We start from the raw sequence: 70,574 nt of genomic DNA on the forward strand, positions 1-70,574 counted from the left end.
TTTCGTCTACTTCCATCGGTAACTTTACTTGGAGCTATATTTTTATTCACCACATGATATGTGTTTTGCTTGGAGCGTCTTGTATTATTTGAGTCTTTATTTGTTAGTTTGCCACAATCATCCTTGCTGTACACACCTTTTGAGAGAGACACACATGATTCGGAAATTGTTAGAATACTCTATGTGCTTCACTTATATCTTTTGAGTTATATAATTTTTGCTCTAGTGCTTCACTTATATCTTTTAGAGCATGGTGGTGGTTTTGTTTTATAGAAACTATTGTTCTCTCATGCTTCACTTAGATTATTTTGAGAGTCCTACAAAACAGCGTGGTAATTTGCTTTAATTATGATAGGCATTAAAGATTAGTAAAAAAATTCTTATGAGTGTGTTGAATACTATGAGAAGTTTGATACTTGATAATTGTTTTGAGATATGGAGATGGTGATATTAGAGTCATGCAAGTTGAGTAGTTTTGAATTTGATAAATACTTGTGTTAAAGTTTGTGATTCCCTTAGCATGCACGTATGGTGAACCGTTATGTGATGAAGTCGGAGCATGATTTATTTATTTATTGTCTTCCTTATGAGTGGCGGTCGGGGACGAGCGATGGTCTTTTCCTACCAATCCATCCCCCTAGGAGCATGCGCGTAATACTTTGCTTCGATAACTTGTAGATTTTTGCAATAAGTATATGAGTTCTTTATGACTAATGTTGAGTCCATGGATTATACGCACTTTCTTCCTTCCACCATTGCTAGCCTCTCTAATACCGCACACTTTTCGCCGGTATCATACACCCACCATATACCTTCCTCAAAACAGCCACCATACCTACCTACCATGGCATTTCCATAGCCATTCCGGGATATATTGCCATGCAACTTACCACCGTTCAGTTTATTATGACACGCTCCATCATTGTCATATTGCTTTGCATGATCATGTAGTTGACATTGTATTTTTGGCAAAGCCACCGTTCATAATTCTTTCATACATGTCACTCTTGATTCATTGCATATCCCGGTATACCGCCGGAGGCATTCACATAGAGTCATATTTTGTTCTAAGTATTGAGTTGTAAGTAAATAAAAGTGTGATGATCATCATTTTTTTAGAGCATTGTCCCAAGTGAGGAAAGGATGATGGAGACTATGATTCCCCCACAAGTCGGGATGAGACTCCGAACTAAAAAAAAGAGGCCATAAAAAAAAGAGAAAAGGCCCAAATAAAAAAAATGAGAGAAAAAGAGAGAAGGGACAATGTTACTATCCTTTTACCACACTTGTGCTTCAAAGTAGCACCATGATCTTCATGAGAGAGAGTCTACTATGATATCACTTTCATATACTAGTGGGAAATTTTTCATTATAGAACTTGGCTTGTATATTCCAATGATGGGCTTCCTCAAAATGCCCTAGGTCTTCGTGAGCAAGCGAGTTGGATGCACACCCACTTAGTTTCTTTTGTTGAGCTTTCATATACTTATAGCTCTAGTGCATCCATTGCATGGCAATCCCTACTCACTCACATTGATATCTATTAATGGGCATCTCCATAGCCCGTTGATACGCCTAGTTGATGTGAGACTATCTTCTCCTTTTTTTGTCTTCTCCACAACCACCATTCTATTCCACATATAGTGCTATGTCCATGGCTCACGCTCATGTATTGCGTGAAGATTGAAAAAGTTTGAGAACATCAAAAGTATGAAACAATTGCTTGGCTTGTCATTGGGGTTGTGCATGATTTAAATACTTTGTGTGGTGAAGATAGAACATAGACAAACTATATGATTTTGTAGGGATAACTTTCTTTGGCCATGTTATTTTGAGAAGACATAATTGCTTAGTTAGTATGCTTGAAGTATTATTATTTTTATGTCAATATTAAACTTTTGTCTTGAATCTTTAGGATCTGAATATTCATACCACAATTAAGAGAATTACATTGAAATTATGCCAAGTAGCATTCCACATCAAAAAAATTGTTTTTATCATTTACCTACTCGAGGACGAGCAAGAATTAAGCTTGGGATGCTTGATACGTCTCCAACGTATCTATAATTTTCTATTGTTCCATGCTATATTATATTCTGTTTTGGACATTAATGGGCTTTATTATACACTTTTATATTATTTTTGGGACTAACCTATTAACCGGAGGCCCAGCCCAGAATTGCTGTTTTTTGCCTATTTCAGAGTTTCGCAGAAAAAGAATATCAAACGGAGTCCAAACGGAATGAAACCTTCGGGAACGTGATTTTTGGAACGAACGTGATCCAGAGGACTTGGACCCTACGTCAAGAAAGCAACCAGGAGGGCACGAGGTAGGGGGCGCGCCTACCCCGCCTGGACGCGCCCTCCACCCTCGTGGGGCCCACGTTGCTCCACCGACGTACTTCTTCCTCCTATATATACCTACGTACCCCCAAACTACCAAATACAGAGCCAAAAACCTAATTCCACCGCCGCAACCTTCTGTACCCATGAGATCCCATCTTGGGGCCTTTTCCGGCGCTCCGCCGGAGGGGGCATTGATCACGGAAGGCTTCTACATCAACACCATAGCCTCTCCGATGATGTGTGAGTAGTTTACCTCAGACCTTCGGGTCCATAGTTATTAGCTAGATGGCTTCTTCTCTCTCTTTGGATCTCAATACAAAGTTCTCCATGATTCTCGTGAAGATCTATTCGATGTAATCTTCTTTTGCGGTGTGTTTGTTGAGACCGATGAATTGTGGGTTTATGATCAAGTTTATCTATGAACAATATTTGAATCTTCTCTGAATTCTTTTATGTATGATTGGTTATCTTTGCAAGTCTCTTCGAATTATCAGTTTGGTTTGGCCTACTAGATTGATCTTTCTTGCAATGGGAGAAGTGCTTAGCTTTGGGTTCAATCTTGTGGTGTCCTTTCCCAGTGACAGTAGGGGCAGCAAGGCACGTATTGTATTGTTGCCATCGAGGATAACAAGATGGTGTTTATATCATATTGCATGAGTTTATCCCTCTACATCATGTCATCTTACTTAAAGCGTTACTCTATTCTTTTGAACTTAATACTCTAGATGCATGCTGGACAGCGGTCGATGTGTGGAGTAATAGTAGTAGATGCAGGCAGGAGTCGGTCTACTTGTCACGGACGTGATGCCTATATACATGATCATACCTAGATATTCTCATAACTATGCTCAATTCTGTCAATTGCTCAACAGTAATTTGTTTACCCACCGTAATACTTATGCTCTCAAGAGAAGCCACTAGTGAAACCTATGGCCCCCGGGTCTAATTTCCATCATATTTAATCTCTCGATAACAAGCTATTTCTGGCGCCATTTTTATTTTGCTTTCTTTACGTTGCATCTTTATCATAAAAATACCAAAAATATTATCTTATCATATCTATCAGATCTCACTTTCGTAAGTGGCCGTGAAGGGATTGACAACCCCTTTATTGCGTTGGTTGCGAGGATTTTATTTGTTTGTGTAGGTGCGAGGGACTCGTGCGTGGCCTCCTACTGGATTGATACCTTGGTTCTCAAAAACTGAGGGAAATACTTACGCTGCTTTACTGCATCACCCTTTCCTCTTCAAGGGAAAACCAACGCAGTGCTCAAGAGGTAGCAATACGTTGGAGACGTATCAAGACCTAGGGCATTTGAGGAAGCCCATTGTTGGAATATACAAGCCAAGTTCTATAATGAAAAATTCCCACTAGTATATGAAAGTGACAATATAAGAGACTCTCTATCATGAAGATCATGGTGCTACTTTGAAGCACAAGTGTGAAAAAAAGGATAGTAGCATTGTCCCTTTTATTCTTTCTCTTTTTTTGGCCTTCTTTTTCTTTATTTGGCCTTTCTTCTTTTTTTTGGGACAATGCTCTATTAATGATGATCATCACACTTCTATTTATTTACAACTCAAGGATTACAACTCGATACTAGAACAAAATATGACTTTGTATGAATGCCTCCGGCGGTGTATCGGGATGGGCAATGAAGCAAGAGTGACATGTATGAAAAAATTATGAACGGTGGCTTTGCCACAAATACGATGTCAACTACATGATCATGCAAGGCTATATGACAATGATGAAGCTTGTCATAATAAACGGAATGGTGGAAAGTTGCATGGCAATATATCTTGGAATGGCTATGGAAATGCCATAATAGGTAGGTATGGTGGCTGTTTTGAGGAAGATATAAGGAGGTTTATGTGTGATAGAGCGTATCATATCACGGGGTTTGGATGCACCGGCGAAGTTTGCACCAACTCTCAAGGTGAGAAAGGCATTGCACGGTACCGAAGAGGCTAGCAATGATGGAAAGGTGAGACTGCGTATAATCCATGGACTCAACATTAGTCATAAAGAACTCACATACTTATTGCAAAAATCTACAAGTCATAAAAAACCAAGCACTATACGCATGCTCCTAGGGGAAGGGTTGGTAGGAGATAACCATCGCGCGATCCCGACCTCCACACAAAGGATGACAATCAAACAAATACCTCATGCTTCAAATTTGTTACACAACGGTTACCATATGTGCATGCTACGGGACTTGCAAACCACAACACAAGTATTTCTCAAATTCACAATTACTCTACTAGCATGACTCTAATATTATCATCTTCATATCTCAAAACAATCATCAAGTATCAAACTTCTCATAGTATTCAATGCACTCTATATGGAAGTTTTTATTATACCCATCTTGGATGCCTATCATATTAGGACTAGTCTTATAACCAAAGCAAATTACCATGCTGTTTAGGACTCTCAAAATAATATAAGTGAGCATGAGAGTTCATCTATTTCTTCAAAAATAAAACCACCATCGTGCTCTAAAAAGATTTAAGTGAAGCACTAGAGCAAACGACAAACTACTCCAAAAGATATAAGTGAAGATCAATGAGTAGTCGAATAATTATGCAACTATGTGAAGACTCTTAACATTTAAGAATTTCAGATCTTGGGATATTATTCAAACAGCAAGAAAAACAAAACAAAATGACATTTCAAGGATAGCACACATCATGTGAAGAAGCAAAAACTTAGGCTCAACCGATACTAACCGATAATTGTTGAAGAAGAAAGGTGGGATGCCTACCGGGGCATCCCCAAGCTTAGATGCTTGAGACTTCTTGAAATATTATCTTGGGGTGCCTTGGGCATCCCCAAGCTTGAACTTTTGTGTCTCCTTAATTCCTTTTATATCCCGGTTTCCCTAAATCTCAAAACTTCATCCACACAAAACTCAACAAGAACTCGTGAGATAAGTTAGTATAAACCAATGCAAAAACCTTATCATTCTCTACTGTAGCAAATCACAAAAATTATTATTCAACATTGCATACTAAATGCCTTTGCATATTTAATACTCCTATCCTCAAATAGAATCATTAAACAAGCAAACATATGCAAACAATGCAAACATAATAGGAATCTGCCAAAACAGTACAGTCTGTAAAGAATGCAAGAGTATCAATACTTCCCTAACTCCAAACATTATGAAATTCTACCACACTGTAGAAAATTTATCAGAGATCAATATGCAAAAAGTTTCAACATTTTATCATATTCTGACTTTTCTAGGGAATTTTTGCAACTGCGGTAAACTTTCTGTTTTGAAACAGCAACATGTATACTTGCAAAATAAGCATGGTAAAGGCTATCCTTGACATTTTTATTGGAAATAAAGATGCAAAAAATTATTCTAAATAACAGAAAGCAAATCCTAACAAAATAAATTGACGCTCCAAGTAAAACACATATCATGTGGTGAATAAAAATATAGCTCCAAGTAAAGTTACCGATGAGCGAAGACGAAAGAGGGGATGCCATCCGGGGCATCCCCAAGCTTAGGCTCTTGGTTGTCCTTGAATATTACCTGGGGGTGCCTTGGGCATCCCCAAGCTTAGGCTCTTTCCACTCATTATTCCATAGTCCATCGAATCTTTACCCAAAACTTGAAAACTTCACAACACAAAACTCAACAGAAAATCTTATGAGCTCCGTTAGTATAAGAAAATAAATCACCACTTTTGGTACTGTTGTGAACTCATTCTAAATTCATATTGGTGTAATATCTACTGTATTCCAACTTCTCTAGGGTTCATACCCTCCGATACTACTCATAGATTCATCAAAATAAGCAAACAACACATAGAAGACAGAATCCGTCAAAAACAGAACAGTCTGTAGTAATCTGTAACTCTCGAATACTTCTGCAACTCCAAAAATCCTACCAAAATAGGAAAACCTGAGCAATTTGTGTACCAATCTAGAGAAAAAAGAATCAGATCAATAGCACGCTTCTATGAATTATGAAAACTAATTTACTGGGCGCAAAAGTTTCTGATTTTCAGCAGGATCAACACAACTATCACCGTAAGCTATCCTAAAGGTCTTACTTGGCACTTTATTGAAACAAAAGCTATAAAACATGATTACTACAGTAGCATAATCATGTGAACACACAAAAACATTAAGGGTAAATATTGGGTTGTCTCCCAACAAGCGCTTTTCTTTAATGCCTTTTTAGCTAGGAATGATGATGACAACGATGCTCACATAAAAGATAGGATTTGAAACATAAAGAGAGCATCATGAAGAATATAACTAGCACATTTAAGCCTAACCCACTTCCTATGCATAGGGATTTTGTGATCAAACAATTTATTGGAGCAAGAATCAACTAGCATAGGAAGGCAAAACAAGCATGACTTCAAAAATTTCAACACATAGAGAGGAAACTTGATATTATTGCAATATGTAGAAGCATATGATCCTCTCTCATAATAATTTTCAGTAGCATCATGAATGAATTCAACCATATAACCATCACATAAAGCATTATTTTCATGATGCACAAGCATATAAATTTTACTACTCTCCACATAAGCAAGCTTCTTCTCATGAATAGTAGTGGGAGCAAACTCAACAAAATAATTATCATGTGAAGCATAATCCAATTGAAAATTAAAATCATGATGACAAGTTTCATGGTTATCTTTATTCTTTATAGCATACGTGTCATCACAATAATCATCATAAATAGGAGGCATGCTTTCATCATAATAAATTTGCTCATCAAAACTTGGGGGACTAAACATATAATCTTCATCAAACATAGCATCCCCAAGCTTGTGGCTTTGCATATCATTAGCATCATGGGTATTCAAAGAATTCATAACAACATTGCAATCATGCTCATCATTCAAAGATTTAGTGCCAAACATTTTAATGCATTCTTCGTCTAGCAATTGAGCATAATTATCGGAATCCTTATTTTCACGGAAGACATTAAAAAGATGAAGCATATGAGGCACCCTCAATTCCATTTTTTTGTAGTTTTCTTTTATAAACTAAACTAGTGATAAAACAAGAAACTAAAAGATTCGATTGCAAGATCTAAAGATATACCTTCAAGCACTAACCTCCCCGGCAACGGCGCCAGAAAAGAGCTTGATGTCTACTACGCAACCTTCTTATTGTAGACGTTGTTGAGCCTCCAAGTGCAGAGGTTTGTAGGACAGTAGCAAATTTCCCTCAAGTGGGTGACCTAAGGTTTATCAATCCGTGGGAGATGTAGGATGAAGATGGTCTCTCTCAAACAACCCTGCAACCAAAAAACAAAGAGTCTCTTGTGTCCCCAACACACCCAATACAATGGTAAATTGTATAGGTGCTTTAGTTCGGCGAAGACATGGTGATACAAGTGTAGTATGGATGATAGATAAAGGTGTTTGTAATCTGAAAATATAAAAACAGCAAGGTAACTAATGATAAAAGTGAGCGTAAACGGTATTGCAATGCTAGGAAACAAGGCCTAGGGTTCATACTTTCACTAGTGCAAGTTCTCTCAACAATAATAACATAACTGGATCATATAACTATCCCTCAACATGCAACAAAGAGTCACTCCAAAGTCACTAATAGCGGGGAACAAACGAAGATATTATTGTAGGGTACGAAACCACCTCAAAGTTATCCTTTCTGATCGATCTATTCAAGAGTCCGTAGTAAAATAACACGAAGCTATTCTTTTCGTTCAATCTATCCTAGAGTTCGTACTAGAATAACACCTTAAGACACAAATCAACCAAAACCCTAATGTCACCTAGACACTCCAATGTCACCTCAAGTATCCGTGGGTATGATTATACGATATGCATCACACAATCTCAAATTCATCTATTCAACCAACACAAAGAACTTCAAAGAGTGCCCCAAAGTTTCTACCGGAGAGTCAAGACGAAAACATGTGCCAACCCCTATGCATAGATTCCCAAGGTCACGGAACCCGCAAGTTAATCACCAAAACATACATCAAGTGAATCAATAGAATACCCCATTGTCACCACGGGTATCCCACGTAAGACATACATCAAGTGTTCTCAAATCCTTAAAGACTCAATCCGATAAGATAACTTCAAAGGGAAAACTCAATCCATTACAAGAGAGTAGAGGGGGGGAAACATCATAAGATCCAACTATAATAGCAAAGCTCGCAATACATCAAGATCGTGTCGAATCAAGAACATGAGAGAGAGAGAGAGATCAAACACATAGCTACTGGTACATACCATGAGCCCCGAGGGTGAACTACTCCCTCCTCGTCATGGAGAGCACCGGGATGATGAAGATGGCCACCGGTGAGGGATGCCGGAACAGGGTCCCGATTGGTTTTTCGTGGCTCTGGAGGTTTGCGGCGGCGGAACTCCCTATCTAGGTTATGTTCTCGAAGTTTGGGTATATATAAGAGGTTTTGGCGTCGGGAACAAGTCAGGGGGGTCTCCGAGGCGGCCACGAGATAGGAGGGCGCGCCCAGGGGGTAGGGCGCGCCCCCCACCCTCGTGGTGGCCTCGGGACTCTTCTGGTCCATCTCCGATGCTCCGTGGGCTTCTTCTGGTCCAAAAACAATCTCCATGAAATTTCAGGTCAATTGGACTCTGTTTGGTTTTCCTTTTCTGCGATACTCAAAAACAAGGAAAAAACAGAAACTGACACTGGGCTCTAGGTTAATAGGTTAGTCCTAAAAATCATATAAAACAACATATAAATGCATATAAAACATCCTAGATGGATAATATAATAGCATGGAATAATCAAAAATTATAGATAAGTTGGAGACGTATCAGCCGGTGAGTCCAAGACGGTGGCTTTAGTGTATCGACCAAGTTCCGCCGTCTACTTGCCACCTCCTTTTGGCATCAAGGATGGATGTTGCGCCGACGAGGGAAGTACTGCTGGAGTTGGTTGTCTTCGGAGGTGACCGGCGCTGGTAGAGACGCGGCGAGGTTGCTTGGTTTTGGTCAGGCTTTTTTTGCTTTGTAGCTGTGTTCTTGTTGGTGGTTGTCTTCGGACTAGCCCTCGTGTGAAGTCTGTGCTACGCTTGTTGTTCGCAACAAGTTGTAATTGTCTTGTAATTAAAATTCCGCCTTCTATAAAAATATGGTACGCATTCGCGTACTCTCCAAAAAATGACCGAAACATTGAATACCAGCTCTTCATTTTCTTAGATCTGATGGCCTACATTGCTCCAATGACGTTGTACCAATTTAAACACCAATCAAATTCCAAAAGAAAAAGCATCAGTTCACCATAATTAGCATTTCAAAAATAAACATTGTATCAATCAATCAAAGCACTGTAATTAGCAATCTAAAGAACATTGTAACTCAAAATGTTTCCAAACAAATCGACCTGGTCCATAGACCACAACCCTATAAGAGAACCGTGCCACCGCCGGTGTCTCACCCCACTGTCAGCGATATTTATATTCACCAATAGTAAGACTGATTAAGTAAATCCAGAGAAGCAAAACATAGAATAATAAAAAAATCAGAAATTTTTAAATTTTGGATCATGCGTTGCACGCACATAATTACTAGTAAAAATATTCTTCTGAATGTTTTTTTTCTTTTCTCCTTTTTGGTTATTATATTTTGTGTCTTCCCATTTCTGCTGTGTTTTTTTCTTTTTTGTTCTGTGAACATTCTTTATATATAATAAATTTCTAATACTTTTACAAATACATGAGCATTTTGTCAGAAATGTGTGAACACCTTCTGAGTCACATGAATATTTATTTTCAATACACAAACTTTTTCTTAAAAAGGTTCATTATGTCTTAAAAACAATCTTCACGTATTGAAACATTGCTAAGCGATATGAATAATTTGTCCTTCATGTTTTACAAAAAGTTCCAACATAATTGTGTATCAAATATTATTTATCATGTTTTAAAAAAGACTCCATGAGTATTAAAAAATTCATCACATACAAGAAAATGTTCGTCGCGTGTTACGAAAATGTTCTCCATATTATTTCAAAGAGGTCAATGTGATTGGTAAATAAATGTTTATCAAATCCTGCAAGTGGTTTATCTAGCTAAGTAGTTTTTAGGATTTTATTTGGTAATCATTTATTTTGTAAGAAGATAAAATTAAGCACAAAACTAAAAATAAAATAAAATAACCATGAGGAAAAAAACAGGCACGGTTTTTTTAGGGGTAAAGCCAAATTTATTCATGAAAGTCCACATGGTGTGGGATACATCTCTGGTCGTGAGACACGCCAAACCAAACGTGGCGTCCCGGACCTCTAGAGAGCGAAAACTTGGCTAAGCTATGTGCTTCATAATTAACAGCATGACTCTCCAAAGAAAAGTTACAATGAAAAGTAGATGATCTAAGTTGTATCTCCATGATGATCGCTCCATACAACCCGTGCAAGTTTCTGTTGATGTCCGAGATGACTTGCTTGCAGTCCGATGCGACAATGAAATTTTGAATGCCCAGATCATCTGCCAGTGACAAGGCTTCCCTGCATGCTATAGCCTCAAGAGTGGCCGGATCCACCACTCCTTCCAGAACTAACGCGGAGCTGCCCAGATAGTTGCCCCCTTCATCTCTACATACTGCTGCTGCTGATCCTCCCCTTCTGGTCATCACTCCAGCGTCAACATGTATCTTGCAGTAACCCGCAGGTGGCTTCTTTGGCCTCCGCTGAACCGGCGCTGCACCTCCACTGTTTGTGGCCTGACTGCTCTCCTTGCCTTTTATGATGTTCAGATCACCCATGAATCTGGTAATGAAATTATACGTAGCATGGGGGCTCTGGAATATGGACTCGTGGATAGCTTTCCGGCGGGCATGCCATATGGCCCATAGTGTGACTGCCATCAAGACAAACTGCTCATGTGTTAACAGCTGCATCAGTGTAAACAACCACTGTCTTGCACTTGGATCAATATTGCCTATGATTTTATGTGTAGTCTCCTCCTCAATCAAAGCCCATACACTTCTGGATGTTGTGCACTCAAGCAAGGAGTGGCGCCATGAGTCCCTAGAGCCGCACAGCCCGCACTGCTCAGAGTCTGTCATATGACGATGAGCTCTCACGTCGTTGGTTGGCAGAGAGTGTTTGGAGAGTCGCTAGAGAAACATACGAATCTTCTCGGGCACTTCCGTTTTCCACAATCTTTTGCACGCTCCTTCTGCAATAGCGGTAGAGGAGCCAGCCGCCCCTTCCAACCAAGCCTCCCTTCGCAGTTTGGTAGCCACGAGCATATTGTAGGCTGACTTGACAGAAAAAGAGCCATGTTTCTCGTAGTGCCATGCCCAAAAGTCGGCTATGTTCCGAGTACACAAAAGGATTTCCATAATAACCTGTGCATCTATTGGCATGAAAGTCTGGTAGATCAGCGGCCTGTTCCATGATGTTGTGGTGCTTATAATGAGCTTGGATACTGTGGTAGGGGGGTTCGGTGCAATACTACCATATGACCGAAACTTACCTTCCCTGGGCAGCCAATTTTGTGTCCATATATTTGTTGAGACTCCGTTACCGATGCGCTTAATCAGGCCTTGCTTAAGTGTATCTCTGCCTTCAATAATGGCTCGCCATAATTGGCTCGGGTGACCCCCTAAATCAGCCTCGAGGATGTCTGTATTTGGATAATAAATGATCTTTAACACACGAGCACTCAAGCTGTCCGCATTCTGTAATAACCTCCATGCTTGTTTTGCAAGCATTGCTAGGTTAAAGAGCTCAAAGTCTTTGAAACCCAGGCCTCCCATGTTCTTGGGTTGTGTCATTGTTTTCCAAGATACCCAATGAGGCTTCCTTTTTCCTTCCTTGCTCCCCCACCAAAACTTTCTGATAAGCATGTTGAGGTGTTCGCATAATCCTCTTGGTAACTTGAAGTAGGACATGGAAAAGACCGGAACACTTTGAGCGACAGACTTGACTAGCACTTCCTTCCCCGCCGAGGAGATGGTACGCTCAATCCAACCCTGGACCTTGCTCCACAACCGGTCCTTGAGGTACTTAAAAGAACCATTCTTAGAGCTTCCTATGTCGGATGGCATACCCAAGTACTTCTCGTTGAGAGTTTCATTAGGTACATTGAGTACATCCTTTATCTCTTGTCTCACCGAGTCAGGGACCCCCTTGCTAAAGTAAATTGATGATTTTGCATGGTTGATGCGCTGACCTGTCGCTTTACAGTAGGTTTCCAGGGCATGGTGCACCTCATTTGCACCCATACCATTTGCCTTGAAGAACAGCAGGCTATCATCTGCGAATAAGAGGTGGCTTACCGGTGGCGCCGTAGGGGCAACCTGTAGACCACTTAAGTTGGATGACTCACTTTTTGATTTTAACAGGCACGAAAGGCCCTCTGCTGCTAGCAAGAACAGGTATGGGGATATCGGGTCCCCTTGTCTGATACCTCTTGAAGGTTTAAACTGTTGCAGTTTCTTCCCATTGAACAACACAGAAAAACTTACTATAGTTACCAGGCTCATGACAATATCCACCCATCTGGTGTTGAAACCCAGTTTAAGCATTATAGCTTTGAGGTACTGCCACTCCACCCTATCGTAGGCTTTCATCATGTCGAGCTTGAGAGCGCAGGACTGGTGTTTCTTAGCTTTATTCCTCTTCATAAAATGCAAACATTCATAAGCTATGATGATGTTGTCTGTAATCAACCTGCCTGGCACAAAGGTTGACTGCTCCTCTGATATTATGTCAGGCAGCACTACCTTCAATCTGTTAGCGGTCACCTTCGAAGCAATCTTATATAGGACATTACAAAGGCTGATTGGACGAAATTGGGACAGGAGCATGGTTTTTTTACCTTTGGGATAAGAACCAGGACAGTGTCGTTTATGCACTCGGCGGACTCCGTTCCTTCCACAATCCTCAGAACTGCCTTAGTGACGTCCTCCCCACAAGTATCCCAGTGATGCTGAAAAAATGTGCTGGGAATCCATCCGGCCCCGGTGCTTTTGTGGGGAACATCTGAAAGAGAGCTTTTTTACCTCGTCTTGACTATATGGAGCATTCAACGTTTCATTCATAGCTGCAGTTACTTTGGTTGAACGGTATCAAGGACCAGTTCCATCCCCTGGACTCCCTCTAATGTGTACAGATCCCTATAAAAATTATTGGTCATGTTCTCCATCTCTGACACATTGTCTGTTACTTGACCATCCGGCTTTTGCAAAGCTTTAATCTGATTCTTCCTTCTTCTCCGGCTAGCTCTGAGATGGAAGAAATATGTATTCTTATCCCCGTGCATTAGCCACTCAAGGCGAGCACGCTGACGCCACAAAATCTTCTCTCTGTTGTATAATTCAGTCAACCTGTCAACTATTTTTGTCTCGACGTGCATGGGCCCGGATCTGTTTGGGAGTTCGCGTAGCTCCTGTAGCTGCCTTTTTAGCTGCTGAATCTCGCGCCTGACGTTGCCAAAATGTATCCTATCCCAGTTCGTCAGGTCCGATGAGAGAGACTGGAGCTTTGCACTGATTTCGATGACCGAATCTGTCACTGCAGCGGACCACGCTGCATGCACCACCGGCTGCAGCCCAGGATCACGTTCCCACGCCAATTCATATTTAAAAGACTTCGGGGCCCGCCTACATGCAGCTTCATGCACAACCTTTACGTAGATTGGTACGTGATCGCTAGAGGCTGCTGTTTTGTGCTCAAGAGTGGTTGATGGAAAAGCTATGGACCAGGCCGGGTTCACCACCCCACGATCAAGTCTGACTCGTGTATAAGTACCTCCTGTTACTTTTTTCTCAAATGTCCAATCCGTTCTAGTGTATCCTATATCCATCAGGCCACATGTGTCGAGTGCATCTCTAAACGCGTCCGTCTGCGCTTGGCTTCTATTACCCACTCCATCATGTTCGTGAGCGTGTAGCACTTCATTAAAATCTCCTAGTACCATCCATGGCACGTCACTTGCACCCACGATTCCACGAAGCATGTCCCATGTCTTGTATCTTTCACTTACTTGAGCTTCCCCGTACACAAACATAACCCTTATTTTCACATCAAGAAGTTCATAAATAAGTGCATCAATATGGTACTGCGAATAACCAACAATCTCAAGCTTTATTTCATCATTCCAGAAAATACCTAGGCCACCACTTCTCCTCGAGCTACTAACGGCAAAGCTCTTATTAAAACCAAGGGATCCCACCATATTCTCAACTCTCGTTCCCTCTATTTGAGTCTCAAGAATGCAAAGTACAGAGGGGGCATGTTGCTTCACTAGGTCGCGAAGCTCTTGAACTGCCGCGGGTTTGCCATCCCCACGGCAGTTCCAACAAAGTAGACTCATTGCGCCTGGCGCGACCCCACATGGGGGCCCGCCAATCGCGCATCAGTGTTTTTTGGTAGGGATGTGTTCTTTCTGTTGGTCTTGTTCCTCTTCAGATCCTGCTTTGAGGAAGGGCTGGGTGGAATTTCAGAAGTTGCTGGCGAGGTGGTGCTTGAGTCGACGGTAGGTACCGGCAGTAGCATGAGAGCCTTTGGGTCTGCGGATGCAGACCCCCTCTTCCTGTTTCTGTCTACCTCCTCCATAGTCACATCCGTAGGAGCAGCAAAAGCCTCTTTCTCCTTGGGTGTAGCCGTGTTAAGATCAGATCCACGGCCACACCCTCTCCCTGGACGACCTCCATGGCCTCCTCCGCACCCTCCTCTTGCTCCATAGCCCTCGGCTGATCCTCGGCCTTCTCCTGGACTGCTCCCCGGTCCTTTGAACCAAGAAGCTTTCAGATCTTTGAAAACCAGAGCCTTTGGTTGATGAACTCCGTCTCCACACTCTTTGAAGAGATGTCCAATGTAACCGCAAACGGCACACCAGTCAGGGAGCCGTTCGTACTTGACTCTGAATATCTCCCTATGCATGGTATCCTTATTTTTCACCACCAAGGAGACAGCGTTTTTGAGGGGCTTGGTGACATCTATTTTCACACGGGCATGTGCAAAATTACCTTCAAAGTCTTGAGATCTTGGTTCGGCATAGATGAACTCTCCCACAGTTGAAGACAACACTTTGATCTTTGGGAAAAAGCCCCCTGGGAAGTCGTGAATCTGAATCCACATATCAACCTTGTTGAGCTCAATGGTCGACTGTTTTGTATATCCATCATACGGCGCAAGAATCACCGCTTTCCCCTTGAAACTCCAGGGCCCCTCCTCCATCACGCGCTCCCAGTCGCCCAAGCATTCAAATTGCAGCGTATAGAGGTTATCTTCAAGTGGCCTGATCTTCACTTCCTTTGCCAAATCCCAAGCGACCCTCATATTCCTATAAAACCAATACTGGCTATAGGCCTTCTTTGTGTGAACCCTGGCTATGGCCATCCACCGAGTCGCCTCTTCTGGCAGCTCATCATCCTCGATCACCACGTCATGGAGATCATCCTCCTTCAGACCTAGTTCATCCATCATTGCTTCCAGATCTGTCATGCCGCTCCCTGATCCTGAAGCAGCGTCCTCCATATTCCCCTTGCCTGAGGTGTTGGTCCGCGGGAGGTACAATCCCTACTGGTCCTTCCCCCCCACCGATGGCGGACCCGAGATCACGGCCGGACGGTATGGAGTAAGGAGAGGGGAGGCGAGGTCTCTACGGTGGCGTGATGGATCGCCGCCGCCGAGAGGAACGAAACCCTAACGAGAGGGGAAAACACAGACACGAAATGAGAGAACCGCATGGAAAACTAGACCGGATAACCAACGAAAAGACTATCAGAAAAGCCGTGCAGTGGTTTCTTCGTGGGCCTGCCCAATAAACCTTCCTTGAAGGCGACGCGATTTTCTGGCTCCTCTAGGCACTGCCGCTTCCCTCTCCTTCTCCTATTCCCAGGCGGCCAGGCCCCGGGCGCCGGCGCCGCCACACGGCCGCACCCCGTCAGCCTGATCCCCCACCCCACTATTCTCTGTCACCACGGCCGCTCGGGCACCCGCGTCGTCCTCGTCACGTTGTCCTGCGCCACTCCTCGGCGGCAGGCAGGACGGTGCGGCCTCGACATCGGCGTCTGCCGTGAGTTTTCTAATCTTCTTCTTCTAGGTTTCTGAATTTATCCGACCAAGAACAGAGGGTGACCCACATCCATTGATCTGTCTGCCGTATAGGCTTCTAAAAGTCAATCGAGTTTCAGCAACATTTTCCGCAATTTGCATTTGGTCGAGGGAGGAAGGAGTGGCTCCCAGTGGGCAACAGAGAAGGAGCAAGGTGAAATTTATGCACTACAATTTGTGCGTGCTTCCATGATTTGCCTGGTTACTTTTCTTGAACGTTAATTTTTTTTCATGCAAGTAAAAGATGATGCCATTATTCCCCTCTTCTAAAAGGGGATTGTAGAGTTAACTTGTGATTCCTCCTTGATTTTGCGATGTAACTCAACTACAGGAGATGTTGTTGTTACATACAGTACTGTATAACAGTTTGTACTTTCATTGTCGTTAATTGTGAATCTTCATGTCGTATTATTGTTCTAAGATAGTTTTTTTTTTAACTCCCCGCATTCATGTTGAAAATCCTGAGTCCACCACTGCATTCCGACCGGTCAAAAAGGAATCATGAACCTTGCTTATGACAGGGAGCACACTCACCAGTTGAAGTTGTACTTGCAATATCATCAATATATAAAAAACACCCTTATGTTCAGCTCAGATAACGGTACACTGTACATAGAAATCAAAGCATGAAGAAAACCATCAAATCCAAACCGAAAGAAAAAAGGTGTGCGGGCACACACACACATATCCTCTTTGCCCTTCAAAGTAGTACAACCATACAGCCAGAATCACATGGTTTAGCTCACGCACATCCTCGATCATACGCACACCGCTTGGGGTAAAATCACTATATCTCATATGTGATCCCAACTTTGAGCAACTGATCTTTCGGAATGGCTAGTGCCTTGTGCCCCTCCGTCAAGTTCTTCCTCAAGAATGTGTAAACATAGTTGACCACCACCTTCTTGAAGACCGAGGAGTTGGCTTTGGCGGTGACATTGGCCTCCCCCATCAGATACACCATCCCGTGTTCCACCTCTCTGTCAATCAGTTGCTTCTCCTCCTCAACTGTCCGGTTGGAGTGGAAGCTACCGATCCTCCCCGACGAGTGGCTGCTCACCCTGGCTTGGACCATCTCCTCGCTGTGCACTGCATTGCGTGTGGATCGCCCCGATGCCATAGATGGCTGATCATTGGAAGCTTCACCACCAGCGGTGATCTCCTCCACTTCGTTGTGTGCGAATGCGCTCTCCTCTTGAATGAACATCTTGAGCCCATCCATGAGGAAGGCAACAAACTCCTTGGGCTCCTCCAGCGTGTCGGTATATCCATACCGCGCCACGCAGCGGAACATCCGCTGCTCCCTCGGGCCGACCTGCCGGAAGAGAAACCTCTCTGCGGGCAGTACACGTGAGATGGGCAGGTGCTTGATGGACATGAACATGAAGATGGAGTGCACGGATGGTATCCTCTCGATCAGCCGAGGGAACACCGGAGGGATTCCCTGGACCAGCTCCGTGTAGAGGAGGCCAACCCCTGGGATCCTCCTCACATCGTTCTTCTCGAGCAGCACTGTCAGTTCACTAGTAGGCACGATGTGGTCCAGCTCGTACCAGTACCTCTTGACTTGGACGTAGTGCCATGCCGCCATCAGGCTCATCACGACCAGTGCGAAGCAGATGGGGAGGTACCCGCCCTCGATGAATTTCGACAGTATGGAAGAGAGGTAGATCATCTCTATGGAGCCAAACACGACGTAGAAGAGCGCGATGAAGATGACGTGCTTCTTCCATATGAGGAGCATCACGACAGTCATCAGGTGGGTGGTGATGATGAATGTAGTAACAACACAGATCCCTGCGAGTCACCAACATACATATCACACCAATTTTTGACCCATCAGGCTGTTGAAAGGATCATCAAACACAAATCATTGATGTACGAGTAGTGGCTACCAACTTACCATAAGCATGCCCGATGCTTGTGGTGGTTCTGAAGGCGACGGTGACTACGATGCTCGCCAATCCCATTATGAAGTTGACTTCAGGAATGTACACCTGCCCCTCGTATTTGTGTGATGTGTGGATGACTTGAACCCTGGGCATGCAACCCAGAGACAGAGCCTTGGAGAGGATGGCAAATGCGCCGGACAGCATAGCTTGGCTTGCTATGATGGCAGCAAGGATGGCAACGATGAAGGTTGGCCAGAACATTGGTGCTGCAGGAGGAACATGCACACATATTTATTTATTTATTTATTTATTTATTTACCAAGTACATATATTATTGCTGGGAATATGCTTATTTGTACTTGTACCTACCTGGGATAGATCTATAGAAGGTGTTTGCCACGTTCTCTGGGAATTTCCTCAGGTAAGCCGCCTGGCCGATGTAACACAGCCCAACAGCCGGGAACAAGATGCCGTTGAAGCTGATCTGTGGGATATATATGCATGGTTCTGTTATGACTTGTGGCTACGGAAAGATAGTTGACTTCCAAAATGAATCTACATGTAAAGAAGCAATGAAGTACCTGAACAGCCCTGATGTTGAAATGTCCCAGGTCAGCAAACATACCTTCTGTGCCTGTACATTCAGTGAATTCATCATGTCAGATTAACTGTTACAGCCTATGCAGGCAGGCAGGCAGGCAGGCAACACAAGGTCTTTTCAGTGAGTCAGAAAGGTTAAATTGTTGGTTACCTGTGACACACAAGATGACTCCACCAAGTGAAACCCATCCCTCCTTGCCATTCCTCTTGAAGTACTGTATGATATATATCGGATTGAAGGCCCGTAGGACACCGACATCATGAATGACGAGGTTGTACAAGCCGATGCCCGCAATGAAAAGGAACCACACCGAGATGACAGGAGCAAACGTGTAGCCGACCTTGTCGGTCCCGAAACGCTGGACCGAGAAGAGCATGAACAGGATCGCCACCGAGATGAGCACCACTTGTGCTGTTCAAGCAACCATGGAAGGCCGTCAGATCGGTGTGATGGACTGATGGGTAAAGAATATAAGAAAACATCTTAGCTACTAATCCTTCCTTCGATTCACATACTTTGAGTGAGGCTTGGTGCTTTTTCTCTGATCCCACTCACTGCAGACAGCACTGCCATGAACAAAATATATGTATGTTAGTATTACTTCTCCTTTTATGCATGAGAATATTATACTGTATGTAATTAATAGGCGTTGACTCTTTGATACATGATTGATTTATCTGATTGATTGATTACCAGAGATTGCGGGCGTCAAGGTTCCATCGCCGATCACCATGGATGTGCCGAGGATGGTGAGGGTGAAGAGCGCGATCTTGGCCGCCTTGCTAGACTCGAGCTTCTGCTTGGCCCACTGCGCCCTCCTCAGCTGCGAGTTGGGCGCTTCTATCCGGTAATTCGACACCGCAGCATCCTCGGCCTGCTGGTCCGGTATCAGCCTGATCTTTGCATACCGCGATATCAGGGAGTAAAGCGCAAACGTGCCACCTGCAAACAACAGCCAGCAAGAACAGCAGTGGGCAATCCAGCTTAAGCAATCCAGCAAGTAGCTAGGTACACTAAGTTGATGGAATTAATTGGGTTTATATGTGTATACATACCATCTCCGTTGTCGTTTGCGTAGAGCACGATGAAGACGTACTTGAGCATGGGTATTATGATGAGGGTGTAGATGATGAGCGACAGGACGCCCAGGAGGTCGTCGTTGTGCTTGATGCCGTCGGGGAAGGTGCTGGAGTAGACGTAGAGCGGCGACGTCCCGATGTCGCCGTAGATGATGCCGACGCTCTGGAAGGCGAGGCTCAGCGTCCGGACCCAGCTCACCTGCATATATATCAGTCATGCGTCGCCCAAAGGAAGTTCAGTAGGGTACTCTACTCACTGCTAGCCCCGTCAGATAAATGCAAGCAATTGACGTGATCATCGAGTTGCAGGGGGAGCACACATGGTATACATACCCGGGAGCCATGGTGGTTGGTATGGGACACCTTCTCTGCATCACCCCAAAGCGAGTCATGGCGCTTGAGCGGGGCAGGCGCTGTCTCCGTGTCCCGCGGCTCCTCCGCCTGGACCGACATCTCCTTCAGGGGGTGTTGCAGCTTGCAGTTCTACTCCGGGTTAGTGGCGAAGATCTGCAGCTGCAGGTAGCTAGCTCCTGTTGGAGGAAGAAGGTGAGGGCTTCTTTAAATAGAGCGGTGCGGATTTGAGCTAGCACATGAGGTTGCTCCTGAGAGTTGACATGAAACTTTCGTTTGCTTGAGGTGGCACTGACCGTGCACACCCAGCTGCTGCTACATTATCATACCTGGGTGATAATTGGTGCTATTTTAATCAGAGCCTCATGAGCACTTAAAAGTCATTGGCGTCTCTCTCATGTTCACGCGCGTGAAAAATATTCAAACGAATGCTGCCACCAGATCGAAGAAGATTGGTTAGCAAATGAAGCCTCGGGTTCGCGCGCAATTGCCGAGATTGTTTTCGTCCATTGACATTTTCCTCAGATAAACAAATCCTAATCATTGGTGCTATTTTAATCAGATCAACAACTGATCTTCTACAAGGTAGGTTACTTGCCGATGTACTTGGGTGTGTACGTTTGGAGTAGGCGACAAATAATGCCTTTTTTTACTACGTCGACAAATAATGTCTTTACTTAACGCGACGGTGTAGTCTCCGGATCGTTTTGGCATCACGTTTCACCTTTACTTGTACATGTGACCTCAGTTATGCTTATGCATATGCCGGTGTGAATTCACTGCTCGTATGACCTTGGGGCTTGTTTTATAAGTCGATACAAAAACACTATCGGGAAAAAGGGTAAAATATACTCCCTTCGTTTCTAAACGTTTTTAGAGATTTCAAATAAACTACCACATACGGATGTATATAGATATATTTTAGAGTGTAGATTCACTTATTTTGCTCCGTATGTAGTCACTTGTTAAAATTTCTAGAAAGGCGGGAGCACGTACGGTGTGATATACTTGGTTTAGATTTCCTTCTGAAGTGACTTGAAAAAAAGCTACAAACACAAACGCTCACATACACATGTTACCTACTCGAACGCATGCGCGCGCATACACACTCACACACACACACAATGAGCACGCCCAATCATCATACCGAAGACCCACGATACGTTTTTCTTTCTTCGGTTCGAAGAAGGAAAAGCGATCTCCCCAGCCCGCCGCCAGGGGAGTTCCTCCACCGCCGTTCCTCCGGCGGCTCCCCTCCGCCGGCCACCTCGGTCGTCGGTGATGAGGGGGGTTGTCGGATCCGCGCATGTGGACCGGTTTAGGCCTATGTAGTGTAGATTTTTAGGCTGTTTATCGTCTCATCTTTGGCGGCGGCGATGGCTGCGCTGAATAAAGATTCTTCAAATCCTGCCCCAACGAGGCGATCGGTTCTATGGTTGGGGATAGATTTGGAAACCAGTCTGTTCAAGCAAGGATGGCGTGGCGGCGACGACATCCTCGTGGTGGACATGTGTCCTCGGGCTCCGCTGTTGCGATGGCGTTTGCTCCGGCGTTGGCGTAGAGCTTGGGAGGTAGTCCAGGAGCGGATGCAGATTGTGGTCTGCATCGACGACAGCTGAAAGACAGAACGTGTGCTGGGTTCGTGGTTCATGGATGGCAGGTATGGTTTCCTCCTTCGGCGTCTTAGTCGTGGTGGGGTGCCAGATCTGGAGTTCGATCGCGTGTCCGGGGTGTTGCCCCGGTCTGATTCGTTCAACGGCAAGGGCTTCACTTTTGGTGAGCCACCTTGGAGGTCCGCAAAGCTGCATATCAGCGATGGAGCCGCGTCGAGCTCGGGTGAGGAGGTGATCCGTCATTCTTTTTTTCGGTGGCTGCTTTGGTGGTGCCAGAGGCAGGTGACGGGAGTTGGTGTCAAGCTCAGAGATGTTCTGCTATCTTTTCAATTTTGTCATGTCGGTCATTACGTGACTTGTATTTTGATCTTTATGATATGAATGAGACACGTATTACAATGCAAACACACACACACACAATGAGCACCTATGACAGACTACCCACATATCTCAATAGATACCATGTAGTTGAGGCGCACCTATCCCTAAAAAAGCACATATGAGATATTGAGTCAGCACATCTCAAAATTGACGCTCACATGTACCTAGTAGTTGAGGCGCATATTAGCCGTATGATATACAATGAGATTGTAAGGTCATTATATACCTCATAGTCGACGGAAACATCATCTTTCGCTGAACAGAAATCACTGAATAAACTAGAATAATATCCCTCCAACCAATCCATCAGATATGTATAGGCGCGTCAAGTTTTTGGTTTTGCACGCCAAAGTACACCAAAGTACAATTGTACGGAACGATGCTCCCCGTCCAACACAGGTACACGGATGTCCCAAAACTAGCATTGTCATAGCGTATGGTGTAGTCGAGGGTTGACCTTGAAACCTTTACTAATCATTTCTTCGTAACAGAAACATTTAATCATTGGTGTTACTTTACTCGGGACGTCAGGAAACGAAGACATATTTGGTCCTCATCGTCATCTTCGCTAAACAAAAGAAAGATAAGAATCTCGACGAATAATTGTGGTTTGACATTTCTATGGGTAATCTTTCAAGGATATATAACTAAGAACAGCGAGGAGGAAAGCAATATATTTTTCATGCTGCTAGTGTGTAATCATCTACTTTCGCCGTGTCTTCTGCGTGTCTGGATGCATGATGTCATAGCGTTTTGTATGGAGCGCTAATATTCATACAACACATGTATTAATAAAAATGTGCTAATAGTCACCCCTTTCAAAAGGCGTTAAAAAAACTGTTTATAGTGATAGATGTGCATAACAAGCTACCAAATCGTAGTGAATTTTAGTGCCACAACATGCCTATATCTATATGCATGATGTAAGAATGACAATAAAGCCGTCTTGATTTCTTTTCGTGTGCAGGAAGTATTTAATCATATTTTGGCACGAAATTCCACTTGTTTATAGTATAACTGTTATGTAATGTTCATTCAGAAGAAAGAAAGTATTATAGTATACTTCCTCTGTTTCAAAATAGATGACTCAACTTTATACTAACTCTAAGGAAGTATGATAAAAAAAGATCGCAGCTGAAAATGTTGCATTTTCCATATCGAGCGGACATCCACAGAGCGAGAAAAATGTATTCCTTTTTTTAGAGGCAAAGAAAAATGCATTCCTGACTGCCCGCGGCCCGCCCTGCGTCTAACAGAAGTCCAAATCACGGCCCACGGCCCACGCCCATCGCATCGTCCTCCAAAGCTCGCCACCGCATCCCGTCGCCTCCTCTCTTACCTTGTCCCCCGCCGCTGCCGGCTTCATCCTCAGCCATCGCCCACCGCCTCGCCGGTGACCCTCCCGTCCACCGCCCCCCGGCCCGCGAGTTCGTTCAGGGAGATGTCGTCAAGGCGCGAGAACGGGTCGGACGGCGAGGGGCTCGGAGCCGAGGGAGGCGTGCCTCCGTCGCCTCTATACGCCGCCCCAGTCGTCTGCCTCCTCCGGTCCGCCGGGGACTTCGGCGCCGGCGCCTTCGTTGGAGGCGTCGTTGGATACGGTATTATCCCCATTCCCCAACCCCGCCCTTTTCTTCTCCCAGATAACTCTATTTCGCGTCGCTGCATTCCTCATTATCTCTCTGATGTTGCTGTCCCCAAATTTTTCTGTTTTCGGAGTCAGCTCTTATTAGGGCGGATAGTGATAGAATTTTCCTTGCACTGACGCGTGCAATTCTCACCCGAATCCAAGCTTACGGAAATTCATAGATAAGGTTATACAGCCTTGCTAGATAATAGATATAGTGCTTTGCAGATAATTGCACATTGCGTGCAATACCTTTAGTTTGGTAGCCTGAATGTTTGTATGGTTTCTGCTAGTCTGAATGTTACTCCATCCGTTCCTAAATATTTGTCTTTCTAGAGATTTCAACAAGTGACTACATACGGAGCAAATTGAGTGAATATACACTCTAAAATATGTCTATATACATCCGTATGTGGTAGTCCATTTGAAATCTCTAAACGGAGGGAGTAGATGCTTATTGTGTTTGTATGGTTTCACTAACTTACATAACCTTTGTACTCTAGTTATTTTCCTCGCATAAAGTCCTTATGTGGCTCACTCGGTTCTTTTTCCAGGGCAAGGTTTGATCACTAAGAAGGGCTTCAAGGGCTCACTCAGCAATGCAGGCTCTGCTGCCAAGGTTTGTTGTTTATAATGCTTGTGGGGATATGTTCTCTCACATTGAAAAATGTGCTATATCCCTTTTTTCCAGACTGGATGCTCATGATAGAAATTTCTTGAATTAGACTTTTGCAGTTCTCTCCGGCGTCCAGAGTTTTATTGTGTGCTTATTGAAAAAGCTACGCGGAAAAGATGATCGTAAGTTTACTTTTGCCGTTCTATTTGTGTGTTGGAATCTCGATGGTTGAACATATAGTATGAACTCAACTGACATGTTCCTTTGACAGTTGTCAATTCTGGCATTGCTGGATGTTGCACTGGCCTTGCCTTGAGCTTTCCAGGTACATTTATGTTGAACTAATGTTACTTAGTGACAAACTGACAATGATATTGTCTGGTTACTGTACCTAATATGAAAAGGATGGTGTATGATATTGGGTATCATTATCATTTTTTGTTAGTACTTACTAGTGGTGAACTTGTTTTTGTTTATAGTGTACAAAATATTTGGTGCTCTGGCTACTTGGTTGTTCAACAGCTATTTTTTCTGAAAATCTAGCAACGCTGAATTGTTATGCGTAAATTCTTGGTTGGCAATCTGTAAAAAACTCCTACTTCCTAAAACTGTATGGTTAGGACAATAATTTGCATTTGGTAAACTGTTTAGTATGTAGGTAGTCCATTGAGCGTAAGTTATATGTTGTGTGCTTGTAGTTCTTGAATTGGATTTCAAGTGATACTTATTTAGAGAGATCGGGTGTGAATGTAAACTGAATTTTGTCTATAAATGCATGACTGAATTGCTTCCTGTAATTGTTGTATTTTATCAAAGCTGGTTTCCAAGAGGTTCAGTATCATGTCTAAGAAATTAAGAAAATCAAGATACCTTGTTCTTAATACACCTGAGTGCGTGTTTTGCTTGTTATTGGAATCTTGCACCCACTGGATAAGACGGGACAGGGTCCAAATTAACTGATAGATGACACTTGAAAAAACAATCGAGCTATATTCATGTCTAACACATCATGTAGAAACTGAATCACTCATGCATCTGTGGTTCTGATTTGCACATTTTATTGAGAACAATTCGCTGCAATGTTCAGTTTCAGTTAGTGCTCATGGGTAATACGTTGCCTGAAAAAGGTCAGCAATATTAATGGCTAGCTGGACACATTGTTATGCATGCATCTCTTGTTAGCTCAAACTGCACCCCTATGTCGATTTACCGGCACATATGTTGTACATGCATTGCTTTTCTCTGTAATATTCAGTGTCCAGTGAGGTATGGGTCTATAGCTGGCACATTGGTATGATGTTTGGAGATTGGATTTTTGTTTCTGGAGATTATTTGTGCATGCACCAAGCTGCTCTTTAGAATCCACTATTAATACCAATCGACAGTTTATCTCTTGACTAGTTGCATCATTTTCTCATGTGGTTGGTTCTCTTAATCCAGGAACACCTCAAGCCATGCTTCAGAGCTGCGCCACCTTCGCAGCGTTCTCTTGCATAATGGAGGGGCTGAACAAGCAGCAGGCTGCAATGGCCCACACGCTCCGCGGAAATGCTCTGACCTTTGCGCACGAGAAAGGTGGCGTTCTTCCCCCTTTCACGCTTCCGCCAATTCTCGACGCATCAGATGCTCTAGCTTCATGTTGCCAGACCTTGGTGAAGCCCAAGCACTAGACGACGTCATAGGGAGAGAAAGAGAGATGATCAGTAAAAACCTTAGCTCCAGACTTCCTTCGCGTATGTAGATTCGTTTCTGGAATTGTCAAGAGTGTAGATTTGCTTCCTTGCCAGGTTTTTCTTGCTGCAGACCGCTGTATGTGCTCCTTTGAGATTGTAGCAGATAAGAATTCTGAAAATTTCCGTCGCCCGACCTTCGTGTTCGTGCTTCTGTTAACATCTGAGATATGGTTTGTGACGGTAAGAATGAAGTCATGGTGGTTCTTCAGATTCTGAATATCTCTGATCCATACTGTATAATACTAAGCATTGCCACTGGTATCTTTACATTGCACTGGTAAGTATCCTACTGGTTGCTCTGAAGTACGAACACACTGGCCTACAATCGAAGCTGCCAGTGGTCGACGAGATTGATTTGCAGAGGCCGGTGCGCCTAATAATGAATAATTCAGGATGCAGCTGCCGGCGTCCACTTGGCCACTCTGACCTCGCCGGACGCGTCTCCGGTGAAGATCACGCCGGGGGTCCTGAGCGACGTTGCCGTGACCTCGCCGTTGCAGTGAATCTGCCCTCTGGGCTTGAACGACGGGAGGTCGTACACACGGACGACGCCGTCGCCGCGCGAGACCAGCAGGACGGGCTTCTTGTCGGCGTCGTGCGTCCCGTCCATGGTGACCACCCGTTCGCCTTCTTCTCTGTGGGTGTAGTGCACCTCCAGCTCGGGGTCGACGTCGCCGCGGTTCGGGTTGGACCTCCAGGCCTTGACGGTGCCGTCGACGGACGAGGAGAGCAGGAAACGGTCCCAGCACAGCAGCGCGGTGACCATGGACGCGTGGCCGGCGAAGCTGCAGACGCACCGGCGAGTCTCGAGGTCCCAGACCCTGATGCCGCCGTCCGCCGCGCCGGAGTAGAGCGCGCCCTTCCCCTGGGCCAGCGACGCGACGGCGTGCCCGTCGTGGCCCGCGAGCGCGGCGACCTCGTCGAAGCGCTGGCGCCCTCGGTCCAGCCTCCACATGTAGATGGCGCCGTCCTCCACGCCGGCGAAGAGGCGCTCGTCGTCCTCTGCAAGTAGGGCAGTGACTTGCGCGGCGGCAAAGGGCAGCCGCAGCCGCAGCTCCTCGCCGCTCCCCGCTTGGAGCGCCCTGACGGCGCCGCGGACGCCGACGAGCACCCACGGGCCCATGGCGATCAGGCGGCCCACCTCCCCTTCCTGCACCGGCGCGACGCGGACGCACTGCCCGGTGCCGCAGTCCCAGGCGCGCACCGTGCCGTCCAGGCTGCCGGAGAAGAGCTTGGCGGACCCTTCCGGCACGGCGACGCCGGTGACCGCCTTGGAGTGACCCTCCAGCCGCGCGACGCCGCGGATGCCGTCGCCGACGCACCACGCGTCGCCGCCGGGTGGTTCCTGGACGCGCTCGGAAGGCGCCGGAGGGACCGCGGCCCCGCGGGCATTGGTTGCGGGGCTGGGTTTGGCCTTCGTCGGGGGCGGCACCGGAGGAACCGCGGCCTCTCCTTCATCGGTTGCGGCGCTGGGCTTGGCGATTTTGGAGGAAGTGTTGACCCAGGTGTTGCTGCGCTTCTTGGCGACGACGACCGGCGGCGGCGGCGCCGGATCGGCGTGGAGGAACCGGCAGGGGTTCCGGCCGCAGTGGCCGGACTTCCAGTAGCGGCAGACCGGCGGCGGCGCGGTGCCGGAACACGCAGGGTCGCCGCGGCGCAGCTGATGCGAGGCGGGCGGGAGGGGTTGGCGGCGCTGCACGGCCGCCATGGAGGGAGGCGGCGATCGAATGGGAAGGGGGGGATTCCGCGTTCGCCGGTGGGTTCGCGTTCAGCTATATGTAAGATCGGCAACGGGCCCGAGCCCGGCTCCTCCGGTTCGTGCCAGTAGTACTACTTACCGACTCCAGCATGCAAAGCGCACACGGCAGCGCGTTAGTGGTTTTGCAATAAAAAACCCTAGCTAGATTACACCGGGAAATTACATTTTTTACAATTAATGTGCATTAGGTTTCTTTGGTATTTAATTTTGAGAAAGAGATGTATCACACCATATCAGAAACATAACCATATCTCTGTAGAAGACAAAAATCACGATTTCATCCTCTTATACCATGGTAAAAGCGTAGCAACAGACTCCACGCCTTGTGAACACGAGGGTGTGTTTGGTGGCCTTCTCGCCCTTGTTCTCCATCGAGACATGCTGGCTCTAGACATGCCCGAGTACATACCTATTGGTGTGGTAGCATCCATGCTAAGCTGAGATTTTGTTTGATAGCATGTATACGAGTTCGGTGTAGTTACCTTGTTCCTGATATTGTAAGAATGCCACCACAAGCATGTACTACTCCCTTTGTACACTATACACTTTAGTGATCTAAAACGTCTTATATTAGTGTACAGAGGGAGTAACAATGAAAAAAAAAATTGCATTACTGCTCTAGACATGGAAAACATTGAACCAAGTATCAAAGAACAAGGCAAACAACATTGCTGCTCTTTCCAATGTAGAATTTTCATAGATTAAGGACACAAACCGATGAGCTCTACTCACTGCCATCTAGAATTGCGGCGATCTACAATATAAACTGTGTTAGAATTGTAATAATATTTTTTTTTGCAGAAATTCATTGTTTTGCCACCAAACACATAAGAATGCAAGCTGTTGAACATTCAAGCCTCCTTCAAAATTCTCGGACTCCACCAAACACGCCGCGAGTAACTTAAGCAATTCAGTCTCAGGTTGTCATGGACGAAATATTTCCTTCTTCAAAACTCTCACAAGAGTAAGAGTAATCATGCTGGAAAAGCAGGGCATAAGGGTTCAACTGATTGTGCCTTTGATATAACTCGAAAAATACAGATACAAAGGGCAAATGGAGAAACACCATGTCCTCCTCTCTGCAGATAACTCCATAGTTCTGGTGACAACAGAAATGCAATTCTCATACTAGGCAAGCTGTGTATGATGATACTAATAGTCTAATACTACCACTCATTTTACTGCCCACTCATCATGACTGATATCAACCAATGGTTCCTCCGACAGGTCCATCATCAGTCCGCCATATGTATGCTGGCCTCGACTTGCTTGGCGGTTAACAGGGCCCGGACTTCGGTATCTTGATCGGCCATCTCGGCGGCTGCCTGCCCGTAGGCATTCTCCTTCTTGGGACATGCGCCAGCTTCGAGCAGAAGCTTGACGGTGTCCATGTGTTCCCCTCTGGCAGCATGGTGGAGTGGCTGCACGGAGCAAACACATAAGGTTATAAGACCACGCCGATGGCACATTTGCTGCAAAATCAACATGGTTGGCATATGATCGAGTGGTCAAGAGGGTTTACAGTATCGCCTTCAGCATCAACGGTGTTGAGCATTCGCGTTGCACAACCCTCAGCATTTGCAGCAAAACTGAGAATGTACTGAACTATCTCAGTGAAGCCTGTACAAAGAGTGTCAGTAAATAAACTAAACACATTGAGTGCAAAAAGGAAAAAAAAACAGCTCACTGCAATTAAAAGAATGCATACCTCCAGCACAAGCATCATGGAGAGGAATTGCCCCTTCTTCATCTTTGCACTCTAAGTTTGCTCCACGTTCCAGCAGTAGCTGACAAGATGAACCTGGTTAGATACAACCATTGAGCGGAGAAAAATGACTAAAAAGGCCAAGGAAAATGTAAACCTGCACGCAAGGTAGATGTCCATATAAGCATGCCAGGTGAAGCACAGTATCACCATCTTCAACTGGATCATCAATGCTGCCACCATAGTTATCTGTGTAAACATAACAGTGGAATCTAAATAAAGAGCTCCATCGATATCAGCCACATATGCAGGCATGTTTTTTTCTGTTGCAAATAATTGGCAAAAACACCACCATTAAAGCAGGTTAGACTGACCAAAAAAAGTAAAGTATGAAGACAAAATAGTTTAGCAACAAGAGTTTTGAACCAGTGCAGCAATATGGCCCGACACACTGAGATGGTTAGACAATCACCATACGGACCTCAACTAATCGTTATATGATTGTAACACTGCAAGAGTGAGATCTGATAACGATCACTTAGACAAACTTGAAGAGAGAACTTGACAATAACCATGTAAGATAAGCATCCAACCTATGTACCCAGCTCTACCCCAGCAATAGCATTTCCCTTGTTTAAGTTTCAATTTAAGAACTATTAATTTACGTATGCTAGTACAAGACTAAAAAACATAGAAGTACTTTCTTTTTACGAATATATGTTCCTAAACAATGGAGATTATATCCTTACAAATTTTCAAGGTAACCATAAAAATCACCACAAGGGGGTGTTCTGAAGATGAGACCTAATGAAGATTGATAACATTCATGGGAAAGGTCTGTTTGGTTTGCTGCCCATACTAGCCCTGCCAAAAAACTGGGTGCCTATCAAATCTTGGTCATTGTCTGGTTTGCAGTCAAATTTTTGGTTGCCAATGGGTATCCACCATTCCTCTCACAGATTTTTGCTAAATAGTTGGCCAAATGAGGGTGAGGAATTCCTTGACCAAAAAATTGGCAAGCCACCTCTTACCAACATTTGGTAGGCTAGTGTGAGCATCAACCAAACACAGCCGACATGCCAGCCAAGCAAGCATAGCAAGCAATTCAAATAAACAAGCTAAGATTCCCAAACTAGAGTTGTCCTTCAAATTTTCTAGGGTTAGGCAAGGAAATTTAAATTGTGTTTTGACATAATAGGATGGCTTTTAAAAAATGCTTGTGTTTTGCTAATTTTAGAACCAACAGATAGACAAATATCATCTCAAGAGCCATACAGCAAATTGTTTCATTCCATTAAACACTAACAAACGTTTTTCTCCAACAAACATTTTGTTGCTTCCTTGGCATAATACAGCATCCCCTGTCTCCCACAAAGATAAAATAAAAAATACAGCATTACCCGGATGGCTCTAAATCGATTGTAATAATAAGAGATGCCATTGGCAGGTTAAGTCGCCACGTTTTCTACAACATATATGTCCTAGATTCCAGCAACAAAATTTATAGCTTATCATACATATATGTGGTAATTCCACACGCAGAAATGCATCCTAGTGCTACTGGACTAAGTGAAGACTTTGTTCCTGGGTCACTGAGCTGATGGAAGCACACAGAGGGCGTGTGCAGAAGCGACCCGAACACAACCCATACATCGCAATCATCCAACACAAGACTTGCACCAGGAAAATCCAGGTAGAAAATACAACCCGATCCGCTGACAAGGCCATAGGTTCAGGCAGTATCACTAAACTATACGCTGAAACATCTGCAATTTTCACCGGGACGCCATGAAAAGCGGCGGTCTGGCTAGTGAATTAATCGATATGGTACGCGTACTCTGCTCTAATCAAACAACCTCGTAGAACCCTAAAAGTATAATCCAGATTCAGGGGGGCGGAATTAAGCCGGTACCGAGCGCGGTGCGGAGGGCGTTGACGTCGCCGTTCTGGGCGGCGTCGGAGAGAGCCTGGAGGTGGGGGGGCAGCGGCGCCTCCTCGTCGTCGGAGGGGGCGACGAAGGCGCCGGCCTGGTCGGCGACGTCGTCGTCCTCGACGAGGCCGTTGCGGCCGCCGGGGACTGCCATCTGCGGCGAGGCCTCGCTGGGTCTGGGTCTCCGCGCGCCTGGGCTTCGGTGGGCTCGCGAGCGTGTGCTGCGCTCTGACGGCGGCTGCGGTCGAGACTTGTGTCGAGAGCTCGCGGGGACGAAAAACCTACCTAGGCGGCGTGTGCCCTTTTATCTCGCGACGTCGGATCAGAAACAAACGCTCTAGATCATACGGAATAAAACGTGATATATATGGGAAATAGATAGTTAGGTCATCCTCGCCTCCGTCCCGTAAACCGGCGATTTTTTGCCGGATGGCCCGGTTTATGGGATCTGCTAGCGATGCTCTAAGACGCACCCTGCCACCCCTCTCCCCACCCCTCTCCTCTTTCGTACTATTCCTCACTCTTCATCCTCCCGTCTCATTGTGCTTCCATGAGTTTGACGGTGGTGTCTTCCCCATTTCATTTTGCCGCTCTCTTGGGAACTTAGAGAAGATGGTTGGAGGTGTTGCCAACAAGGTTGTGATTTTAACCTCTGCCATGATCGCAATCGGTCGTTGCATCATCGGCACACTGTCGCCATAGTCAATCAATCACCATTATCATAATCCATTGCCTAAGGCGATGATTAATGAAAACCACATCAAACAATTATTATGAGGGGTAATAAGATATGTGAATAGTAAATCTAGATACAAAGGAAATGACTATCACATATGAGAAAAAAAAAGATATGGCTACTCATATCACAGATGGAGATTCACAAAGAGGAGGAAGATGTGTACGAATAAAGCTAATGTAGATGAGGTGAAGATGTGTTTAGACCGGCCGTGTACATTGATGACTTTATGAAAATAAGATAAAGAGATTATTTTTTTATGAAGACATAATTGTATGTTATCCCAAAGATGCTAGTTGGAAGATCATCAACCCCTCAAAAGATCACCAAACATTCACAAGTTAAAGACCTTTTTTCACGTTGAGTTGCATGCATGTTTCGATAGTTGTGACAACACAAAATTATGGAGTACCAATATTAAGTGAGCAAAACACAAGTGATGGCGAGTGTGTACATGGGTCTTAGGCCGGTCATAGTGGGGAGTAACTTAGTAGTGTCATGCATATGACACTAGTCTATGTTACTATCTTCATAGTGCAAAGTAACATAGTAGTAGTATCGTAGATGGCTTCATTTATTAGCTCATAGACTCATTTTGCCTCGGGAAACGCTATGTTACAGTAACATATTATGTTACCACAAGCACCTCTTTCCTCATAAAATACTTGCCACATAAGCAAAATTGTCTTGAGATGTGTTAAGTTACTACCTAAATCATCCCCACTATGGCTAGCCTTATGAAAAGTCAATATATGTTGACAGAGTTAATATGCCATGCTTTTTAAATATGTTTGGTAGTTTCGTAGTGCGTCCTGCATCTATGTCCAGAGATGCGATGAGAGAAGAGGTCGAAGAATGGCTCGAGCACAAGACAAAGCTACTTCGAGATTCCATTAACAAGAGAAGCATCTCACTTACAACTCGACTCTGGAAGACAAGGTTGCCTTGAAGCTCCTCTTCTCTTGACAATCGATCCGAGGCTTTCAAGATTGCTCGTATCTGGCATCTCAATCTAAACCTTGTAAGGTATCTTGAGTAGATGATTCTTTTGGGTTTTTCACGTACATTATCTCTTGAGTTTATTAAAAATTAGGGTGAATGATAGTAAATGTGCCCCCATAAGGTTTTTATAGGCTAGAGGTACTTGATGAATGACCAACCTTGATGTGCTAGATATCAATGAAACGAGTACACTCTTATTTGTTGGTACACAATCAAACATTATGATACATTTTAAAATAAGAAGGAAAAAACAATAAAATTTATGTATACTATGAACAGGACAAACTTTACAAAAAAAATGTAGGGTCAATCTCAAACAAGCAACGAACTGTACTTTCATACCCTAAAAAAACGAACTGTACTTTCATAACTGCATTCTACGCCTTGTGCAATGAAAAAAATAGCGCGCTACAACAAAATAGCGGCGACCTCAAAATATGCTATTAACTTGCTATATCGCGCTATAGCGTGCTATTAGCGAGACGTTGTACACCGATATATTTAGCAAGACAATTCTCAATACGCTGTAGCGTGCTATTAGCGACATTATAGCGCGCTATTTTTTTCAGTGCTTGTGCTACCATCAATGCGCCAGGGCCGACGGGTCGGGGAACCCGCACACCCCGGCCACCGCCGAAACATCCACCGGCCCGCGGCTCAGGCACCCTGTCAATATCCCAACCGGACTGTCTCTGTTCTGCGTCACGGCCACCGGGGCGCCGGTGCGGCCGCCACCCGCGCTCGCGGTCACCACGCTCCACTGGACGCTTTCCTCGCTGGGCTCGTGCGGGCAGTCGTCGATCATTAGGCTCTTGATCTCGAACAGGTCCGAGCTCGACTCGCTCCCGCCGTCGTCGTCGCCGCCGCCCCTGCCGCAGCTGACTTTCACCGGAGCTGGAAGAGTGAAGCTTCCTCTCCTACAGCTCGCGCTCGTGTACTCGCCCTGCTTCTCTTCCCTCCCTACGGCTGCCACTCCTGATGCCCCGAGATTCAAATTTGGCGGGAGGCCAGCAACCACGCCACGGTGGCCGTCTCCGGTTAGCCCGAGGCCAGCCTTCTCCCTCCGCAGGTCTTTGTACCACTCGATATTGCTCGCCGTCGCCGATGCCGCCAGCTTGCTCGATCCGGCGGTCTGCGTCGCCACGGCGGCCGCGCCGTCTACGCGCACGGCCCGCTTCCCGGAGCACAGACGCAGGAGCACGCCGACCTGGAGGCAGCACTTCATGCAGCGGTATCGCGGGCGGCGGCGCGCATCCCGGAGGAGAACGGTCTGGCTGTAGGCGCTGCCCACCGAGCCGGCGCTCGCCGACGACGCGCGCGTCCACGCCGGCTCGCTCACCGGCACAGCTGGCCTCGCCCCCGCGGCCACAACCTCCACGCGCATGGGCGTGGCGGGGCCCTCCTGGTGGTGGCCGTCCATTGCGCCCTTGAAGTAACGCTCAGCCGAGAACACGTCGAGCTCGCCGTCAGCGCAAGTGCCCTGCGGGCTCGGGGTGCTCTTCGGCGGCGATGGAACCCTTGCCGTTGCCGGGCCGCTGTCCACGGCCTCCCTGGTGAGGTCGACGGAGGCGGGCGAGGTGCCGTTCCGGCGCCGCCCGAACAGCTCCTGCTGCTCATAGCTGACCTTCAGATCACCATTTCTTGTGTGCTCCATGCTGTACCAAGTCTGCATATGTCAAAAAACACAGAAGATGGTGTGAAATACCCACGCTTATATAGACAGCCCAAAAATATCGGAACACATTTTCACAATCTTTTGTTGTACAAAGATCAAAATGATGTGGTCAATCGATCAAAAAGAAGTCTGCTGCTGATCCGTCTCTGTGAAGCTACTGTGGGAAAACAGGGACGAGTTAATGATGCTGTGAACTGGTCGAAAACAGAATGGTTGGAGCACTGATGGCCATATGTTTCTGCAACGTTTCTTGGGAATTCTAGACTCGGAGCAAGCAATCTGATCATGGTGGTTGTTGGTGCCTCGACATCCACAAGTCACAGGTATTCCTGGAATTCTGATAGAACTCTTGTTAACGTTAACACTCCCCTTGAAACTGTTCCGAAACTGACAGTGACATGGCTAACATGCTTAATTCAGAGGAGACAGTTTCTCTTAGATTTAATAGCCCTTGGCCCACTAAAATTCTAGGCCACGGTCCAATAAAATTATTAGATATCTAAGACCTATTTAACTTGTATAATTGTGGCCATTGATCTGACGCCCCTCTCCTCTCCTGAGCGCCGCCCCTCTCCTCTCCTGAGCGCCGGCGGCCACAAGCCAGCGCCGACCACCACTCCGGTGCCGGCGCCCACTCCCCCCGGGCCTCCTCGTCCGTCCCATGGCCGCGTCCATGGTTTCCCTCTCCGCCTCCTCCTCCTCGTCAGGGTCGCCCACCCCTCCCCCCCGGCCGACCATCCGCTCCACCATCGTCGTCCCGGGCGTGCTCGGCACGGAGTTCGGGCCCATCCAGCAGGGCGAAGCCGGCGGCAGCTCCCGCCCCTCACCTCCGGGCCAGGTGGGGCCGGGGTGGAGGACCAAAACCAACCGCCGCCCCCGCAGCCCCAACTCGCCGACCCCCCCTCCCGCGGCGCATCGGCAACTCTCCCCCACCCTCCCCACAGCGCAGCCGTCGCGGACCCGCATCCCGGCTTCCCTTCATGGATGCTGCTACAACTGTGGAAGTGAGAAACACATCTCACACGACTGCACCAATGAGACGCTCTGCGTTCGCTGCAGTGGTGTCGGGCACATCGCCCGGGACTGCAAGATGAGGCGGAGCTCCTCACCGCTGGATGGCCGCGCGCCGCGGGACGCCCCTGCTCCCACCCTGCTGGCGCGGCCTTCCTCTTCCCGCCCGTCGTCGGCGCCCACCAACCTCCCCCCGCCGCCGCCGTGTGCCCTCAGGGTGGTGCGGCCTTGGGCTCCTACTCCGGCGCTCCCTGCCCCGCGGCCTTCGGCAAGCGTGCCGTGCCCCAGCCCCTTCCTCCCCCCACCGCCCCGGGCCCCCCGCCTGCGGGGGCGATCCGCTTTGTGCCCTCCTAGAGCCAGATCGTCCAGGGCTCATGGGTCGCGAGCGTGGCCGGCCCCAACTTCTCTGTCCCGTTCGCCAGCTCTGCGGCCACGTCTTCGGCGGAGCTCGCGGTGGAGTCTGTTGCGGAGCTGGAGTGCTGCTTCCTGGAGCCGGCGGAAGACCTGAGGCGCATGGAGCAGGATCTTGGACGCGCCGTCGTGGTCACCATCACCGGTACTAGGCCTCCCGTGGACCTGGCTGCGGCGGCTGAAGCGCTGCACGCCGAGTTCGGCATCGGGCCCAAAGACATGTCCATCAGGTCGTTCTACCCGGAAGATTTCCTTGTCATCTGCGAGCATCCTTTCATTCGTCAACTCATGGTGGATCGTGGCTCTGCCCCCGACAGGGGATTCTCCCTGGCCCTTCGGCCGTGGATGCACCAAGCTCAAGCAACTGGCGCCGCGCTACCATTCCTCGTCCCGCTGGAGCTCATCGGGGTCCCTGCGCATGCCTGGACGCGGCGTACGGCCGAGGTTGTTCTGCGCGGGTGTGGCTTCGTCGTCAAGGTGGCTGAGCGCACAGAGCGGCGCCATGACATGAGTTCGTTCCGTGTCTGGCTCAAGACGTGCAACCCGGAGGGCATCCCTCGCCGCCGCGCCTTGTTTGTCCCTGAGCCACCGGCGGCGCAATCTACTCCTTGCCACTCGGGTGCGCCTGATGCCCTGTGGTACCCTATTGACATCCGGCGCCTGGCCCCGCCGGTCCGGGTGGATTCCCCTACAGTCTCGGTGCAGCAACCGCCCCTGCCACCCCCTTCACCGCCATCAGAGGGCGACGAGCGCCAGCAAACTGGCCTGCCGCTGGCGGACGAGAGGGTGCCTCGCTCTGATCATGGGGGCGGCGGTGGATCCGGCCAGGGCTCTCCGGCGTCCTCTGCGGCCTCAGCGCCACCGGCGGCGGAGCGGACCGTTCAAACTAGCCACCCTGGTCAGCATGTCGACATCCAGCGGACGCTGACGTCTCGTTGTGTGGCCGTTCTCAGAGATGAGGTGAAAAGCGATGGCCAGCAAGCCTCTTGACCGCACGACCGGCTTTTGACCAGCCAGTTGGCCCCCCCGGCCCCGCCCTCCACAACCAGCAGATTGGCCCTTCCCGCAGCTGTCGCGGCAGTGTCCTCCCATGGATCCTGCGCTGCGGGCAGAGCGAACCAATCCCCTCGCTCTGTCTCGTTGGGCAGGTGGAAAGAAAAGTTACCGACAAAAGCATGGTAGCATGCTAGGGAGCAGGCGGATAGCCCTGCAGGGCGCGGACCAGATGAACCTGCTGTACAGGACGGGCGCGAGATCAGAGACGATCAGGCTGATCCGGTGGGGTCTCCCGTGCTCCCCCCAATGGATGCAACTCGTGATCACGTTGTCAGGGCGGGTGGACAACCAAAGCGACCATGTGCTATCCCCAGCGCATGATCGGATGGACCATGACACATCCTGCGAGGATGGACAGTGGGATGGATGCTCTGGCCACCTATCCCCTCCCGAAACGGTAACCAGGTTGGCCCCCACCACATGTGGCCGCATGCAGCTAGGTAGCACCTTTTGCGTGAGCCTCTTAGGCCACACAATACCTGCCAACTGCCCCCCTGGATGGCGGATCGCCATGCAGCCCATGCACGCAGAGGCCGCAGCAAAACCCAGTGGACGTGCTTTGCGGTGAGCTCAGGAGAGCTCTTTCCCCCCTCCTTGACAGGCCTCCAAGCAGAGCAGCAACCCAGCCCAAACGCAGGCCACGACGACAACGTACGCCCGTCTCTAACCCAAGAAGGAGTGTCAGGATGGCGAAGGGCGTTGGGCGTGGCTCTGCGGCAACAAAACAGCAAGCAGCGCTCATCCGCAAACTATGCATCGCAAACAAGGGAGAAATCATCGGTGACTCAGCACTGCAAACCTATGCCAAGCTGTTCGAGCGACCCCTTGCAGACGGACACATTCAAGCCATTCTCGCCCTCTTTGGCTGGGACACTTCCGCACTCCCAATGCTGGAACATGATATGGTGGTGGCTGACCGGAACTAGTCCTGGTCGACGTGGATCACACTGTAGGCCTGCCTTATGAATTGTATGCCCCTGAAAGTGCTAGTGTGGAACGTGCGTGGCCTCAACATGCCTGCACGAAGAACTGCCATGCTCCAAGTAGTGAACGAAGCAAACCCTAGCATAGTCTGCCTCCAGGAAACGAAGATGGAGAATGTAACAGCGGATGTGGTGTGGCAATGCCTTGGCAATAAATTCACAACTTTCTACTTCTTGCCCTCGGTGGAAACGCGCGGAGGGGTCCTTATAGCCTGGGACGAGGCGGTGGTCTCCTTGTCACGCCCCCACTACACGAGCAACACTCTCACCGCGCTTGTCAAGACAGTTGAAGGAATGGAATGGTGGATCACGGGAGTGTACGAGCCTCAACTCGACCAACAGAAGGTGGACTTCATGGAGGAACTTGTGGAGATCAGAGATTTGCACGCCGGTCCATGGGTGGCCCTTGGTGATTTCAACCTGCTAGTTAACCCAGAAGATAAAAGCAACGGCCTCATAAACCAGAGGATGATGGCGCGCTTTCGGGCAAAACTGAACACACTCGAGCTCAAGGAGCTATACCTCAATGGCCGCCGATACAGATGGTCAAATGAACGAGCAGAGGCAACACTTGAGAAATAGACCACGTTTTCAGCTCTGCTTGCTGGGAAGATCTCTACCCATCATGCCAGCTCACGGCCCTTGGGTCCTCGATGTCGGACCACCGCCCCTTGCTACTGGATGCCACGGCTGATCTATGCATGGGACGACGCTTCAAGTTCGAAGCCTTCTGGCCTAAGCTCGACAAGTTCTCAGAGACAGTGGCTGCTGCGTGGGCTTTAGTTCCCCAGGGTGGCAACCCCTTCGTTGTCCTGGACATGAAACTACGCGCAATGGCAAAGAAGCTCAAGCAATGGAGCGATCGACAGATTGGCAACGTGAAGCTACGAATCACCATCGCCATGGAGGTCATCTCACGGCTAGACAAGGCAATGGACACACGAACCTTGTCACCCCTGGAGTGCAGCTTGCAAAAAGCCCTCAAGAAAAAGCTCCTGGGCCTCTGGTCCCTGGAGAGGACAATTGCGCGGCAACGTTCCAGAATCCTTGGGCTCCGCAAAGGGGACGCCAGCACCTCCTTCTTCCAGCATGCGCGTCATCGACAAAGAAAGAACTTCATCGCTGGTATACGACGGGGTGACAACATAGCTACCAACCAAGAGGAGATCATGAATGAGGTGGATGATCATTTCACTCAAATGCTGGGAGAGGTACAAGAAAGGGCACACTCGCTGGACCTCAATGCCCTCCGTCTCCCGTCGCTTAATCTCAGCCACCTAGAGGAGCCGTTTACAGAGGAGGAAATCAAAAGGGTTGTCAAGAGCATGCCGCCGGACAAAGCGCCGGGGCCGGATGGTTTCACTGGTCGGTTCTTCTCTACTTGTTGGCACTATCAAAGGAGATCTCATGAATGCCTTCAACCATCTGTACAACGGGGACACCAGAGGATTGCCCGCGATCAACAAAGCTATAGTAGCACTGCTACCTAAGAAGAGCGGTGCGGTGGATATTCGTGACTTCAGGCCTGTCAGTCTGGTACATGGGGCGATCAAAATCTTTGACAAAGCCCTGGCCAATAGACTCACTCCTGACTTGTCGTCCTTAGTTGGCAAACACCAGAGCACCTTCGTCAAGGGGAGATCCATCCACGATAACTTCATGCTTGTGCAATATACAGCACGGCGCCTACACGCCCTAAAAGAGCCAGCAATAATGCTCAAACTAGACATCTCCAAGGCTTTCGACTCTGTCCACTGGCCTTTCCTCATCAAAGTGATGCAAATCATGGGCTTTGGTCCAAAGTGGTTAGCGTGGATATGTGGACTGCTATATACCTCCTCTACTAGGATCCTGATCAACAGTACCCCGGGGTAGACCCATCTACAACAGCAAAGGACTGAGGCAAGGCGCCCCACTATCACTGATGCTCTTCATCCTGGTCATGGAGCCACTACATCGAATGTTTGAGCTTGCTATCTCGAGAGGGATCATGGCCCCCTTAGCGCCGAGAGGAATGGATCACCGACTATCGATGTTTGCAGACGACGTCATGATATTCCTCAAACCAAATGATCAAGATCTCCAAGCCTGCTCCTCACTTCTTCGGATCTTTGTTGAAGCTTCAGGGCTGCATGTCAACATGCAAAAGAGTGCGGCCTACCCGATCAGATGCTCGGCAGACTCTTGTGACAGAACGCTCGCCATCCTCGGTTGCCCGGCCGGCTCCTTCCCATGCAGATACCTTGGCCTACCTCTCACTCTTCGCAAACAGTCAGCTGCCCAACTATCGGGACTCGTGGATCAACTAGCGGTTGCCCTGCCGAAGTGGAAGGCTGCGACCATGCCAAAGAGTGGCCGCCTCCGCCTTATCAAGTCAGTGTTGTGCGCCATTACACTCCACGCGATGCTAGCACTGGATATCCCCCAAAAGACGATCTCCGCGATGAACAAAATATGCCGCGGTTTCCTCTGGAGCACCAAAGACAAAGCGAACGGTGGCCATTGCTCTGTAGCTTGGAACGAAGTGTGCACAACGATATGGGATGGGGGCCTCGGCGCCCCGAATCTTGGCTGGCTCAACATAGCCATGCAGGCAAAATGGGCATGGCAACAGCGATCCGACCCTGCCAGGCCATGGACGGAGTTTAACATCAAAATCCCAAAAGAATCGCTCCAACTATACCAAGCTGCTACTATCACCAAAGTGGGGAACGACAAGAACACCTTCTTCTGGGAGGAACGGCAAGAACACCTTCTTCTGGGAGGATAGATGGATACAGGGACAGCGAGTCCGGGAGATTGCCCCGAACTTATATGATAAAGTGCGCAACAAGACCCGCACTTCACGGACCGTCCATCAGGCACTACGAGAGGGGAGCTGGGCGCGTGGACCTGAACTCACCCCGGACCTACTACAAGAATACCTGGCCCTTTGGACCGCTGTCACCAGGGAGGAAGTGCAAGATGGCCTGGAAGACTCGATATCATGGGCTTGGGAGGCGAACGGTTTCTTCTCGACAAGGTCTGCTTATGCCGCCAAGTTCTGGGGCCGAGAAGTGATACCCATTGCGGAGTTTATGTGGCAATCTAGGGCCCCCATGAGGTGTCGCTTTTATGCCTGGCTAGTGCTACGAAACAGGTGCTGGACATCGGATCGGCTGGCTCAGCGCGGCATGGACCATCAGGAGGCGTGTCCCTTCTGTGACCAGAAGGAAGAGACGATCAATCACCTGCTTCTTGGCTGTGTGTTCACCAGGCAGATATGGGCGGTCGTTTGCCAGGCGTAGGGCAAGCAGGAGTGGATCCCCTCGTCGGCAGATGGGCTCCAAGAATGGTGCCGTAGCAAGACGGGCACTGGCCGTACTGGAAAAGATGTCCGTGCCGCTATCATCCTTGTCATGTGGGAAATATGGAAGCACCGGAACGCCATTGTTTTTGATAAGATTTTTCCTTCCGTACACCATGTAATCCGTAGGATAGAAGACGAGGGACGAGCTTGGAAACAAGCTGGTCTCATCAAAGGGGACATTGCGTCCTTGCTAGGAGGGCTCACAAGGCGGGCCGAGGAGAGGGATTAGCCTAGCATCATAACCCGCAAAGTGGAGTTGGGTCCATGTAATCTAAACATGTAACACCAACGTGGAGGGGCTCTTCACCCCACTCCCCTTTTAATGCATAATACGCACTCTCGTGCGTATTCGAGAAAAAAACTTGTATAATTGTTCTAAAAAAACTCGTGTAATATGACATTGAAATGGGGGATGGGTTCCATGTGCAATGGACTATCTTGAATGGTCTTCTAAAAACTTCTAGCTCAAATGGCAAGGACTGGCAAGTTTACCTTAACTTGTTTGTCCTTAGCAAATAATTCACAAGCAAAAGAACAAGATAGCACTTGCGGAACAGTAACTTCCTAATAATCCTACTCCTCGTTGATGGAGGTTCGAACCACAAAGTTCTCGGCCATGTCTCCCACAAAAACCTCACCAAGTCCATGCCCACCTATTTCATCATGGCTTATGGATCACAAATGTGAACCTTCATTTAGGATAGATCTTCACGAAGGTGACATCCAAGCCTTGATTCCTTCACAATTTGGTCACCAGATTTTCTCAACTGGATCCTCACCGCCTAGGAGGCACACGCTCCAAGAGTAACAAACAAAGCAAGATCGCTTGGATGAACTCCTCAAAAGATCTTCAACCAAAGCACTCTTGAAGACACCATACGATCTCCCTCTACCTCTCTTTGGCAGAAGATATGATTTGAAGCAAATGGGATGTACACCTAGGAGTAGGGTTCAAGAAAGGAAGGAGGCAGGGCTTCGTAGAACCAAGGAAGAAATCTTGGAATCACCCAAAGCGTCTTTTGTTTTCTCTTCTTGCCTAGGAGCTCTCTTGATTTAGTGACAATAGTTGAAATGTGATTTCTCTCTCTTAAGGTTTGTTTTCACAAATGGGTATGGGTGTCTATCTTTAGAGCTCATAAGGAACCAACTACTAACTAAAAAAGGTAACTAGTGTGGAAGCTCCATAGTAAACTTTCTCGGAAATACAAGGACGCGTTCAAAATTTGAACGACCGGGAAGGAAACACACGTTTCTGAAAAAGCTCGTAGTACCCTCGATGGTACCGAACTTCCCATTAATCCTCTTAAGAATTAGTACTCGGAACTACCAAGAAAGGGAAAATGGAGATATGGAACAAAAAAAGTGAATCTATTCTGATAAGATAGAACATGCTCGGAGGTACAAGGGAAAACTGGTGTCTCGGAAGTACCGGGGGCGGAAATAGCTGTTCTCGGCGAAAACTTTGCATAAATGTCTAAGTCCCAACTTGTATGTTCCGAAAATACTACCTACTGAGTACTGAACCTATACTGAGGCTCTAGTGTAGAAGCAAACCGAAATGGCTCGAAAGTGCCGAATAAGAACATTATACTCGAACACTACAAAGTGAGCAGAGGTAGTCTCAAATGAAAAAAATGGTAGTAACGGAAAAGGATTCTGCCACTGTTCCGACGCTAAAGGAAAACATGTTTGCTCAACATGGCTAACTCAGTTCACACTGGCATATGTACCGGGCGGAGAACCTTGGAGTAGCAAGATGGAATGCTTGAGAATTTTGGTTGATGATCGCATCTTGAAGTTCAACCTTTTTTTTGTGCGTGTGTCCCTCTTGGCAGTACGGTTGTCCTTGGACTCAACGTGAATTTTGGGTTCACAAAAAAAACACACAAAAAACATGCACAAAGTATGCCTTCTCAAAATGGGAAGGTAAGAATCATCACTGATGTTGCACTCAATCTTGACGACTAATTTTCTGAAATACACTAGATAAAAAAACACTAACCCTCTCAACTAATTTGTCATTAATTACTATAAACTCAACAGATATCTAAGAGATGCACTTTCACATGAGCCCCCTGGTGGCCGGCCGCACGGGGAATGTTTCTCCCACGTGCGAACAATTTAAATTATTGAACTGTTTTGAAAATCACGAACAATAATAATGTCATGAACTTTTTTGAAAATCTCAAACAATTTCAATTAAATGAACTTTTTAAAAATTCCCGAACATGATCTTGTTTGCAAATCGTGAACAATTTTCAAATTCATGAACTTCTTTCAACTACGTAACTTGTTTTAAAATTTACGAACAATTTTTTAAATCATGATTTTTTAATTTATAAATATTTTATTATAATCATGAATTATTTAAATCAACTAATTGTTTTTCAGTGCCATGTTTTTTTCAAAAAGTGTAACTTTTATAGATCAGCGAACTATTTTTTAAAAAGTCAACGGTCAATCAGTCAACCAAACGAGTGAGGGGAGGGGGGGCACCCAAGCCAGCCAGCAGCCCGCCGCATTGGTAGGCGGCCTACAGGAGCGGTGGCGGGTGAGCGCTAGTTTGCCGACGCATAAGGCGCTGACTAAGGGAAACCTTATTCGCCGCTCGCTGCACTGAACTGTTGGGCAATTGCACAGAGCAACGACCCGTGCAACAAACATGTGATGGTGCACTTCCAGATATACACAGTGCGTCCAACAGGTTTTGCGAACCATTTTTTTCTGTTTTGTTTATTTTCTGGTTCTTTCGGCTTTCTATTGATTTTTCCTTTTCCTTTTTCATTTTTGTTTTTCTGTTTCTTTTTCTCTTTCTCTTTTCAAGTTTATTTTCCTTTTTCAAAAAGTGTTCACAAATTTACAAAAAGATAACATTTTAACAAATTTGTTCAAAATGTCTGAAAATGTTTCTGTTTTAATCTTTTGTTGAAAAATGTTCAAAATTGAAAAATATCAGAATTTCAAATTTTGCCCGCATTTTTTACATTTTGTTCAGAATTTTTTTAAAAATTCCAGTTCCAAATTTTGTTTCTTTTTTGATTTTTTTTTCATGTTTTCAAATATTGTGGAGAATGTTAATTTCTTTTTCCTAAAAATTTGTTCAAAATGTTAATTTTTGTTCTCATTTCTTCAAATTTTGTTTATGCTGTTCGTGTTTTCAAAATTTTGGAGTTCAAAAATTGTTTGTGCTTTCAAGAATTTTTTGGAATGTTAATTTTTTTTCTTGTTGTTTCAATTTTTTTTTTTCAAAATTTGTTCCAATATTTCAAAGATTGTTCGTCTTTGCAAAAAATATCATTTTTTAAACGTTCACGGATTCAAAAGATGCTTGCGTACAACAAAAATCTTTGCCAATTTGAAATAAATGTTCGTGTTTCCAAATTTTATTTGGAATTACATAAAATGTTTCCGTTTTCAAAAATTGTTCACATATTAAAAAAGTTTGGATTTCAAAATCTATTCAAATACGAAAAAATGCGGAATGAAATATGTTTGGAAATGCAGAAATTATTTTCCAGTCCAAAACAATATTAGTCATTGAAATTTTATTTCTAAAATTTTCAAGAAACTTTCGAAAATGTATAAAGATTATTTTAAATGTGGTGCTTAGGTAAGAACATATAAAGAGGTAACGTTTCCATTAAAGCGGAAGTAGCCGGCGGCTAGAGTGCCTAGTTCAGGGCCCGTAAGTCTCGACATCGATTCCAGACAGCGTTTCGGTTTTGTCTGCCATTTTTTCGTCACGCTTTCCTTTCATTTGCTGATAGTGGGCCAGCCCAGTCGCGGGTTCTCTGTGCGTCTGTGAGCTGTTGGAGGCAAAAAAGAGGGGAGCTCCTATACGACGCGAACTGCGGCAAACAGTCGGCCTAACGCACAGGAGCGCCTTCAATTGGGCCGGCCCATCTATAGCGGAGAAAAATCGCAAAACAAAATAACAACTGCAACGATCGAACTCAGGGCGTCACAATAACTTACTCAAGCCGCTAGCCAGTACACCATATAGTCGATGGTGGCACATTATAGCGTGAACTGTTTTTAAATATAACGAGATATTCACTCTAGCATCCTATTTACTGTAGTGTATTGATTATTCAATTGTTTTGAACACATTATAAAAAACGCATGTTTTTTAAAATGTCCACAAAATTTGAAAATTTAAAATATTTTTGAAATACATGGAAAAATTAATTTTGTCAGATTTTGAAATTTTCTAAACATTGTTTGTAAAAGAAATAAAACATGTTTTTAAATTAACTTTTTTCAAAAAATTAGAACAATTTTTTCGAAACATGGGAACAATTTCTTGAAATTGCAGACAAAATGTTGAAAAGTCAAATCATTTTTTGAAATTCGCAAATAGTTTTTGAAACATGAACATTTTTCTTAAATTTTGAAGAAATTTTTGAAAATGAGAAAATAAATTCGTAAACATTTTTTCAAACAAATACATGTTTCAAGAAACCATGAACAAATTTTGAAAACAAGAACATTTTAGGTAATCCCTGATTTTTTTAAACACGAACATTTTTAGAAACGATGAATTTTTTTGATGAGAACAACTTTTGCAAGCAAGACACTTTTTGGAATTCCTGAACCTTTTTTAAAATTGTGAACAAAATTTTGAACACAAGACCATTTTTGGAAATTCGGAACAAATATTTGAAAATTTCAAACAAAAGACACAGGAAAAAATAATAACGACATAGACAAAGAAACAGCAATAGAAAAAGAAAAAAAGAAACAAAGATATAAAAAGAAAAGGAAATGGGGCGTGCTACGAGATCCGCCGCCTCGCTAGCCGTCCGATCTAGGTTGCTCAGCTTAGGATCCCTTCTTTGCAACAAAAGTCTTGTTTCAGAAACAACAATGTCTATTGTAACAAGAGTTTTGTTTCAGAAACACATCGGTGATTATTGCAACAATAGATCTGTTTCAGAAACAATGGTGACGTTGCAAAAGCATCTCTGCATATGATCCTTCTTTGCAACAAGTGTTTTGTTTCAAAAACACCGCTGACTATTGCAACAAGATCTTTGTTTCGGAACCATGACGCACAAGTCTGGGACGGATTCAGCAGGGAGGGATCCCCGACAATGACGGCGGCGATGGAGAGGCCGTGCGTTGCGCCACGCACCGCTGAAACGATGACCGGGCCTTGCAGATCTCAGTCACTGGCGGGGCTCGCCCGATCTAGATGCAGGGAAACGGCGGAGCAGCTGACTGCTCAGCCACGACAAGTGAGGCGGCGAAGGCCGGACTCGCCGGCGAACGACTGCTGCCGGAGCAAGCCGGCAGTGAGCACTGGTGTGTGGCGAGCGTCTTTTGCGGTGCTGATTGGGGACGAAAGGATTGAAAGAGATGGGAATAAGAGCATCTCCAGCCGCGCCCCCAACACGCCCTCCCCAGGCGATATTTTCGCGCCGGCGCACAAAAATCGGCCCAGCCACGCCCCCATAAGCCCATTTTTCGCCGGCTCGGGCCGAATTTGGCGCCGGCGGACCCAAGCCGAACCCGGCATGCTGGGGAGCGCTCGGGGGCGCCGGGTGAAACGGTTTTGGCGCGAACTAAACGCGGCCCCCCTAGTCAGCGACACGGTGCTTCTCGTTGCTTCGTCGTCCTCATCGTCTCGGTTCCCGCGGGGGGAATCAATGCCAAAGCTGCGGCGCGCTGCCGCGCCGGTCAGCATCCATTGATGCCTCACGGGCGGCGCAGTGAAGGCGCGGCGCCACGCGTATGCCCGGCGGCCACGCGGACGCCGCCCGCCCGCGGCTATAAAAAGCCTACCCCCCGCCGGTGGACACACACTTCCCCTCTCCTCTCCTCTCCTCTCCACCGCCGGCGCTCCTGCGTGCCTCCTCTCTTTCTCGCCTCTGCGCCACCATGTCGATGCGCCGCCTGGGCGCTGCTGATTTCCGCGGAGTCCGCGAGCGCCGCTCCGGCGTCTTCTCCTCCGAAATCTCGTTCGGCGAAAAACGGCTCAGTCTCGGCACCTTCGACACCGCAGAGGAGGCGGTCCGTGCGTATGACGCGGCGGCGTGGCGCCTCCGGCGGCCTCGTTGGGATATGAATTTCCCCGACGTGTTGACGAGCCAGCGCGCGCAGGATCTCGCGCATCTCCCGCGGCTTTTCACCGACGAGGATCGTCGTGACAACCGGAGGCGGCAGCATCGCCTAGCGATCGCGGAGATGGACGTGGAAGCCATGGCGGAGTGGCGCGAACGCTTCCCGCAGGACATCGTCAACGAGCGCCAGTTTTACAAGCAACGGAGGACGGAGAGGGAGGCGAGGAGAAAGGAGCGAGCCGCCTATCGGGAGGACAAGCGTGCGCGAAAGCAGGCCGCTCAACTGAACACATCGTCCTGGGACTCCGAGGATGAGCGGCATGCTGACGCCTACTTGCAGACGTCGGAGGAGGACATTACCGAGTCGGAGCCGGAAAACGACGAGTAGTTGATCTTTTCTTTTAACAGGCTTTGCTATAGTGAACTATCTATGTATCATTTTCATTATGTATGCTATGGTGAACTATCTATGTATCATTTTCAACTTGCCGGCGGCGTCGGCGAGGAAGGAGGCGAGCGAGGGGTGCGCTAGGGGCAATGACCAGCGGGCCCGGGGAGGGCAAGTGTGCGGCGGTTGGGGGTTGAAAAATGAAAAATCGCCGGGGGGGGGGGGGGGTCGGCGACTGGGGGGAAAACGCCCCCAACGCCGATTGTATCGCCGGCTCGTCCCCAGGGGGCGATTTTTATGCGTCCTAAGGGCCAACGGCTGGAGATGCTCTAAGGTACCACGCTGTTGCAAAAGATGTGGTGGTGGGCTATAGAGGACGCGTGGCGCACAATCGAGGAGGCGGACGCGGGCGTAATTATCGGCCGGTTGATGAGCAGTGTTTTCCGAAGGAAATAGGAAAATTGAAAAACCAGTCGTGCAGTTAGTGCCACTGGTAAAAACCACTGGGAACCCTCTAGAAGATTTCCAAAACAGAAATCCCTAGTACATATGGGCCGGCTCAATCGCTCACTTGGTCGTGCAGTTTGTGCGATCGCTCGACAGTTTCACGCAATATGCGTCCAATAGGGATTTCCGACTAAGAAACCATCTTAGCGATGTGGGCAGAACTTCCTTCTTTATGTGGGCCAAATCCTATTTGGCACCCTCAGCGCTGAATACAGTGTTACCCCCCTGCGCGACGCGGGCCGGCCCACATTCCCTCGTTTTCTTTTCTAAAAAGAATGCAAAAAAGAATTACCTGGGTGGATTCGAACGCGCGCCGTAGCGGTTCAGCGTGCAACGTGATAACCACCCCGCCACTCAACGTTTTGTGATTAAGTATATTTTCTTACCTCTTTTGTTCTTTTTCTTTCTTTCTTTTCTTTTTCTTTCTTTCTTCCCTTTTTCTTTCTTCTTTTATTTTTCTTTTTTATTTTATTTTTTCCATTTTTCTAATTCGTAAAGTTCACCGGATTTCATGACTTTTTTTCAACTTTGATGAACTTTTTCCAAAATTTGATGAACTGTTTATCAAGTTCGATGAACTTTTGTCCAAATTCGATGAACTTTTTTCAAATGCAGTGAACTTTTCTTCAAATTCGATGAACTTTTTTCTAATTCGGTGAACTTTTTTTGCAAATGCGATGAACTTTTTTCAAATTCGATGAAGTAATTTTTAAGTCGATGAACTTTTTAAAAAATTTGATGAACTTTTTTAAGCCGATGAACTGTTTTTTAAAATTTGATGAACTTTTTTCAAATTCGTGAACTTTTTTGTAAATCGATGATTTGTTTTTTTCCTGAACGAACAACACAAATACAGCCGAAAAAAAACAAATGCGAGATCGTTGATCGAGCGAATGAAGGCGAGCGGGAGAGGGAAGCGAGGGCGTGACAGGTTAATGGGCCGGCCGACGAAGGAGGCGCACGTGGGCGCCGGTTCCTCGCAGTGGCGCTGAAGGCACCGACGAGGAGGTCTCTTTATGTGGAGCTGCAGGAAGCCCACGAAACGGTCTTCCCTTTGGGCCGCCGTACACAAAACTTCTTCAATTGAACCCATGGAGTCCGTGGGCGCGGAAGTAATGGAGTTCATCAAAATGAGAAGTACTTCTTTTAAAGATCACTTACAAGGTCACACCTCCTTAGGTTGCGACAAGTGTCGCACGGCATGAAAGTCACTTGTCGCAATCTGAGAGTTTTCCTTTTTTTTACATCCGTTTATTCAAAGCGTTTTATTTTTTAAATCGTGCGTCCAAATCTTGAACCGTTTTCACTATTGGACTCCTCACGGCGAGGTATTGAAAACTAGATATCATGTTGATAGGTTTTGATGAACTTTTTTTCACGAAAGCACAACCATCCCTCTCGTGGAAACAAAACCGTGCCTCTCGTGGAAGAAAAAAACAAAAAAAAGTGTATATTTCGTTTTCGAGAGCCACGGCCGGGCCTCTCGCGAAAGCAAAGCCATGCCTCTTGCGGAAGCAAAACCGTGTCTCTCACGAAAGGAAAAAACGCGTTTTTTTCCGTTTCCGAGAGGCATGGTTGTGCCTCTCGCAAAAGTAAAACCGTGCCTTTTGCGAAAGCAAAAGAAAAGAGAAAATATGTCTTTTTCCCCAATTTTTTTCCAAAAACTAAGGAAGGCCGGTGAAAACCCAAAAAATCAAAAAAGCACGAACAACCCGTTTAAAAAGTCAAAAACGCGTGCGAAAAAATAAATAAAAAATCAGAGAGAACGCCCAGAGCACAACACGTGGTGGACGCGCTCTCAGCCAACCCCACAATGATTGTTGTGAGGCTCTGAAGGGAGCGCTCGTTAGTTCATAGTTTCTCTCTCAAAAAGAAGAAGAAAAAAAACGTAATGAAGTCCATGACCTAACCGTGCTGATGGGCATGCATAACCGCACCGGCCGACATGACAATGGCAAAAGATGATCACAAAGGCGGATCGATCACCATCACATCATTTCGCCGGGTGGGTTCCGTGCTCTTGCTCGCTTTGCCAATCATCATCGTGGCTTCTTCATCTTCTTCTTCCTGAGGCAGCGCACACAACATCATTGTCCTGCCTGTGACCCAGAAAAGGCAGCGTTGTTAGGACGGTCTTTGCTGATAAACAATGGACGGCAATCATGCCCGCTACGTGCCCTGCTTCTTTCTTTAATCCAGAGCCTTAGAAAATGCTGGTACTAGGAAGGTACTCCAGACGGCGACGCGAAAAGTGGAAGGAGGCTTGATCAGTTTATCTCCAACGCCGATCCTCAACCCTCCGGTATCCGTTCGGATCGTGCCGTCCGAATCGTCCAATGCAATCCTGTATCGGTCTGCGATACAGTCTGGACATACTTTCTCTCGCAAACCGAAGACAAACGTGGGGACTTTGCGGGAGTCCGGACCGCTCCCAAGCCCGCTTCTGACCGCCCTGACCCACAAAAACCCTTCACTCGTCTTGCGCGCTTGCCGCCCGAATCGGTCAACGCCGGTACAGATCGTCAATGCCCGAGTTTATGCCCGGTCAGAGCAGACGCGACCGCTCACTGTCGCTGGCATTGAAGCGGCGCGCGGGCCGAGAGAGCGCCGCCCGCGACGCTTCCCGGTGCAGGCGACTGCTACGCGTTCAAAAGACACGACGACTACCCGTCCGTTCGTCTATGTCCACATTGGTTGCACGCGGTTGTCAAGGCGTCTCCTCTGACGCCACCCGTCCGTGTCTATGCCGCCGACCATTGTTATATAAACCGTTGCCCCGGCCATACCAGTAGTCATCCGCCTCCGATCCCTCTCTGCATCACTCCCACCATGGATTCCTCCCCCGCCAAAGCTCTTTGGGACGGGTTTGACGCCGGACTAGAAGAAGGAGATGGCCACCATTGCTGTCGGCTGGCTGGACGGCAGGCAGCCGGAGGACGACAGCGTCCCAACGGAGGACGCCGCTGCCGACGAGCCGGTGCCACCCTTCTCCTCCTCCGTGCCACCCTCGCCGATGCACTGCACCACATGACCATTGGCGAGGTCCGTGCCCATTACATGGACATGGTGCGGGAGGAGTAGTTCTGGGAGGCGCAGGCCGACACGGCCTACAACCAGCACCTCCAGGAGCAACTGCAGGCGGAGGGGCAGCTCAACGCTGGCAGGGAGATCACGCCGGACGCGAATGTAGCGGAGCAGGCGGCGGTGCTCGAGTCCTACCACTCCGCCCTCAAGATCCGCCTCACCCGCTGGCGGTACCACCAGCGGGTGCCGGAGGTGGTGGTGGCCGCCTACAAGGAGGGCAACAAGGCGGGCGAGGCAGTGTTCGGCAAGACCGACTAGGAGGAGGAGGACATCGCCGAGGCCGCGTCTTGCCGCCACGACCATTAAGTCGGTACGTCCGCGGGTGCCGCTGGCAACGAGGAAGAGTAGTGCACGGTAGGTCGCCGCCGCTCGGGTCCCACGATGGCCATCGCTCCTCCCCTTCCCATTGAAGCCAAACTTGGTGGGCTGAACATCGTCGGCCAATTAGCCGCTTGGCGGCGACATGGAGGCGGACATCTTCGCTTCCTGTGGCTCCGGAGGCGGAGGTTACGAAGGAAGAGCTGGAAAGCGCGAAGCTTCAGTTCTTTGGGTTCATGGCCGGACACGGGGAACGGGCACCGGCGATCATTTATATTAGGTATTAATTATACCTCTAGAGCCGGACTAGCACCGCCTAATTGATGTAAATATAATAAAATCGGTCATGTTTATATGAAATCCGGCCGTGTTTGCATGAACGTTCGGTTGGTTCGAACTGTTGTCAAAATGTATGCGACTGCAATTGGATGGCTGCCTCTCGCATCCGTGTCCGCGACTGGTTCCCAATCCATGGACGGATGCGGGAGGAAATATACAGGTTGCCCTTAGAGCATCTATAGTCGGACTTGGCAAATCCGCCTCCTATACGTCTGCGGGTGCGCCCGGGCACACCCGTGGAGGCATCTGCACACGCCCTCATATTTCGCTCCTGGCATCCACATATCTCAAATCCGGACTCTCAAATCCATGCAAATGCATGCACGTCGATCATACAAGCCAATGCCACACGTAAATAACAAATGTATGTATCGAACATAAACAGTGTTTACATATAATTTCTTTTAAGTGTACAACTCAATCATCAACTCTTTGGTTGAGAATATGCTCCACTTGCCGGTCCATTTCCTCTTGCATGCTCATGAGCATGATCATATCCATTTCTTTGTCCGAATCAAAAAACTCATCTTCGATCATTTGATCAAGCTCCGTCGGTCCATACTCCTCATCCGATGAAGCATCGAAATCCATAGTTTTCCCTAATGAAATCACAAAAATCCGGTCAAGCAATCTGTCGAACACATCAAGCGCAAGGCATAGCCAGAGATTTGCCGGATGTACCACGGTGGCGTCCGGGCCGGCGACGATGTCCGAGCGGCGAGGACTGGAGAGAGGACTGCTCTGCCAGAGCTGGAGGCGCAAAGGCTAGGAACGGCTGTGGAGCGCACGTGGCAGCGGAGCTGCGAGATGGATGACACAGAGGAGGAAGAAGAGAGGAGAGAGCAAATGGATCCATTATGTCTGAGGGTGGATTTGGTGCAATTTGCAATGGGGTTGGGCTGTCGGGTCCGACGTGGCGGGCGCGTCCGGACGCCCCATATCCGTCCCATATTTGGGCTGGATATGAGGGGTGTTGGTCAGCCCAGGCGTTTGAGACCCGTTTGAGGCGCCCGTCTGGGTCAAATTTTGTGCCCGGGCGGCCCGCCCGGGTGTATGAGGCAGGTTTGAGACGCCTGGCTGTAGATGCTCTTAGGGCAACTCCAACACACGACCCCAAATGGTCCGGCCGTGACCGTTTGGGGTAAACGAACAGAACGGGCGGCCCAATGCGCGGGAGCAAACGGACCAACGTCCGTTTTTGGTCCGCTTTTGACCCATTCACGGCCAAACTTTGGGTTGCGTTTGCCGACGAACGGACACGGGCTGTGAAGGAAATATGCCCTAGAGGAAATAATAAAGTTGTTATTTATATTTCCTTATATCATGATAAATGTTTATTATTCATGCTAGAATTGTATTAACCGGAAACTTGGTACATGTGTGAATACATAGACAAACAGAGTGTCACTAGTATGCCTCTACTTGACTAGCTCGTTGAATCAAAGATGGTTATGTTTCCTAACCATAGACATGAGTTGTCATTTGATTAACGGGATCAAATCATTAGAGAATGATGTGATTGACTTGACCCATTCCGTTAGCTTAGCATTTGATCGTTTAGTAGATTGCTATTGCTTTCTTCATGACATATACATGTTCCTATGACTATGAGATTATGCAACTCCCGAATACCGGAGGAACACTTTGTGTGCTACCAAACGTCACAACGCAACTGGGTGAGTATAAAGGTGCTCTACAGGTGTCTCCGATGGTACTTGTTGAGTTGGCATAGATCAAGATTAGGATTTGTCACTCCGATTGTCGGAGAGGTATCTCTGGGCCCTCTCGGTAATGCACATCACTATAAGCCTTGCAAGCAATGTGACTAATGAGTTAGTTGCGGAATGATGCATTACGGAACGAGTAAAGAGACTTGCCGGTAACGAGATTGAACTAGGTATTGAGATACCGACGATTGAATCTCGGGCAAGTAACATACCGTTGACAAAGGGAACAACGTATGTTGTTATGCGGTTTGACCGATAAAGATCTTCGTAGAATATGAAGGAACCAATATGAGCATCCAGGTTCCGCTATTGGTTATTAACCGGAGATGAGTCTCGGTCATGTCTACATAGTTCTCGAACCCGTAGGGTCTGCACGCTTAAAGTTCGGTGACGATCGGTATTATGAGTTTATGTGTTTTGATGTACCGAAGGTAGTTCGGAGTCCCGGATATGATCACGGACATGACGAGGAGTCTCGAAATGGTCGAGACATAAAGATCGATGTATTGGACGACTATATTTGGACATCGGAATGGTTCCGGGTGAGATCGGGAATATACCGGAGTACCGGGAGGTTACCGGAACCCCCCGGGAGGTATATGGGCCTTGTTGGGCCCTAGTGGGAGAGAGGAGAAGGGAGCAAAGGACGGGGCGCCTTTCCTTCCTCCTTCCCCCCTTCCTTCTCTCCTAATCCAACTAGGGAAGGGGGGGGGATCCTACTCCTGGTGGGAGTAGGACTCCCCTTGGGGCGCGCCTAGGATGCCGGCCTCCTCCCCCTCCTCCACTCCTTTATATACGGGGGGGGGGGGGGGGGGGGCACCCCATAGACACACAAGTTGATCATTGATCTCTTAGCCGTGTGCGGTGCCTCCCTCCACCATAATCCACCTCGGTCATATCGTCGTAGTGCTTAGGCGAAGCCCTGCGCCGGTAGCTTCATCATCACCGTCATCACACCGTCGTGCTCACTAAGCTCTCCCTCGAAGCTCTACTGGATCATGAGTTCGTGGGACGTCACCGAGCTGAACGTGTGCAAATCGCGGAGGTGCCGTACGTTCCGTACTAGGATCGGTCGATCGTGAAGACGTACGACTACATCAACCGCGTTGTCATAACGCTTCCGCTTTCGGTCTACGAGGGTACGTGGACAACACTCTCCCCTCTCGTTGCTATGCATCACAATGATCTTGCGTGTGCGTAGGATTTATTTTGAAATTACTACGTTCTCCAACAGTGGCATCCGAGCCAGGTTTATGCGTAGATGTTATATGCACGAGTAGAACACAAGTGAGTTGTGGGCGATACTAGTCATACTGCTTACCAGCATGTCATACTTTGATTCGGCGGTATTGTTGGATGAAGCGGCCCGGACCGACATTACGCGTACGCTTACACGAGACTGGTTCTACCGACGTGCTTCGCACACAGGTGGCTGGCGGGTGTCAGTTTCTCCAACTTTAGTTGAATCGAGTGTGGCTACGCCCTGTCCTTGTTGAAGGTTAAAACAACACATACTTGACAAAATATCGTTGTGGTTTTGATGCGTAGGTAAGAACGGTTCTTGCTCAGCCCGTAGCAGCCACGTAAAACTTGCAATAGCAAAGTAGAGGACGTCTAACTTGTTTTTGCAGGGCATGTTGTGATGTGATATGGTCAAGACATGATGCTAAATTTTATTGTATGAGATGATCATGTTTTGTAACAAAGTTATCGGCATCTGGCAGGAGCCATATGGTTGTCGCTTTATTGTATGAAATGCAATCGCCATGTAATTGCTTTACTTTATCACTAAGCGGTAGCGATAGTCGTAGAAGCAATAGTTGGTGAGACGACAACGATGCTACGATGGAGATCAAGGTGTCGCGCCGGTGATGATGGTGATCATGACGGTGCTTTGGAGATGGAGATCAAAGGCACAAGATGATGATGGCCATATCATATCACTTATATTGATTGCATGTGATGTTTATCTTTTATGCATCTTATTTTGCTTAGTTCGGCGGTAGCATTATAAGATGATCTCTCACTAAATTTCAAGGTACAAGTGTTCTCCCTGAGTATGCAACATTGCGAAAGTTCGTCGTGCAGAGACACCACGTGATGATCGGGTGTGATAAGCTCTACGTTCACATACAACGGGTGCAAGCCAGTTTTGCACACGCAGAATACTCGGGTTAAACTTGACGAGCCTAGCATATGCAGATATGGCCTCGGAACACTGAGACCGAAAGGTCGAGCGTGAATCATATAGTAGATATGATCAACATAGTGATGTTCACCATTGAAAACTACTCCATCTCACGTGATGATCGGACATGGTTTAGTTGATATGGATCACGTGAGCAGTTAGATGATTAGAGGGATGTCTATCTAAGTGGGAGTTCTTAAGTAATTTGATTAATTAAACTTTAATTTATCATGAACTTAGTACCTGATAGTATTTTGCATGTCTATGTTGTTGTAGATAGATGGCCCGTGCTGTTGTTCCATTGAATTTTAATGCGTTCCTATAGAAAGCTAAGTTGAAAGATGATGGTAGCAACTACACGGACTGGGTCCGTAACTTGAGGATTATCCTCATTGCTGCACAGAAGAATTACGTCTTGGAAGCACCGCTAGGTGCCAAACCCGGTGCAGGAGCAACGCCAGATGTTATGAACGTCTGGCAGAGCAAAGCTGATGACTACTCGATAGTTCAGTGTGCCATGCTTTACGGCTTAGAACCGGGACTTCAACGACATTTTGAACGTCATGGAGCATATGAGATGTTCCAGGAGTTGAAGTTAATATTTCAAGCAAATGCCCGGATTGAGAGATATGAAGTCTCCAATAAGTTCTACAACTGCAAGATGGAGGAGAATAGTTCTGTCAGTGAGCATATACTCAAAATGTCTGGGTATAACAATCACTTGATTCAACTGGGAGTTAATCTTCCGGATGGTAGTGTCATTGACAGAATTCTTCAATCACTGCCACCAAGCTATAAGAGCTTCGTGATGAACTATAACATGCAAGGGATGGATAAGACAATTCCCAAGCTCTTCGCGATGCTAAAGGCTGTGGAGGTAGAAATCAAGAAGGAGCATCAAGTGTTGATGGTCAACAAGACCACCAGTTTCAAGAAAAAGGGTAAAGGGAAGAAGGGGAACTTCAAGAAGAACGGCAAGCAAGTTGCTGCTCAAGTGAAGAAACCCAAGTCTGGACCTAAGCCTGAGACTGAGTGCTTCTACTTCAAAGGGACTGGTCACTGGAAGCGGAATTGCCCAAGTATTTGGCGGATAAGAAGGATGGCAAGGTGAACAAAGGTATATGTGATATACATGTTATTGATGTGTACCTTACTAATGCTCGCAGTAGCACCTGGGTATTTGATACTGGTTCTGTTGCTAATATTTGCAACTCGAAACAGGGACTACGGATTAAGCGAAGATTGGCTAAGGACGAGGTGACGATGCGCGTGGGAAATGGTTCCAAAGTCGATGTGATCGCGGTCGGCACGCTACCTCTACATCTACCTTCGGGGTTAGTTTTAGACCTGAATAATTGTTATTTGGTGCCAGCGTTGAGCATGAACATTATATCTGGATCTTGTTTGATGTGAGATGGTTATTCGTTTAAATCAGAGAATAATGGTTGTTCTATTTATATGAGTAATATATTTTATGGTCATGCACCCTTGAAGAGTGGTCTATTTGTATTGAATCTCGATAGTAGTGATACACATATTCATAATATTGAAGCCAAAAGATGTAGAGTTGATAATGATAGTGCAACTTATTTGTGGCACTGTCGTTTAGGTCATATTGGTGTAAAGCGCATGAAGAAACTCCATTCTGATGGACTTTTGGAATCACTTGATTATGAATCACTTGGTACTTGCGAACCATGCCTCATGGGCAAGATGACTAAAACGCCGTTCTCCGGAACAATGGAGCGAGCAATAGATTTGTTGGAAATCATACATACTGATGTATGTGGTCTGATGAATGTTGAGGCTCGCGGCGGGTATCGTTATTTTCTCACCTTCACAGATGATTTGAGCAGATATGGGTATATTTACTTAATTAAACATAAGTCTGAAACATTTGAAAAGTTCAAAGAATTTCAGAGTGAAGTGGAAAATCATCATAACAAGAAAATAAAGTTTCTATGATATGATCGTGGAGGAGAATATTTGAGTTACGAGTTTGGTCTTCATTTGAAACAATGCGGAATAGTTTCGCAACTCACGCCACACGGAACACCACAGCGTAATGGTGTGTCCGAACGTCGTAATCGTACTTTACTAGATATGGTGCGATCTATGATGTCTCTTACTGATTTACCGCTATCATTTTGGGGTTATGCTTTAGAGACGGCTACATTCACGTTAAATAGGGCACCATCTAAATCCGTTGAGACGACACCTTATGAACTGTGGTTTGGCAAGAAACCAAAGTTGTCATTTCTTAAAGTTTGGGGCTGCGATGCTTATGTGAAAAAGCTTCAACCTGATAAGCTCAAACCCAAATCGGAGAAATGTGTCTTCATAGGATACCCAAAGGAGACTGTTGGGTACACCTTCTATCATAGATCCGAAGGCAAGACATTCGTTGCTAAGAATGGATCCTTTCTAGAGAAGGAGTTTCTCTCGAAAGAAGTGAGTGGGAGGAAAGTAGAACTTGATGAGGTAACTGTACCTGGCCCCTTATTGGAAGTAGTTCATCATAGAAATCTGTTCCTGTGACTCCTACACCAATTAGTGAGGAAGCTAATGATGATGATCATGTAACTTCAGATCAAGTTACTACTGAACCTCGTAGGTCAACCAGAGTAAGATCCGCACCAGAGTGGTACGGTAATCCTGTTCTAGAGGTCATGTTACTTGACCATGACGAACCTACGAACTATGAGGAAGCGATGATGAGCCCAGATTCCGCAAAATGGCTTGAGGCCATGAAATCTGAGATGGGATCCATGTATGAGAACAAAGTGTGGACTTTGGTTGACTTGCTCGATGATCGGCAAGCCATCGAGAATAAATGGATCTTCAAGAAGAAGACTGACGCTGACGGTAATGTTACTGTCTACAAAGCTCGACTTGTTGCGAAAGGTTTTTGACAAGTTCAAGGAGTTGACTACGATGAGACCTTCTCACCCGTAGCGATGCTTAAGTCCGTCCGAATCATGTTAGCAATTGCCGCATTTTATGATTCTGAAATTTGGCAAATGGATGTAAAGACTGCATTCCTGAATGGATTTCTGGAAGAAGAGTTGTATATGATGCAACCTGAAGGTTTTATCGATCCAAAGGATGCTAACAAAGTGTGCAAGCTCCAGCGATCCATTTATGGACTGGTGCAGGCATCTCGGAGTTGGAATAAACGTTTTGATAGTGTGATCAAAACATATGGTTTTATACAGACTTTTGGAGAAGCCTGTATTTACAAGAAAGTGAGTGGGAGCTCTGTAGCATTTCTAATATTATATGTGGATGACATATTGTTGATTGGAAATGATATAGAATTTCTCGATAGCATAAAAGGATACTTGAATAAGAGTTTTTCAATGAAAGACCTCGGTGAAGCTGCTTATATATTGGGCATCAAGGTCTATAGAGATAGGCCAAGACGCTTAATTGGACTTTCACAAAGCACATACCTTGATAAAGTTTTGAAGAAGTTCAAAATGGATCAAGCAAAGAAAGGGTTCTTGCCTGTGTTACAAGGTGTGAAATTGAGTCAGACTGTCACAACCCTAGATCTTTGCTTGTAATTAGTTGCATCTGCATCCATGTCATCATGTTTAATTTTCAAATGAACTTGAAATGGGGATGTCCAAACCCTAGCACCAAATGGAATTCAAATAGGTTCAACCTAAAAATATTTTCAATGAACCTGAAATGCCCTTTGAAAATGTTCATCATTTTTGTTTTGGTCCAGAACCTCTGCCAAAAATGATGCACACTTTTGTAGGACACTCTAGGTTATTGATTAAATCATACAATATTTGTACTTGGACATTTAAATGCTATAAATAATTTTAAATGTCCAAGTAATCATGAAAGGAAATGAGGGCTGCTGGAAATATTCCAAACAGTGCCCACAAACAGTTTCATGATTTTTGAAAATGCTCTGGCATTTTTAATAAAGCCAAAACAATTGCAGAAAATAGAAAACAGAAAAGTTTTAGAAAAGAGAGAGAGAGAGAGAGAGAGAGAGAGGAAAGCTTACCCGGACCACCTACCTGACTGGGCCAGCCCACCTGGTCCGTGCCAGTCATCACCTACCTCTGCCAGTAAGCAGAGGAGGGAGACAGCGCACGCGCGCCCGTTCGCCACCTCCTTCTTCGCGCTGGCGAGCTCTCCTTCCCCCCCTCGTGCCACAGAGACGCCCTGAGACCTCTCTCCCCTCCCCCTCACTCGCTGCTCTCTCTCCCCTCCTCTGTTTCTCTCGCGCACAGCCACCCGAGCGCGACCATCGCCGCCGCTCGCCGTTGCCGCGACCATCACCGTCCCTAAGACGCCCCGAGCTGCCCAAGAGCTCCGTCTCGTCCTCCTCTTCGTCATCACCAGCCCATGCAGCGCCGGAAGCCCTCGAACACCGTCCATGCCGTCTTCTTCAACCTCGGTTCGCCAGAGATCCGCTTCGCTGCCCTGCCCAGCTCCGACCTCCCCCGAGCTGGCTGACCTGCTCTTCGTCTCCGTCGTGAGCTCCTCCCCCGAACCCCCGTCTTCCCCGTCTCGTTTGCATGCCGTTTTCACCGTCTTGCCTGAGACCGAACCGCGCCGCCGCCCGAGCTTCTCGCCGCCGTGCCCACAGCCACCGCAACTCCCAACCGAGCACACCCACGTGCTCACCGCGTCGCGCAGGTGCCGTAGGAGCCAAGCACGCCACCCCACGGCCACCGCAGCCCTGTTCCCGAGTGCGCCCGAACTCCGGCCGCCGCCTAGGTCGACGCCGCGCTCAACTCCGGCCACCCCAGCTGCTGCCGCTTGCTGCACTGGATGCGGGAGAGCTCCAGCTCCCCGCGGGTGCCCTCCGCTGCTCGTTTGGGCGCCGGGAGAGCGAACCCGAGCCCTCCGCCATGCCTCTTGCCACCGGCGACGAGCCGCGGGTCAACTCCGGTGAGTTGACCCGGGTTTGACCGCAGTTCGACCCCACTGGGTCACTGATGTGTGGGCCCAGGGCCTTAACTAATCTAGTTTAGAATTAGATTAGTACTAATTAACTTAGGTTAGTTAGCTAGACACTGACATGTGGGCCCTAGCGTCAAGTTTGACCTGGACTAGCCCCGTTGACCCGCTGACGCAATGCTGATGTCATGCTGACGCAGTAAATAGTTTCTCTATTTAAAATAATTCAGAAATTCAAGAAAATGTCCAAAACTTCTAAAATTCATAGAAATTGAACCATAACTCAGAATGAAATAAGTTATATATGAAAAATGATCAGAAAAATCCAATCTATCCATCTGTACTGGTTTCATGCATGTTTAAGCAACCTAACCTTGCTATTTAGTGCAAAACATGATAAGGCACTATTTAAATTCATAAGTTGAGTTTGGGTTTGAACCTTTGGTTCAAAATGACTCAAACCCAGCTGGTTGTAGTTGCATTAGCCCAACACACTCATTTTTCCATGTCTTGATCATGCATCATATTGAGCATTGCATTGATTGTGTTCTTCCTTGTTTGCCGGTAATTGTCCCCTCTAAGTAGACGACGTTCCGACGATGAGATCGATGGCACCGATGAAGAGCTATTACTATCTCAGAAGTGCCAGGCAAGCAAAACCCCCTTGTTCATTCTGATACAATTCCACTCTCTCGCTTTTGCTCTCTTTTACTGCATTAGGACAACAACGATTCAACTGTTACATGCTGCGGTAGTTGAACCCCTTTCCTTTGCATGACCTGTCATTGCCACAGTAAATAGATGAAACCCACTAGCATGAGTAGGAGTTGTTTGAGCCCTGATCTGCCTACTCATTCATGCTTGTTGTCATGCCTGCTACTGCTTAGAGTTGAGTCAGGTCTGATTCATCGGGGATGAATTGGAATGCGGCGAACATGTCCTACTATTGAGAGCTAAGTGTGTGAACATGATATGGTAAAGGTAGCGGTGAGAGGCCATGTGGGAGTACATGGTGGGTTGTCTCATTGAAGCCATCCTCATGAACTGAGTTCTGTGTTTGTGATCCATGAACAACTACTACCACTCATTGGGATCCTTAATTGACCCTCTTGACTTATTAACCGCCCCTGTCCTCTGTCCGGGAGTTGCAAGTAGTTTCTGGTGTTTGTAGTATGCTGAAGGCCGTGCGCAACACTGACCCGAGTGGTGGACTGTGATGCGGTAGGCACGTGGCCTGGTGTACTGAGTCGCCCGTTTGGTGATCCGGGAACCCTGCACAAATCGTTCGGGGCCTTATGTGGAAACCTTGGCCGGACTCCCTGCAGATGGAACCTGAATAGGCGATAAACCTGGACTAGGGACTTGTGTGGTTAGTCAGGTCGTGGTCGACACCCTCGCCAGGCTTCCGCTTGAAGGTTGCCGAGATACATAACGTGTACATGGCGGTAAGTGGCGAGAGCATGTGCGAAGAAGTACACCCCTGCAGGGTTAACATGATCTATTCGAATAGCCGCGTCCGCGGTAAAGGACTTCTGGGTTGCCTGTACAGTTCATAGACAAGTGAAAGTGGACACTCTAAAATGCGCAAGATAAGCGTGAGTGCTATGGATGGCGTTCTCGTAGGGAGACGGGAGCGGATCCATAGTGGTGTATTGATATGGTGAATATGTGGACTCGTGTGCGCCACCTCAAAAGAGTTACTTGCAGTCGTAGTTTAGGATAGCCACTGAGTCAAAGCTGGCTTGCTGCTGTTAAATGATACGTCTCCAACGTATATATAATTTATGAAGTATTCATGCTATTATATTATCCATCTAGTATGTTTCATATGTATTTATATGCTATTTTATATGATTTTTGGGACTAACCTATTAACCTAGAGCCCAGTGCCAGTTTCTGTTTTTTCCTTGTTTTTGAGTTTTACAGAAAAGGAAAATCAAACGGAGTCCAATTGACCTGAAATTTCACAGAGCTTATTTTTGGATCATAAGAAGGCCATGGAGTAAAAGAGTTGGGCCAGAAGAGTCCCGGGCTGCCCACGAGGGTGGGGGCGCGCCCCCTGGGCACGCCTCCCTACCTCGTGGCCGCCTCGGAGACCCCCCTGACTTGTTCCCGACGCCAAAACCTCTTATATATACAGAAACCCCTAGAACATAACCTAGATCGGGAGTTCCGCCGCCGCAAGCCTCTGTAGCCACCGAAAACCAATCTAGACCCGTTTCGGCACCCTGCCGGAGGGGGTAATCCCTCACCGGTGGCCATCTTCATCATCCCGGCGCTCTCCATGACAAGGAGGGAGTAGTTCACCCTCGGGGCTGAGGGTATGTACCAGTAGCTATGTGTTTGATCTCTCTCTCTCTCTCTCTCTCTCTCTCTCTCTTGTGTTCTTGATTTGGCACGATCTTGATGTATCGCGAGCTTTGCTATTATAGTTGGATCTTATGATGTTTCTCCCCCTCTACTCTCTTGTAACGGATTGAGTTTTCCCTTTGAAGTTATCTTATCGGATTGAGTCTTTAAGGATTTGAGAACACTTGATGTATGTATTGCATGTGCTTATCTGTGGTGACAATGGGATATTCACGTGATCTATTTGATGTATGTTTTGGTGATCAACTTGCGGGTTCAGTGACCTTGTGAACTTATGCATAGGGGTTGGCACACGTTTTCGTCTTGACTCTCTGGTAGAAACTTTGGGGCACTCTTTGAAGTTCTTGTGTTGGTTGAATAGATGAATCTGAGATTGTGTGATGCATATCGTATAACCATACCCGCGGATAATTGAGGTGACATTGGAGTATCTAGGTGACATTAGGGTTTTGGTTGATTTGTGTCTTAAGGTGTTATTCTAGTACGAACTCTAGGAAAGATCGAACGGAAAGAATAGCTTCGTGTTATTTTACTGCGGACTCTTGAATAGATTGATCAGAAAGAATAACTTTGAGGTGGTTTCGTACCCTAGAATAATCTCTTCGTTTGTTCTCCACTGTTAGTGACTTTGGAGTGACTCTTTGTTGCATGTTGAGGGATAGTTATATGATCCAATTATGTTATTGAGAGAACTTGCACTAGTGAAAGTATGAACCCTAGGCCTTGTTTCAACGCATTGCAATACCGTTTGTGCTCACTTTTTATCAATAGTTACCTTGCTGTTTTTATATTTTCAAATTACAAAAACCTATATCTACCATCCATATTGCACTTGTATCACCATCTCTTCGCCGAACTAGTGCACCTATACAATTTACCATTGTATTGGGTGTGTTGGGGACACAAGAGACTCTTCGTTATCTGGTTGCAGGGTTGTTAGAGAGAGACCATCTTCAACCTACGCCTCCCACAGATTGATAAACCTTAGGTCATCCACTTGAGGGAAATTTGCTACTGTCCTACAAACCTCTGCACTTGGAGGCCCAACAACGTCTACAAGAAGAAGGTTGCGTAGTAGACATCATTAAACTCCACCACCCCCTTGTTGATACTGATGCATATGTAGATAGTTCTGATGTAAGTCTTGCTGGGTACATTTGTACTCACGTTTGCTTAATTTATGTTTTTGCAGAGAGACTTCAGTCTCACTAGTAGTTCCGCGTGGACTTCGACGTTTAGCTTGTTACCTCAGCTACGATCTTGTACCCTTGGGAGAGTCTTGTAGATAGTCAGGCTTCTCAGCCTTTTTCATTTGTAGTTGTTTGTACTCAGACATGTTTATGCTTCCGCTTGTTGCTTGTATGCTATGTATGTTGGGTCATGAGACCCATGTTTGTAATACTTGGCTCCTCGGAGCCTAATGAATAAATACTTGAGTCATAGAGTTATGTTGTGATGCCATGTTGTATTTACACATACCGAGCATATTGTGTGTATGTTATTGAAATGCTTGGTATGTGTGGGATCCGACAACCTAGTTGTTTATTCTTGGTAGCCTCTCTTATGGGGAAATGTCTCCTAGTGCTTCCACTAAGCCATGGTAGCTTGCTACTGCTCCGGAACACTTAGGCTGGTCGGCATGTGTCCTTCTTCATTCCTGTGTCTGTCCCTTCGGGGAAATGTCACGCGGTGGCTACCGGAGTCCTGTTAGCCTACTACAGCCCGGATTCTCCGGAGTCTTGTTAGCCTAGCTGCTACAGCCCGGATTCACTCGCTGATGACCGACACATTCATTGCTGGGTCATGTATGCCTGTCCCTGTAAGTTAGTGCCACTTTGGGTTTACGACTAGTCATGTCGGCCCGGATTCTTTCTCATATAGATGCTAGCGACACTATCATATACGTGAGCCAAAAGGTGCAAACGGTCCCGGGCCAGGTAAGGTGGCACCCGTGGGAATACCGTGCGTGAGGCCGCAAAGTGATATGATGTGTTACATGCTAGATCGGTGTGACTTAGGATCGGGGTCCTGACAGCTTTGGTATCATAGCCTGACTGCCTGTAGGATTACCAAGCCAAACTGGTCGAAGTCGTGTCTAGAAATGCTTTAGTTATGTAAGTGAATTGATTGTAGAAGGGAACGTAAGGCTCTTTTTACTCCTTATACCTTATGCCCTTTTGATCTGAGTCAATCTCTTCTTTTCTACGGGGGTTAAGAACTAGGCTTTTCATCTTTCTATCAGGATCACGTGTTACTAATCTGTAGACTTATAAGATTGATGGTTTCAAGCCCAGTTCAGTTCCTACTACTTCTGTGCGTTGATAATTGATCTCAGAACCTTGATATTGTGATGTTAAGTGGTTATGCCACCATTTTGTAGGATGTCTCAGATCTTTTTGAGCATTTACAGTTGTTATGCTGTCCGGGTCATCCTAGGTTTCTAAACAATCTGATGCATTTGCAAATCTTTCCTCTCTGATTCCGATGTATTTTTAGGCCAGGTTAACCACACTAAATTGCTGAGTTGAGGTACTCCATTGCCTCGACATATATGTTGGAGCTATTATTATGACCCCATGTGTCTTAGAGAATCACCTAGTAATCTAGCCATGTTTTGTGTTCCCAGTGTGATAACTCTGACCACCATCCTCGAGAGCATCTCGTGATGCCATTTAGTATGTAGGCATTCTATTTTTGGGTTCTTAAACCCAAGATTCACCCTACCTACCTCATGTTGATAGTGTTTGCTCGCTCCTTTAGGATATTAGTAACCTTGTGATAGTCTTTGAGGTCCGTGGTATATCATTCTTCCAAATACCATGAACCACCCTTGGCAGAAATTTGTTTGAACCAAAAGATCACAACTAGAGTGCTCTTGATGAGTTCTCCATTATACTTGTGACTCTGCCAATCCTACCTCTCTGCATGGATTATCTGGAAGAAACCTGTTGAACTTGGTTCGACATACTAATCTATGCATCCACAACTCAGAAAATCATATGTTCCTTTGAGTTGTCCCTCTTTAGTCATTTTCCGACCTTCGTCTATCAATTGATAGCCAAGAGTATGTGTACATTCGTGTTTAGCGATGCATTTCCTCTTGTGGTCTGTCAAGCCATTATAGTTCAGAATGACTAGGAGAAACAAACTCCAGTACCTCATCCATTTCTAGGATTGGGTCAAAGCAGTTGTGTTCCACAGATCAAGATGCAATCCAGCTTTTTGTTCTGTTCTACCTTGGAGCATTACCATCTTTATGTCAAGAATGTCATGGGAATTGCACCACCTCCTATGAACTCTTGATACAGTGATACTTCTCGCCATCATTGTTCATTCCTCAGTCTCCGTGTTGTTGTAACCGGAATACCGGCAAGTGAATTGTGATGTGTGAAATCAATACTCCTAGCAACTCCGTTGCTTGGTAGTTAATGGACAATAATTTCATTCTTAGCGTGTTGGCTACTGAATCATCATTTTCTAAGATTGTAACATCCCAAATTTTTAATTTGGAATGTTATACATAGGTCATTCATGCATCTCATATTTTATTGCATTTCGTTTTGTGATCCTCGAAATTCTAAGCAACTCAAGGACCCTCGGAGAGAGTTGGGGATTTCACCGTTTTCCTATTTGAATTTTATCAAATATCAAAACGAGGATCATTTGTTTTAATTATTTTTCTCTCCGAAAATATTTCATATTAAAATATATGAGACTTCTCCAAAATAAATGAAATATTGGAGGAAAAAAAATTAAAATCGAATATTTGGTGTTATTCGGATTTTATTGCAATTTTATTTGAATTAGGAAAAATATGCGTTTTTCAAAATTGCATTATAGGCCCAAATAAATGTTCACCTTGTCCGGCATATTTTTAGAGGACGGAGAAAATTTATTTCAGGATTTTTGGAGTCCGTTTAGTATTTCTTTTCTTTATTTTTCTGCACGTCGGAATATTTAAAAAAAGAAAAAAAAACAACCGACCTAGCCGGGCCGTACACGACTAGGACTTGCCCAACCGACCTTTAAAGCCCGAGGCCGCGACCCCGAGCCCACCAGCCCCGACGCCCCGCCGAACCCTAGCGCCCCGCCGCCCGAGCCCGCCGCCCCCACGTCCCGCCGCCGCCGCCGCCGCAGCCGCCCGCCGCCGCCGCCGCCGCCCGCCGCTGCCGCCCACCGCGGCCGCTAGCCCGCGCCGCCCCGCGCTGCCGCCGCCCCGCCGCCTCGCCGTCCCGCCGCCCGAGGTAGCAGCCGCCGCGCCGCCAGTTTACGCGATAAAACCGTCCGGTTTTTCTTTCGGTTCGTTCGGGTTTTTAAAAACCCTAGATCTGTTTTTTAATAGATCGGTTCGGTTTTTTTCGGTTTAGTGATTTAGCGAACACCCGTTCGTACGTTCGTTTTAACAAACGGTTTTCGTCCGTTAGTCACAGACAGCGAACGTTCGTTCGTTAGCCTGTTCGTCAGTTTTTCTTTTTCTCGGGTTTCTTCACGATTATTTTCGATCGTGATTTCTGATCCGATTTTCGTTTTAGTTTATCTTTTCGCTCGTTTATCGGAATCAGGCGATTCAAGCACCAAGATCTTCGTCTCGAAGCCCTCTTTCTGTTTAACCAACTTGAACAAGATTTTGGTACTGTAAAATTTGACTTTAGTCCAGATTAGTAATCGGACCTTGTTTCCTTCGCAGTTTGAGTTTCGTTGCTCCGTTTGATTTGATTCTTTTTGCAAACCGGAGTTCTTAAGTTGAACTTTCTGGTTAGATCTTCTTATTTGAGTTTTACCCATGCATCTTTGCTTGATTGCTTATGTATGCTATTGTTTGTTTGCGATAGAATTCCCGGAGTGCGAAGCGTGCTACTACGAATCTCTAGGTTTTGCGGATCGTCAGCAAGGCAAGTAACACATTGATCATACTCCTTTCATACCCAGTTTTTATGCATTAGTTCCAATCTTCAAACACTGCATGATTAGGATGTGATTTAACTTGTGGGTATTGGGAAGTAGCTGATGAGGTAGAACCTATTACCTGTTTTATTATCAAACCTTGGGAGTTACTTTTACGTTATGCTTATATCGCCATGCTATGCTCGTAGACGTGGATTGGGTTTTGAGTGTATCCATGACAGATGTGAGTTGTTAATTAATGGTTCAACTTAAGGTGGCAACTTTAATACACATCTGGGTGGATTGCTTGTTTGGGCACCTGGGGAATCCAGTGTTGTCCTAGGAGATCCCGGGGATATACCGTGTGATCCTCCTACGGTCCGCCACCCAGGCTCAAAGGGATCGTGAGATTATTCATGCTAGAAACTTCCGTGTGCAGCCACAAGCTATTATGGGCTCTAGCATAGTTGAGTATGTTGCATGACCTCTTTAAGTGGTAGGCTAGTAGATGTAGAGGGATGTAGGTTGGTACTGTCTACCCGGGGTTAGAGTTAATGCTTCTGAAAGACTGTGTCTCAGTCATCCGTTTCTCAAACACAATGTAGTGCGAGAAATCCAACGGAGGAGATCGAGTCTTGTGGGGAAAAGTGCGCAAACTCTGTAGAGTGTACAATCTAATCATGGTTAGCCGTGTCCCCGGTTATGGACATCTTGAGTATCTAGTACTTGGATTATCCTATTGTATCTCATCACTCTAATTTAATTTGTTGGTTTAATGATTATTTTAATTGGGATTGAGTTGGAGGAACCTTCTCAATGATGTTTCAACTACCATGATAGTTAAATAAAATCTATTCCTTTGTTGTAGGGAAAAATTGGCTTTTCGCAAAAACCTTATAACCATATAGCCCCCACCAGCCATATATGCATGTAGTGATAGCATTTATCTGTTCATTACTCTACTGTGTTACATTGCCAGCATATTCCATGTGCTGACCCGTTTTCGGGCTGCAACGTATTATGTTGCAGACTTTTCTGACGAGGAGTAAGGTTCGCTAGGCCGTTGTCTTGCACTCAGCTATGCCGTTGGAGTTCATGGACTCACTTTATCTTCCAAGCCTTCCGCTGTTATCGTGTTAGACGGCCTTAAGCCATATCCATTGTAATAAGTTCTCTTTTGAGACATTCGATGTAATAAGTGTGTGATTGCTACTCTGTTATAAATCCTTCGAGTACTGTGTGTGTCAGCATTACCGATCCAGGGATGACACTGAAGCACAGAGACTTGACCGTTTGAGGTCGGGTCGCTACAAGATGGTATCAGAGCACACGCTGAATGTAGGACACGACCACTAAGATAAGCCATAGGTCACTCTTCTCTACTCATTTCTGACTCCTCTCCATTTTCTACTCTTTAGGATGGCGGATTCGAGGAACAAGTTTGCACAACCGGATGAAGACACACCCTTTGGACGACACTTGAAGGAAGTTACTAGATACCTGAATATCGGAATACCAAGCTTCACCGGGACTTACAACGCCACTTTACCAGAAGAGGAGCGCTGGATGATTCGAGTTCATGTTCCAGGAAGGACATTCACGCCAGTCACAGAGCCCATAGAGTTTTCCTTTGATGTACCAACCTGGAGTCTCGGCAAGAGCATGGCAGCTCACATCGCCATGGGACACATCGGCGAAGTTTACCACAAGGATCTCAAGGATACTATCTACCAGATTTGTGGGCGCCGAGATGAGCAATGGGAGATAGTCAGCACCAGGAAGGACATGTCCATTGCAGCATTCATCCAGGAGTCAAACCAGCACATTCGTCGCCAGGAGAATCAGATGTGCGCAGGCATGATGGATCTGAAGAAG

General features: G+C 46.7%; 7 protein-coding genes across 7 annotated transcripts; 3 read left to right on the plus strand and 4 right to left on the minus strand.

Moving 5' to 3' along the window:
* Positions 1-16,948: 16,948 nt before the first annotated feature.
* Positions 16,949-20,607, minus strand: LOC109734545 (potassium transporter 1). Its single transcript, XM_020293753.4, has 9 exons — positions 20,305-20,607; positions 19,948-20,170; positions 19,586-19,834; positions 19,408-19,458; positions 19,043-19,303; positions 18,873-18,925; positions 18,661-18,775; positions 18,303-18,557; positions 16,949-18,196 (listed from the first exon to the last, which is right to left on the minus strand). The coding sequence occupies exons 1-9, from the start codon at positions 20,422-20,424 to the stop codon at positions 17,187-17,189; spliced, it is 2,337 nt and encodes a 778-aa protein (XP_020149342.1). The 5' UTR covers positions 20,425-20,607; the 3' UTR covers positions 16,949-17,186.
* Positions 20,608-23,562: 2,955 nt separating this feature from the next.
* LOC109734547 (mitochondrial import inner membrane translocase subunit TIM22-3) lies at positions 23,563-26,497 on the plus strand. The gene is made up of 5 exons (XM_020293755.4): positions 23,563-23,914; positions 24,495-24,559; positions 24,666-24,738; positions 24,828-24,881; positions 25,997-26,497. Exons 1-5 carry the CDS (start codon positions 23,758-23,760, stop codon positions 26,224-26,226), a joined length of 579 nt encoding a protein of 192 aa, XP_020149344.1. The 5' UTR covers positions 23,563-23,757; the 3' UTR covers positions 26,227-26,497.
* On the minus strand, positions 26,491-28,103 carry LOC109734546 (zinc finger CCCH domain-containing protein 48). Its single transcript, XM_020293754.4, has one exon. It carries the CDS (start codon positions 27,995-27,997, stop codon positions 26,678-26,680), a length of 1,320 nt encoding a protein of 439 aa, XP_020149343.1. The 5' UTR covers positions 27,998-28,103; the 3' UTR covers positions 26,491-26,677.
* A 940-nt stretch (positions 28,104-29,043) lies between these two features.
* On the minus strand, positions 29,044-32,007 carry LOC109734548 (uncharacterized). The gene is made up of 5 exons (XM_020293756.4): positions 31,666-32,007; positions 29,911-30,002; positions 29,757-29,835; positions 29,571-29,668; positions 29,044-29,469 (listed from the first exon to the last, which is right to left on the minus strand). The coding sequence occupies exons 1-5, from the start codon at positions 31,835-31,837 to the stop codon at positions 29,284-29,286; spliced, it is 627 nt and encodes a 208-aa protein (XP_020149345.1). The 5' UTR covers positions 31,838-32,007; the 3' UTR covers positions 29,044-29,283.
* Positions 32,008-32,563: 556 nt separating this feature from the next.
* On the minus strand, positions 32,564-35,462 carry LOC109734540 (uncharacterized). The gene has a single exon (XM_073497385.1). It carries the CDS (start codon positions 35,091-35,093, stop codon positions 34,005-34,007), a length of 1,089 nt encoding a protein of 362 aa, XP_073353486.1. The 5' UTR covers positions 35,094-35,462; the 3' UTR covers positions 32,564-34,004.
* A 3,748-nt stretch (positions 35,463-39,210) lies between these two features.
* On the plus strand, positions 39,211-40,256 carry LOC141021985 (uncharacterized). Its single transcript, XM_073497854.1, has 3 exons — positions 39,211-39,913; positions 39,957-40,093; positions 40,236-40,256. The coding sequence occupies exons 1-3, from the start codon at positions 39,211-39,213 to the stop codon at positions 40,254-40,256; spliced, it is 861 nt and encodes a 286-aa protein (XP_073353955.1).
* A 7,530-nt stretch (positions 40,257-47,786) lies between these two features.
* LOC109734553 (uncharacterized) lies at positions 47,787-48,356 on the plus strand. Its single transcript, XM_020293761.1, has one exon. It carries the CDS (start codon positions 47,787-47,789, stop codon positions 48,354-48,356), a length of 570 nt encoding a protein of 189 aa, XP_020149350.1.
* Positions 48,357-70,574: the final 22,218 nt, after the last annotated feature.

The sequence above is a fragment of the Aegilops tauschii genome, chromosome 4, assembly GCF_002575655.3.
Source record: "Aegilops tauschii subsp. strangulata cultivar AL8/78 chromosome 4, Aet v6.0, whole genome shotgun sequence".
Classification (NCBI taxonomy): Eukaryota; Viridiplantae; Streptophyta; class Magnoliopsida; order Poales; family Poaceae; genus Aegilops; species Aegilops tauschii.

Coding starts and splice junctions, on each gene's coding strand:
- LOC109734540 (XM_073497385.1), bottom strand. CDS start 35,093: ATGCAGACTTGGTACAGCATGGAGCACACAAGAAATGGTGATCTGAAG.
- LOC109734546 (XM_020293754.4), bottom strand. CDS start 27,997: ATGGCGGCCGTGCAGCGCCGCCAACCCCTCCCGCCCGCCTCGCATCAG.
- LOC109734553 (XM_020293761.1), top strand. CDS start 47,787: ATGTCGATGCGCCGCCTGGGCGCTGCTGATTTCCGCGGAGTCCGCGAG.
- LOC109734547 (XM_020293755.4), top strand. CDS start 23,758: ATGTCGTCAAGGCGCGAGAACGGGTCGGACGGCGAGGGGCTCGGAGCC. Junction 23,915..24,494: donor TGGAGGCGTCGTTGGATACG/GTATTATCCCCA, acceptor TTCTTTTTCCAG/GGCAAGGTTTGATCACTAAG. Junction 24,560..24,665: donor ATGCAGGCTCTGCTGCCAAG/GTTTGTTGTTTA, acceptor TTCTTGAATTAG/ACTTTTGCAGTTCTCTCCGG.
- LOC141021985 (XM_073497854.1), top strand. CDS start 39,211: ATGTCGGACCACCGCCCCTTGCTACTGGATGCCACGGCTGATCTATGC. Junction 39,914..39,956: donor CAAAGCGCCGGGGCCGGATG/GTTTCACTGGTC, acceptor GCACTATCAAAG/GAGATCTCATGAATGCCTTC. Junction 40,094..40,235: donor ACTTCAGGCCTGTCAGTCTG/GTACATGGGGCG, acceptor TGCAATATACAG/CACGGCGCCTACACGCCCTA.
- LOC109734548 (XM_020293756.4), bottom strand. CDS start 31,837: ATGGCAGTCCCCGGCGGCCGCAACGGCCTCGTCGAGGACGACGACGTC. Junction 29,669..29,756: donor CCATGATGCTTGTGCTGGAG/GTATGCATTCTT, acceptor CTCTTTGTACAG/GCTTCACTGAGATAGTTCAG. Junction 29,470..29,570: donor TTGATGCTGAAGGCGATACT/GTAAACCCTCTT, acceptor TGCTCCGTGCAG/CCACTCCACCATGCTGCCAG.
- LOC109734545 (XM_020293753.4), bottom strand. CDS start 20,424: ATGTCGGTCCAGGCGGAGGAGCCGCGGGACACGGAGACAGCGCCTGCC. Junction 18,926..19,042: donor AGTCATCTTGTGTGTCACAG/GTAACCAACAAT, acceptor CTGAATGTACAG/GCACAGAAGGTATGTTTGCT. Junction 18,197..18,302: donor AAGCATCGGGCATGCTTATG/GTAAGTTGGTAG, acceptor GGTGACTCGCAG/GGATCTGTGTTGTTACTACA.